General features: G+C 41.1%; 1 protein-coding gene, 1 long non-coding RNA gene, 1 other non-coding gene and 2 pseudogenes across 3 annotated transcripts; 3 read left to right on the top strand and 2 right to left on the bottom strand.

Moving 5' to 3' along the window:
• Positions 1–2576: 2576 nt before the first annotated feature.
• Positions 2577–10151, bottom strand: LOC111734144 (annotated as a pseudogene).
• Positions 10152–10265: 114 nt separating this feature from the next.
• On the top strand, positions 10266–20511 carry LOC105309690. The gene is made up of 3 exons (XR_897414.2): positions 10266–10465; positions 11103–11252; positions 20008–20511. It is a non-coding gene; the product is annotated as an uncharacterized LOC105309690 (long non-coding RNA).
• A 7380-nt stretch (positions 20512–27891) lies between these two features.
• RPN1 (ribophorin I) lies at positions 27892–54925 on the top strand. Its single transcript, XM_011385877.2, has 10 exons — positions 27892–28224; positions 31079–31143; positions 34885–35191; positions 40248–40457; positions 41269–41461; positions 45138–45237; positions 46490–46628; positions 46863–46982; positions 52893–53138; positions 54319–54925. The coding sequence occupies exons 1-10, from the start codon at positions 27964–27966 to the stop codon at positions 54499–54501; spliced, it is 1824 nt and encodes a 607-aa protein (XP_011384179.1). The 5' UTR covers positions 27892–27963; the 3' UTR covers positions 54502–54925.
• On the top strand, positions 36275–36407 carry LOC111734152. Its single transcript, XR_002778337.1, has one exon. It is a non-coding gene; the product is annotated as a small nucleolar RNA SNORA76 (small nucleolar RNA).
• On the bottom strand, positions 37284–37402 carry LOC111734151 (annotated as a pseudogene).
• Positions 54926–72089: the final 17164 nt, after the last annotated feature.

Raw genomic sequence — 72089 nt, 5'->3', positions numbered from 1 at the left:
ATGTCAATTTAATTATTAGACCAGCCAAAGAATCTTAAAGGGTGGAAGGAAATTTTGAACCTCCCTACAGTTTCAAAACATCTCCCCACGATTACTTATTAATTACAAAACAGTAACTTTACAGTGGAAAAATATGGACTTCTACCTTAACCAAATGATCACACTTAACATTAGCAATATTGTTATAAAGTAACATTATGGACTCCTGATAAGATGAACTGAGGACACAATATCACATACAGTTATTTCCACCAAAAATGCAAAGCCTGGATCTAATAAGAAAACATCAGGAAGACCCAAACTGAGTGACAGTCTACAAAATAACTAATCTATGCTCTTAAAAAAATACCAAAGTCAAAAAAGACAAAGGCAAAAAAAATTGTTCCAGATTAAAAGAGAATAAAAGGACATTAAAACAAAATGAAATGCATGGTCCTGGATTGGATCTTGGATGGGGCAAAAAACAAGCCAAAAGGACATTATTGTGACAATGGAAAAACCTGAATATGGGCTGTGAATTAAATAACAGTATTGTATCGATGTTAAATTTCCAGGTTTTGATAATTGTACTCTGGCTTTTAAGAGAATGCCTTTGTTCTTAGGGAATAAATCCTGAAATTAGGGGTTAAGTGTAAAGATATTTTCAATTTCAGGTGGTTTAGCGAGAGAAGGAATGATAAAAAAAAAAATTACATAAATAATACACGCTCAAGTCAAATAACATACAGTATAAAGGAAAGGTAAAAATATCTCCCACACCCTCTATTGCTGCCTCCCATAAATAAGCACTATCTTTTAGATCTTTCTCTGTGCTCAAATAATCATCTACACACAGAAGTATGGTTTGCTGGATTTTGGTCTCTTTTTAAAAATGGGGTCATAGATTACATGTTACTCTGCAATTTGATGTTTAAAATTGTTTTTACAGTTTTTTTTAAAATCAAAGCAATACATCCATATGGTTTTAAAAAAAATAACAGTACTGAAGTGCTTTAATTAAAGCCAACTGCTCCACCCCTTCCTGATCTTAAGGCTGCTGCTTCTCAGAGCAGTCACTCTGTTTGTTTTCCTGGTAGTTACGTCTATAACCCTAAATAATATGCTTATCCTGCTGTTTCTGGATATATGAATGATACATTAACTTACTGCTGTGAGGATTTAATTTACTTGTACCCTGCTCTCCTCCACTCTTTCCAATAGTTTCTATCACTGTTTTTAGTCTTTCTTGTAACTTCAGGTTTTATGATTTTATTTCTTGCCCTATCAACTCTAGACAGTATCTGGGTTCCAATTTTGTAAGATATAGCTATTCTGGAATCTACTCTTTTCTTCACCTCATTCTCCCACTCTCCGCTTCTGTGATTTTAACCACACACAAACTTCATTTCTTTAATAGTTTTTTTTTCCCCCTCTGATTCAAGCTGGTTTTGCTCAGATGATGGCATTGCGACTTATTTGAGAACAAGAGATTTCAGTTGGACTTTACACAAAGGATAATATCTTGGCTTTCGATGTGTTTAAGCTCTAGGCCCATCAAGGCAGAAAGACAACCTCAACTGTGACAGTGATGGGAGCAGGGACCGGGACCAGAATGGATGGCACCATGGCTGATTCCAGAACCAAACACAATGATCAATTTCCTCATCCCCCTCCAATCCTCCAATCAGTAGCACCCATGACCTCAACTCCCTTAGTTCTCATGACTACTAATTTTCCCCTGTATAATCTGGACTTTGAGACATAGCTTGCCTGTCTCTGAGACTTGCAACTCTCTAATAGACCTTACTTTCTTTGCTGCAAAACCTGCAAGTATCTCTTCATTGGCTTAGATGTACATAGGCAGACAGACCCCATTTTTGTCCCAATAACAGTTTTATACCATCAAACTTAATAATACTTATGTTTTGTTGTGTAACCATAGTTTCTTCCTTGCTGATTCTATAGGTGGACCCTAAATGTTGGAAAATCAATAAATATTGCTCACGTGATTAGGACTATTACACATTATCTGAACAACCAAGCAATGTACTATGATTGCATTTCCTTTCTCGGGCAGCCTCTGATTTTCTTTGTGTTCAAATTCCTAACAGTATGTCAAAAGTCTTCCAATTTTTAAAAAGAACATACGGTAACTCAAGGATTAGTAACATAAAATCTGCCATCTTAACCATTTTTAAGTGTGTAGTTAAAAGGCATTAAGTACATTCACATTGTGTTCAACCACCACCACCACGAACCTACGGAACTTTTTCACCATCCCGTACTGAAACTCTGTACCTATTAACAATAACTCTATCCCCCACTATCCCCCCACCACCCTCAAACCCTGTTTTTTACTTCTGTCTCTATAATTCAACCACTTTAGGGACTTCATATAAATGAAATCATACAATATTTGTCCTTTTGGTTTACTACACTTAGCATAATTTCCTCAAGGTTCATCCATATTATAGCATGACTCAGAATTTCCTTACTTTTTAAGGATGAATAATATTTTATTGTATGTTTATATACATTTTGTTTATCCATTCATCTATTGATGGACACTTCAGCTGTTTCCACCTTTTAGTTATTGTGAATAATACTGCTATGAACATTGATGTACAAATACCTGTTTGAGTACTTGGTTTTAATTATTTTGGAATATATATCCAAAAGTGGAATTACTGGACCATATGGTATTCTACGTTTAATTTTTGAGGAACCTCCATACTCTTTTCCACAGCAGCTGTACTAACTGGAACATGGATTATTTTGGACAACTTGCCCAACCTCATCCCTCCAAGGGGTCAGGACACTGTCAACCATTTCCTTTAAGGCAACTGTAATTTGCTAGAAATAGAGCCCCTCAGGGGTACCTTCTTGTTTTTTATTTAAAAATTTTTTCTTTAGATTTTTTTGAAGTTTTCATTTGTTACTTTCATTCTATGTTCTCTCAAGGAAGAGACCAGCTTCTATACAGATTGTCTTTGTGTCAGCACCAGAGAGGTCATTTTTAGCCATGATCAAGTCATCTAGGGTTATATCATTCTGCTTGTGTGAATTTCAAGCAGGGGGAACTTGATCTCCATCAATGTGGCTGGGTGTGATAAGTGCCAGATCCAAATTTTCTATTCGGTTTGTGGCCATGATAACTTTCACTGGAATTAAAACCATGCAACTGCTCTAAGACTGTTCACTGATTTTCTCCTACCACCAGAATTTGAGTCATATTTTTTTTGTACCAATGGTATCAATTTCATCGATAAACATGATGGATGGTGCATATTTTTCAGCAACTTGAAATAATTCCTGTACGAGTTTGGGCCCATCACCTAGGTACTTCTAAATAAGTTCAGAGCCAACCTCTCTCAAGAAAATGGCCAAGATTTGGTTTGCCACTGCTTTGGCTAGTAAGTTTTTACCTGTGCCAGGAAGACCATAGAGAATGACCCCCTTAGGTGACTTTAAACTCAACTCTTCACAATATTCAGGATGAGTGATAAGCAGCACCACAGATTCCTGACTTTCCTGGATTTGGTTGTCCAAACCCCAATATCAGCATAGGGCTCCTGGGGGACCTTTTCCACCTTCATCACTGTGAGTAGGGGATCTGTGTCATCCATCAACACCCCTATCACAGCATGCACCTTGTAGCTGAGCAGGACTGAGCAGCCTCATTCCAGCAGATCATTGTCTACAAATGAAAGAATGCTGATGTGGTGTTCTGAGCCCAATGATGTGGATACAATCTCATAATTGTCATCAATGATCTCTTCTAAGGTTCCTACTGACATTGGGTCCATTGGGATTATCCTTTGATCATTCTTCTTATTTTTTTCTAAAGGCTTCATTTGTTCCCGATTATTAATTAATTCTTCTGTGAGAAGATAGTCTTTAATTCTCTCTAACCTCTGTAATTTTAACCAACGCTGAGTGTGAGGAGTCACCAGTAGCAGTCTGTCAGCAGCATCTGATCTTTTTGTTTCCTTCTTATTTTCCCCCATTCTAGTTGCTATGGGAAGTCCACATTTTTTATGTCCTTGTCACCTTTCTTGCAACCTCCAGGATCATGATTACCATTCTGACTTTGACCAATCTTACTTTGGCTGCTGGACCTGCCAAGATTTGACTTTTATGTAGAGATAGACTTTCATCTTAATAAAGTCACTATACTATTTTGCAAATCTGTCATAGTAGCTGAATTTTATTTTTAACTCTGAGCTTTCTAAGTAGTGTGCCTTGGCCAAGAGAAAGGAGTGTGTATGTGGTAGTAAGGAACATCAACAAAGTTTACAACAGTAACCAAAGACCTCTCTCTTATATTAATCTGTGCATTCCTGATCCGAGGATGGAGAATGGGAAGAAAAAAACACATCGTTCTTGCTGCTGCATATATGTATATATTCTTAATTATTTATAAAAATATATGCACCGTGCATAGAAAAAAAAAAAAAGACTAAAGGAAATACTTCAAACTGTTAATGGTGAGGATTCTGTTTTAAGAGTCCAGGGAAGAAGCCTGTCCAGTGAAGTACCATGAAAGAAAAAGAAACACTGAAAATGATTAGAAACATTCTAGACTGGGAAATTGAAAGAATAATGATGTAATTATCATGAAAGTCATAAAAGCTGTCATTCTTATCACATGATAGTAAAATAAATATATTAGCAAATCCACCCTGAGTTTAGATAAAACTATTCTTTGAAAGCATTAAAGAGAGGCTGTGGCTCATTCTGTGTTCCCTGAAACATGCACCATGAAACACTATTCTTGAAACATGACCGTTGTAAAAAGAGTTCTGTAGATGCACACAGTATCTCTCTCTGGAATTTTAAAGGCTCTGAGAAATCCTGGAGTTAGGAAACATAATTAATGTTACTTAATGCAGATTTGTTGTGATAGATACTATTGCTCCTGTATATACTCTCCCCTTTGTTTTAATAATATAACAATAATTTGTTCAGGGTAACAGTGTGCTCAGCTAAATAACATTTCTCAGCATTCTTTGCAGCTAGAGGTGGCCAGGTGACATGGTTCTAGGCAATGTGGTGTAAGTGGAAGTTGCTAGGTGAGGTTTTCTGAACAGCTCATAAAAATAAAGGCTGACTGAGCTGGCAAGTATGGTTTGCCATTTACCTTCTCATTCATCCTGCATGAAACATGAATGTGATAGAGGAGGTGGCACAGTCATCTTGAGACTCTTAGGTAACAAGCATGAGGATGAAGGCCACAGGGTATGATGATTGAGCGAAAGTAAAAAAGTAGCTTCAGCCTGTGAAGACTTCATGGATTGACAGTACTTCTCATAACTTCTTGATCCATGAGAAAAAATGAAATCTATGTTTGGCTAAGGCACCGTGGGTTGGGTTTTCTATCAAAACATAGAAGTCTGGGAACTTGATGACACCATGAGACAGCCACACTAGCATAAATCTAAACTTCTTTTACAAAAGAGAAAAATAAAGTCCTAATTTGTTTCCCACTTGTACCAGAGACAAATAACAATGTGCATTATTTTGGGGTTCTAGATAAGAAAGAGCATTCATACTTTGTAAATGCTGAGTCTAAAGTACCTGTGGGGCAGTCGAAGGTAGAAAAGCAGAAAAGAACACGATGTGTGGGTTTGAAGCTTGGGGGAAAGATCTGGGCTGGAAAAGAACAGGTTATTAAAGTTCAGGGTGGACACTTTTAAAGTCCCTCATTGTCTGTCTTGGATTGGTTACACACATGTTCTGTGCATCTCTAAGGAACAGAGCAAGGGATCGGATTTGGACTCCAAGTGAGGAAAGACCTTCCCACAGTCAGAACTCTCCAAAAATGGAACAGGTTCTCTGTAAATTAGGGAGCACTTTGCTCCTTGAGCGATGCAGAGACTGACACTCAAGTGATAGGGAAGATGTCCAGAGCACTGGGAAGGTGAATTCAATAATTGTTAAAGATCTTTCAAACCTTGAGTTACTCATATTCTACGCATCTAATTTGGTTCTGAATGTGACATTGTCAACCTTGTAAAAAGGCTCCACCCCAAACTGAGATCAAGATCCCTCACTGCTGTTGCAGCCATCCTTGTTCTGATGCCTTTAATGGAATCCAGGAGCTGTTTGGATAGTACTTGACTTCATGAAGGCCTCAGATATTTTTATTAGATAATTATTAGATTCATTTATTGGATAATTATTAGACTCAAGATTTTTATTTAACTATTAGTGCTTTTCCTCCATAATTACTAGACTGATACATGCTCAAAACAACAACAAAAAAAATTGGTAAATTCAAGAAAACACCAACGGAAGGAAAAATATGTAATATCACCACCCAGAGATAACCAGAACGTTTTTTGATATAAAAATATCATATCTTTTTTGTGTGCATAAATTTTTCCTTAAAGTTGTAATCTATTTTACACACATCTTAGCCAAAAAGCTGAGAAGCAATCTATTTTACATACTATTTTGGTGTTTAAAAGACGTATTTGATATAAATTTAAACTTACATTAGAGTTGTAAGAATAGTACAAAGAATCCCAATACACCTTTCATGCAGATTTACTGTATTCCTTTTTAAAATCAATTGTATATCATGAACATTTTTCCTATCCATAGACATCATCATCATCACAGCCAACATTTACTACTGGCAGATGAGTCCTTTACTCACTGTGACTTCTAAGATTCCCACAATGAATCCCTGAGATGAATACATTATCCACATTTCACATATGAATAAATTAGGCCTTAGCTAAGTGCTTCCAATATTTCACCTTACCATCTTTTGTTAAAGGTCTTTTTTTTTTTTATCTCTATCTTTGTGCATCTATTCCTTAAGTTTTTGATGCTATCTCTAAATATGATTGTAGACAAAATCCCCGAAACCCAATGACAGGACAGAAAGGGAAACCATGTTTGTCATTATATCTGTGTCCCATTATTGGGCCACGTCATGGTCCATAATGCACAATGTCTATATTTTTTAAACCTTCTAATAACATAAATAGCCTGGTAATATGCATTTTTAAGTGATTCAGAATTACTTTGTCAAATGTAAACATGTAAAATATACTCTACTCTCTAGAATCCTATTGGTATTTCATCATATTAAAATATGTATGCACTTCATGTATATAATAGCATTATTTACAATAGCCAAAAGGTGGAGGCAACCCTAGTGTCCATTAATAGATGACTAGATGAAGGAAATTCTGACACATGCTACAACATGGATAAATCTTAAGGACATTATGCTAAGTAAAATAAGCAACTCACAAAAAGACAAAAACTATATGATTCCACTTACATGAAATCCTTACAGTAATCAAATTCAAGTAGAATGGTAGTTGCCCGGGGGTGAGGGGAGGGCAGAATGAAGAGGTATTGTTTACCAGGTACAGAGTTTCATCTTTTTGTAAGATGCAAGACTTCTGGAGATTGGTTATACAATATGAATGTACTTAATGCCACTGAACTGTACACTTAAAAAAGATTAAGATGGTAAATTTTGTTATGTGTATTTTAAAATTAAAACAAAAATGAATTTAAACATATGCAGTAGATGCTTAATATTAAGTACTAAAGTATGATGAGCCTCAGAAAGGGTGGCTAACGTCTCTGAGAGGTATTATATTTTTAGTATATGTGCTGCCGAAGCAAGCACACTGAGATATATTAAAAATATGCTTCAAAAAGGTGCACACAGAGATATTAAAAAGATGCTCCAAAGAAGTAACTGTGAGCTGAAAGAAACAGTACAGTTGGCACACGGCCTGCAGATCAAATCTGCCTCATGGCGAGGCCTCACCATTTTCCAGTGGAGACAGGAAGCTTGAGGCCCTGAAGCCAGTGGACCTGCCATCCCTCCAACTTCTCCTTGTACGCTTCCTGTGTTAACTGTCATCTCGTGGCTGCTTGCTCCTGCCCCTTGGCCAAAGAAGTTCTCCTGCCTCCAACTGCAGTATTAGTTCCTCAACTGAGGTTGAAACATTTATTGAGTGCCTACTGTGTCCCCTGCATAAAGTGCTTTACATACATTATTTCTAATTACTATTTTCATAGTGACCCCATGAAGAGGTTTTGTAATTCTCATCTTACTGATGAGGAGACTAAAGTCCTGAAAGGTTAAGTAACTTACTCAAGGATGCACAATAAAAAGCTAAATTCCTTCCATTATACCATGTGGCTGTTAAGATGATAAAAATAATAAGATCCCTATAACAACTAGCGTATTTTTAAAGCCCCTAAGGTCTCAGAGGCAAAAAGGTACTGTATCAAGCAACTCAGGGTTGAGTCAAAATAATAATTGCTAGTATGTATTGAGCATTTAGTACAGGTTAAGAACTTGGCTAAACTCTAATTATGTTACCATATATATACAGCCAACAACTCAGGGTGGTATGTGTAATAGTGTCCATTTGTCAGTGCCTGGCACACTAGTAAAGGCTCAGTAATGTCAGTTGCTTCAGGATAGAGGACTGATACTTCTTTCACTTTCAAATATGTGATTCCCAAGATCAATACTGATTTTGAAACTGCTACTACTTTATTTTTTAAGCACTGAAAACACCTTTCTGGATGACTTTTAAGGCAGAACTGGGTTTGACCTCTAATTCAGGGGTCCCCAACCCTCAGGGGCCACGGACCAGTAGGTCCATGGCCTGTTAGAAATTGGGCCGCACAGCAGGAGGTGAGCGGTGGGCAGCAAAGTTTCATCTGTATTTGCAGCCGCTACCCAGCGATAGCACCAACACCTTAGCTCCATCTCAGATGATCAGGCATTAGATTCTCATAGGATCAACTGTTCCTGGTGCCAAAAAAGTTGAGGACCGCTGCTCTAATTCAGTGTTACCACTGTTTTCCATGATACTCACCCTAGAAACATTAAGAAGATACACTGAGCATATGTGTGCTTGTATCAGAAAGGCATTCATTCATTCATTCATTCATTCATTCAACAAATAGGTCTTAAGTGCCTTCTGTTTGCCAGGCCAAATCCCCTGTTCCCTCTCCTCCCTTCAAAAAAAAAAAAACTCCAAACCTAAAAAAAACAAATAAACAAAATTAGTTTTCAAGAAAGTTCAGGTTGTCATGTGGATTTAGATCCTTTGCGGCGAGTACAATATTGATCTTCTAAATTTTATCCTTATAAATTGAATCTCAAGAATCTTTATTAAATGTCATAGTTCCAGCTGGGAAAAGAAAAACATTTTTAAAATGTGCTATTCTCCCTTTATTATACAACCTTATAGAACTTTGTGTCTCTAAATCATCTAACAAATTTTTGCAAAACTTATCTTTGCTCCCATCCCTGTTCCCCATCTTTTCATTTTTATCCCTTTAGTTAGACAATCACTATTACCAGTTTCTCAGTCCTTCTGGAAACATTTGCCTTTACAGGCTCATATATATCTTTACCTACCAAGGTCTTAAAAAAAAAAAAAATGTGAACAATGACATACCGATAACACATTTTTCTGTGCTTTGCTTTCTGTCACTAACTGTATCTTGAAGTTGGTTCCATATTAGTATATAAATTGCTGCTTTGCTCTTTCTAGCAATGGCAGGTTACTTCTTTGAAATGATGGAGTCTCATTTATTTCACCTGTTATTCTCTGGTTTCATGGCTCAAGACAGGAAAAGTCTTTGCCTACGTGAGTCAGTTTGAAGGTACTAGGAATCCCCATTCCGTACAACTCTCTAAATCTTTTAGAAAGAAAATCCCTTACCCAGGTGCAACTGGGTATCTTTAACGCCAAGCAGCGCCGGGAATGGCCGGCGCGGGGAGCACCCAGATGCGGCCCCCACCTTTTCGTCGGTACCCTGCGGCCCAGCGTGAAAGCCCATTCCCACCCTGCAGTGGAGGAGAGGCTCGCCATGGGGCAGGTAACCTCCAAAAGCACACGCGCTTCCATTTTCCCGTCTGCGTTGGGGTCCGCAGTAAGGGCCCGCAGTAGGGGCCGCCATGTTGTACTTGTGGCCACCAATTCCGTCAAGAAACCTGTTAACTCCGCGGGAGCCATCTTTTACCAGAAGCTTGCGCTCCAATTACTGCAGTCACATCACCGCGTTTCCCAGAAATGGGAAAGCCTCTCAGCGTTCCTTACCACCACAAAGGAAGCAGCCATCTTGTACGTCAAACTCCTCCATTTCCGGACCAGCCTACTGACGTGAAAAGGGAGGTACGAGCCAACATAAGCGACTCTCTCCCTCTGGCGGTGGGGTCGGAGCAGCGAGGCCACCTTTGACCTGTTGGAGATTCTGCTTCCGGGTCTGCTGGAACCGGGCCGTGACGTCGCCCGGACCTGGGGAGTGAACGCCAAGCTGGGGCGAGGTTGGAGTGGAATTTGAGCTTGCGCATCGAGCGATAGGGATGGGGCGTGGCCGAGCGTGGGTCTAGGAAGCTTGGGAAGCCAGTGTTTACTAAGAGTCTCTGCGTGGACTATTAAATCTCTTCACCACTCGGTGAGGCACATATTATTGTTACCGTTTACAGGTGAGGAAACAGAGTCACCCTTCTTGCCTACTCTGCTAAACCCTGGTAGAGGTGGTGTTTTAGAAATTCCCTCTCCACTGTTTTTATAAAATAGGATGACAGTATCTAATGTGGGAAGAGGATTGAGTTTTCAAATTACAGTGCCTGATTGAAGAAGCCAGACCACACAGCATTATCCCTGTCCTGTGGCTCGTGATGTTCTGGTACCATCTAGCTATCAGCTTTCTCAGGAACTTGACTGAGTTTGGGCAATTCCTGGGAGGCAGTTTTGGTTCTGGCTTAGGAGTCTGGCAGCTTGGCCTCCCATGGGAGCTTCATACTTGTCAGAGGTCTTCCTTCATAAGAAGAAGGACTAAATATCTTTGGTATTAACAATTCCAAGATTCAGAGCACCAATTTCCTAAGAAGTTGCAAGTAAACGGTGACTTGAGGAATCTTTAAGATAGCAGTACCTGTTCTATCTCCTTCAAACCATACATCAGACCACCTCCAATTCCATCAGGATAGTTTCTAGTTTCTGGAAATTGGATGCATTCCAGGTCTTCAGGAGATCTCTATATTATGAAAATACCTTCATATCTGTTATCAAATCCCACACTAGTTATTAACACCTAACAGGAATGTGTTTAACACTTAGCTAAGGGCAAGTATAGGTCACAGAGTTTTCTTCATCATCATCACCATCACCACATCAATATCATCATCATCGTCATCATCATCATCATCATCCTGGGTGAGAATCCAGTTCTTAAAGAAGATGCTATTTCAATCCTTGGGAAATACACAGGTTTGTTAAACCAGGTGTGCAAATGCAAAAATATTGCCTTGTGAAAGAAATGAAATAAGGAATCTTAATTTTTCTATAACTGTTTAACAGATTGAAATTCTACAATATCATCCTTAAAGTTATGAATGACATTCACGCTGGACAACACACCCCCAAACAGGAACATTAGCCCTTTGCACTTTTATCCACATAATATGTATTATTATTGTTTTATGCAGTTGGCTTGTAAATCAGATAGAAGGAAAAGAACTACAAACAAAAAGTACATTTATGTTGTCTTTTATAGTTACCCAAATAGTTACTTCTATTTGTGCTCTTTACTTTTTCATTTGTAATTGACTTACTGTCTATTGTCATTTCATTTTAGCCTGAAAGATTCTCTTTCGCATTTCTGTAGTTCAGGTCTGCTAGTAACAAATTCTCCCAGTTTTTGTTTATCTGGGAAAGCCTTAATTTCCTTTTTCTTTTTATTCTGTTATTTTATACTACAATAATTGATTTTAGGATGTTAAGTCAATCTCACTGAAGAGGAATTTCCCTCTTAAGTGGCCAACATTTCTAATCAGCTCTTTTCTGCTTCTTTAAACATGCTTGTTGCAAGGCTAGAGATCTCCGAGTCAACTGAGAACTCATCCTCCCCTAAAGATGTGTTACTTTAGTGCTTGTTAGGAAAGATGTATTACCTTAGTGCTTGTTAGATAGAAAATGCCATGATCTGTAACTGCCCATAGCCCGTAGCAATTTCAGGAGTCTGTAAATCAAACCATGCCGACTGTAACAACATGAATATGAAAATAAAATTGCCCCTAAGCTTGGGGCCCAGATTTTCAGAGCACCAGTTCTTCTGGAACTGCCGGTGTAATAAAATTGAGTTACTCCAAACCTCCAGTTGCTGCTTGATTTCTCGCTGGTCTGAGTTTTTGCAACTTTTCTGCAACATCACATCCTTGAAGAAAAGCCCGCTGACCATGGTGTATAATGTTTTTCATATGTTGCTGGATTCTGTTTGCTAATAATGTTGTTGAGAACATCTGCATATGTATACATAAATGATATTGGTTTGTAGTTTTCTTGTGATGTCTTTCTCTAGTTTTGGTATCAGCATAATGCCGAACTCATAAAATAAGTTAGGGTTCCTCCCTCTTCTATTTATGATAAGAGTTTGTGAAAATTTGGTATAACTTCTTCAGTGTTTGATGGTATAAACCAGTGAAGCCCTCTGCCCCTGGGCTTTTCATTGTGGGTAGTTTTTTAAATCACTGATTCTATATCTTCACTTATTATAGATCTATTCATATTGTCTATTTCTTCTTGAGTCAGTTTTGGTAGTTTGTATTTTCTAGGAATTTATTCGTGTCATCTAGCATATATATTTTGTTAGCATACAAATGGTCACAGTATTCTTTTATAATCCTTCATTATTTTTGTAAGGTCCGTAGTAATGTCCCCTCTTTCATTTCTGATTCTCTAGTAGTTTTCATCTTCTCTCTGTTTTTCTTGTTCAATCTAGCTATTAGATTTGTCAGATTTTTTGATCTTTTCAAAGAACCAGCTTTGGTTTAATTGGTTTTCTGTATGTGTTTCTATTTCATTAGTTTCTGCTCTAACCTTTAATATTCCCTTCCCTCTGCTTGCTTTGCTTTAGTTTCCTCTTTTTTTCCCTAGTGCCTTATGGTTGTTGGTTTGAGATCTTTCTTCTTCCTTAATATAGGTATTTATAGTTATAAATTTCCATCTAAGCACAGCTATTGCTACATTCCATAAGTACTGATATTTTATGTCTTCATTTTCATTCATCTCAAAGTATTTTCTAATTTCTCAGAAATGGTTTACAGGTTTGTTTTATTTATTTATTTATTTTTGACCACTTTGAACAAGTTATCCCACTGCTGCATGGCCTCCATTTTTCTTTAAAGAAGTTAGCTGTTAATCCTATTGGAGTTTCCTTGCTTTCAGTATTTTCTCTTTGACTTTCAGCATTTTTATATAATGTTTCTTTTTGTAAACCTCTTTACATTTATCTGACCTGGATTTTCTTGAGCTTTCTTTGTGTGCAGGTTATTGTTTTCCAGTAAATTTGAGAATTATTCAGCCATTATTTCTTGGAATTTTTTTTTTTTGGCTGCTACTGTCTCCCTCGCTTCCCCTTCTGGTGTGCCCATTATACATATGTTGGTGTTCTTAATTGTGTCCTACATTTCTCTGAGGCTCTTTTCATTTATTTCCATTCTTTTATCTCTCTGTTCTGTGGCCTGCATAATCTCTACTGATCTATCACAAGTTTGCTTATTCTTTATTATGCCAGTTCAGAGACACTGTTGAGTCCTTCTAGTGAATTTTTAATTTCAGTTATTGCACTTTTTAACTTCAAAATTTCAATTTGGTTCTTTTAAAATAATTTTTATCTTGATAAAGATGAACTGGAACTTTAAGCAAACATAATTAGTTGGGAAGGTCTATGGGAGGTGCTAGAGTTTATGGAAGTTCTTTTATTTTGTATAATCCCAAGAATCCTACATGAGAAAATCCTACAGGAAGAACTCTATGTTTCTAATAAAGTTTTAAGTTTCAAACTTACCTTTCCATTAACTTCCTTTTTCTTTACCCCTCCATCTTAGCACACAGGTCAGAGGCTTACCATGTACATGTGGCTTACCATGTCTACATGCTGTGGGTTCCAACCTTTTCTTTCACCCCAATAAATCCTTTTGGGTCATGAAACACCTAGTCAATATTATTTTTCGATATTATTCAGACATTTTGGGGACTCGTCCAGAATTCCAGAGAAGAACCACCCTGACAGCTTCAGGGCAGATGAGCAACCAGATACTGCACCACACACAGAGTCACTTGGGCTTGCTGCTGACTCTCTAATTCAGAAGCTTAGGGTAAACTTTCTCCTGGAAACAAGCTTCCACGTTTTATGTTTTGAAACTCTCCAGGATTTATTTAGGAAAGTTTAGACATTCTTCTGTGTGTGTACTTGTGTTAAAAGGCCTAGCTTGTTCGTTAATCTATCTGTTATCTGTGAGTACTTGATTTCTCATGTTGACATGATTTCTCCAGAAACAGGTTGTCCTTTGAGACTAAACTGGCTTTCACCTAAAGATCTCTTTGGTGACAGAGGTTATTTTTACTGAAATTAGTCAGTGTGGCCCAATATTAGACTGTGCCAACTCAAAGAGAAGTGTGTCACCCAGCTCAGCCTATAATGACTCCCTGAGGGTCAGTTATTTTCCTAGAACTGGCTTTAAGCCTTTGGCCTGGTCCTCTGTGATGAGACTGTTTAAGAGTAAAGCTAGCTGATGTCTGATCGGCAGGTTGCTTGAGCTGTTGTAAATTGTATTGGGCCCTTTGCTCTAGAGAAAATTCTCTGAAAAAAATGAGATCTCATCTATCCAAATATTTTAAGACCATCCCTCCTCCGACAGGAATGTCAGCCAAGTACATGGTTAAAAGCCATGGGCAATTTCCATGCACATATTTAACTAAATGGACAAATCTGACTAAAGGTAATTCAGAAAATCAGTGGCCATTCTGTGGGCCTTTTGAGACTCTGAAACTTCATTTTCTTAAAACTGAATTGGACAATAATAGCTCTGAAATTGGTTAAACTGAGTGGAATGCCTATTTTGAATGGTATTTTGAGGCTTCCAAATGACACCAAGAATCTGAAGTTGCCTCTTTGTGAAATAAAGTCTTAAAGTTAACAGAGACTACTGAAAATTTAGAAGGAGAGAAAATGGTATCTGAAGCCACATGTTCTTCCTCTAAAATGCTATCTTGCCCTTCCCCCTCTACTCCACTGTCTCAGAAATCATATTTGGGTTCACCCTATTCGTCTTTGGATACTTTGCCTCAAGCTACTTCTTCAGCTTGTGCAAGTACCTGTTCTCCATCAAGCTCTACGTTTGATACCATCTTGCCTTCCCCTACCACTTTCCTTATCTTTGGTCCCTCCTCTGGTGCCATTTTCCCTTGAGTCCTTGCCTGTATTTTCTTTTTCTGAACTTATCAGTATGTTCCCATTTAAGATTAAGCCCTCTAGTGGTCCTAACAGACCCCAAGTTTCGTATGTTTTATAAATTAAAGCTGAGTTAAGAGCCATTGTAAAGAAAGTCCCTAAGATAACTGAGGACCCTCACAAGTTTGCTGAGGAATTTGATATTATTATTCAGGCCCAACAGCCTGGGTTTTCTAATTTATATCAGCTAATTCATGTGTTACTTGGTGAAGGCCATTTCAACCCTGTATGAGAATTGCCAGGTAGGAACATCCCAAAAGGAACTTAGAAAAGCAAACCTCTAATTTCTGGGAAGAATCTGGAAAACTTACTCTAACTACACCAAACAATTCCTAAGGCTTTCCCAAAGCCTGTTAACTGGAGCAAAATTTAGACTTGCTCACAAAACTCTGATGAATCTATTCATGACTATTATAATAGACTTCAGGCTGTTTTTAAGGAAAATTCTGGTTTTCCATCAGGTGTTGACTCCACATGAGTAACTTTTAATTCTTTGTTTGTTAATGGGCTGAACAGAGATCTTCTCCTCCTAGTTAAGAGAACCAGGATGGAACGGGAGACCGTGGCCACCATAGATTTCATTAATTTGGCCAGTCAGCTTGCCTGTACTCTAAATGAGCCACCTAGAAGTAAGATTGCCAAGATTTTTAATTTTCGGCCTTGGCAAATGAGAGGCCCTATGCGAAACTGAAAGACTCCAAACTTCTGCCATTATTGCAAAGAGCCAGGACACTGGAAAAGGGATTGCCATAAGTTTAAGTATTTCAGACACTCTCAGTGTTCTAACCAGCCTTTTCAAAGTCTTAATTCCCAATGATGGGGCTCTGAGAAACTGCAGGGGCCTTTTCCAATCCTTCTTAAATCAGCTTGGAGAAACTTCTCTTCAAATTGGTATGGAAACTTTTTATTCTTATTGACACTGGAGCTACACTCTCGGTGCTTAACCCCACTGTCATAAAACAGCCCCTGCTGTGGAGTAATAAAACAATGTGCATAATGGGGATTTCAAATAACTTTAATAGGTTCATATCTCTGAACCTATTCCTTTTTGCTTAGGCCCTTCTAGAGATACACATTGTTTTCTCCTTGGTTCTTCTACCCTTAGCCATTTATTAGGCCGAAACTTCTTAGAGAAGTATCATGCTGGAATATTCTTTTCACAAAAGGGAGAAATGTTAGCATTTCATGGTAACTATCAGCTGATTAGGTGAGTTAAATGGCCTTTCAACATCTTTTATTTGTTGTTTTTGATGGTACGGTAGCTGAATCTGAGAGCACTGATCAATTGTCCCTATTGGACCAACTGCCATCTTCATTACAGGCAAAATTTTCAGCTCATATTGGCAGAATCCACAGTGCACCCCCTATTAAGGTTCAGCTTGATCCTGCAAAACCTCTTCCCAGAATCAATATCCTATAAGTAAAGAAGCTCTTCAGGGTATAAAGCCCATAATAGAATATTATGTAACTCAGGGCCTTATTATTCCTTGCACTAGTCCCTGTAACACTCCTATTTTGCCTGTGAGAAAGCCAAAGGGACGAGGGTGGAAGTTTGTCTAGGACCTCTGAGCAGTAAACCACATTGTTATCCCTCAACACCCTATTGTTCCTAACCTCATACGCTGGTTGCTAGCATCTATCCCAACTGGAAGTAAATTCTTTACAGGAATTGATTTACATAGTGCATTTTTTAGTATCCCAGTTGATGAAGCTAGCCAATACTTTATTGCCTTCACTTGGGAAGGAAAACAGTTTACCTGGGCAGTAATGCCTCAGGGTTTTACTGAAAGCCCTTCTTATTTCTTACAAATTCTGAAGACTGATTTGGACGATATAATTTTCCCTAAAGGTTCTACTTTATAGCAATATGTAGATGATTTACTTCTTTGCTTTTCTTCTCAGGTCTCCTCACAGGAAGATAGCATCTATCTGTTAGAACTTTGGCCTTATAGGGACATAAGTTCTCAAAGAAAAATTACAGTTTTTCCAAGCTCAGGTGCTATACTTGAGACCTCTGATATTGGAACAAGGACTGCACCTGATCCAGATAGGCTTCATGGTGTCCTCAGTTTCCCAAGGCACAAAACTAAGCACCAGTTGTGAGGTTTTCTTGAGCTAGTTGGCAATTGCCAAACATGGATTTCAGATCTCTCTTATGGCAAAACCTCTATATGTCTTACTAAAGAATGACAGTCTTGACCCAATTTTATGGGAAGAACAAGATAACATAGCTTTAAGGCCCTAAGGAGAGTTTAATAAACCCACCTGCTCTTGGGCATCCTAACTCTTAGATTCTCCTTTTCCTTTTTGTGCATGAAAAGGACGAGAAAGCCCTTGGTATACTCATTTGAAAACATGGGAATCAACATAGGCCACTAGGATACTATAGTCAGCAACTGGACCCTGTGGCTTGGGGATACCCCACTTGATTTAGAGCCATTGCTACAACTGCCCTCTTGGTTAAGCCCACGAAGGAAATTGTTATGGGATTCCCCTCTAACCATCTTTGTACCTCATGCAATAGGAATTCTCCTGAATTCTCAGCACACCCACCATCTTTCAGTTAGTTGCCTTACTTTCTGTGAAATCCTTTCATTAACCACTTCCCATATAAATCTTTCACATTATAATAGCCTTAATCCAGATATTCTTTTTCCCTTCTGAAACTGATAAAGTACTTCAGGACTGCTTGACACTAACATCACCTCATGATTCCTCCTGACGATTTGCAGAAGACTCCTCTAGATAAAGCTAATTTCTCATGGTTCACAGATAGTTCATACTTAAAAAATGAAAATGGTAAGTACTGCGCTGGTTATACTACTGTAACCTCTTTTGACATCATTGAAGCAGCAACTTTGCCTTTGGCTACTTCAGTACAGCAGGCTGAATTATATGCCCTCACTTGAGCTCACATTTTAGCAAAGAGTAAAACTGTCAACATTTATACTGACAGTACATATGCCTTGGTTTAGTTCATGACTTTGGAATGTTATGAGAGCAATGTAGTTTCCTTACCTCCAATGGGGACAAGATTGAAAATGGTTCCTATGCTCAGAAATTATTGGATACTATACTTTGAGATGCTTTAGCTACATTTAAGATTCCAGGACATTCTAAACTTGACCCCCCGGAAGCTAAAGGAAATTACCTTTCTGACATTTCTTCTAAGAATGCTCTTCTTAAAGTAATCAGTAAGAGTTAAACCTCTGTCATGGTCCAGGTCCAAGGAGAATGATAACTTAAAAAACTGGCCAGAGAAGCTCAACAATTTTCTTCAGAAAGAAGAAAACAAGATTGGAAATCCAACTATTGCTGGTTTCATAAGAAGAAAAAGCTCTGGTTTGGACCAAATAACAACCCAGTCCTACCAGAAACTCTAAAATTTCCACTCTTGACCACTGTACATGCATTAAACCATTGGTCCACTGATGAAAAGATAGCATTCACGAATCAAAATTGGTGAGGAGATATTAACAAGGCTGCAGAAAGTGCCTACTTTCAGTGTCCCACTTATCCAAAATATAACTAGGGAAGCCTGTTCCTATTGCTCCTGGACATTTTAAATTGCCTAACAGACCATTTGAGGTTTGGCGAATAGTTTTTACACAGTTTCCTGATCTCGTGGATATAAATATGTTTTAGTCATGATATGTATGTTTTCTTACTGGACTGGAGCTTTCCCTTATAGGTAAACTAATGCTTCTACAGTGGCTAAAGTCCTGTTAGAGAAGATTAGTCTGACTTGAGGAACTCCTTTCAAACTCCACAGTTATTGAGGAACTGATTTTACTGGTGAAGCACCACAACTAGTCAATGCTATTTGGCCAGTTCTGTAACATTTTCACTGTGCTTACCATCCTCAATCTGAAGGTTTAGTTGAACTTACTAATGACATTATTAAGATTCAAAATTTGTAGAAACTCTTAAAATATGTTGGCCAAAAGCATTGCCATTAGTCCTTTTAAATCTTAGGTCTACCCTTTTTGGGACTCATAGCTTTCACCTTTCAAGATAATTATAGGACACCACATATATTTGGCTTCTGCTCCTTTTGACCCACAGTTGGTAAAAGGAGAACTACTTCAATATTGTAAAGGCTTAATTGTTTCTATTGAAAATAATCATGCTTTGGTAGAACAATTTTTTCACAGTGCACTCCAGAAAAAGGAGAAACTCAAAGTCCATACTCTACAACCTGGAGATTTTGTTTACTAGAAAAGATACCTCAAGAAAGATTCCCTTCAGCCTCACTGGAAGGGCCCTTACCAGGTACTGTTGACTAACGCCTGTGCTGCTAAACCAGGAAATAGACTCTTGGATACATGTGTCACACCTAAAGAAGGCACCAAACCCTGACTGGCATTGTACACAGTCTGATGGCCTGAAACTAAATCAGTCAAATATTAAAGCAGGTGATTTGTAAAGGAAACAAATTACCAAAATGACTGAATCAGGCCTGTCCAGCCAGGCCTGTCTGAGTCTTTTCTTGCTATTGATTATTTCATTTTTCTCTTTTTCTTGGAAGGAATGTTCCCTTGTTCGCATCCCTTAAGCTATTGTGAAAAAAGTGGAACTTTTCTGGTTATTGAATCTGTCATCAAGAACTTTGATCTAAGATAATAATGGTCTTTCTTTCATTATCTATAGGTTTGAGCTCCTGGTTGCAATTCATCACATAGACTAAGCTAATATGTTCTAATACTGTTTTGAATTCTCCTCGTTATTAAGCTCTTCACCTGCTGCCTGTTGACCCTGGACACGAGCTATTCCTGATTTCATGCACTTTCCCTCTGATGACAGAGATGAAACCCAGAAGAGGTCCTTCCTGACACTGAAGGGTAAAAAGGCTGCTCAAGTTGGAAAACCTGACTGTCAATCAGCGATGCTTTCAGAGAAAGATCTTAATCAAAAGAGGGGAGTGATAAAGATGAACTGGAACTTTAAGCAAACATAATCAGTTGGGAAAGTCTATGGGAGGAGCTAGGGCTTATGGAAGTTCTTGCCTTCTGAGTAATTGCGAGAACCCTTTAGGAGAGAGCTCTACAGAAAGAACTCTATGTTTATAATAAAGTACTGTGGTTCTGACTTCCCCTTCTATTAACTTCCTTGTCCCTTCTATAAATACCCCTCCACCTTGGCAAGCAGGTTAGAGTGTGCGCATGGCTTGCCATGTCTGCATGCTGTGGGTTGCAACCTTTTTTTCCCCCCTGAATAAATCATGCTTGGTGAGTATGATTTATTCAGGGGGGAAATAATACTGACAAGTAGTCAGTATTATTTTTTGGTTGACAATCTCTTTATTGATACTCTCTATTTAAAGCAAAATTGTCACCATACATTCTTTTCTTGGTTTCCTTTAATTCTGTAAACTTGTTAATAATGGCTATTTGTAGACTTTTTCTGATAAATTCAATATTTGGTCACTCTCATAGGCAGTTTCAATTGACTGCTTTTTTTCCTTCTGGTATATCATTCATACATTGTTTCTTTGCTTGCCCCATAATTTTTATTGGAAACTGGACATTTTAGAGAATATATTGTAAGAACTCTAGGTTATTGATTCTCTTTCCTTTATGTTTTTTTTTTTTTATTTGCTTGTTTATTTGTTTATTGACTGGCTGGATTCTTTTAGTGTAGTCTATTTTCCATCTCATGTGTTTAAGCCTCTGATCTTGCAGTGAGATGCAGCTTTGGGTACACCCAGTTACTTTGGGATGAAAGTGGTTTTAGTAAGGCCTCTCTTCATCTTTTTCCCTGACTATACCATGCTGTTAAACCCCACTAAATTGCAAGTGGTTGTTCAATTATTTTCAACAATGCCCTGAGGCACAAATTGCTCTACAAACTAAATCAATCTTAAGTGTCTCTTTTTACTTTGTGAAGGAATGCTTTGTGAAGCCATTGTTTGGCATTTGTTCCAACCCTGGGAGGGCTCCTCCCAGCTGTCTTAGCCCCTGTTCTCTCCAGAAAACTGCTGTCCTACACTTTTGCCTTTTATCACAACCTCCATTGTTTTAGGGAGTGCCCTTAGGCTTGTACTTCTCCATACTCTGATGCAAATAAAGCTATTTTGGAAAGAGATTAAGAGCTGTTTTACTGCCTGCTTCTCCACTCGGGCAAAAATCTCTGGGGGCAAAAATCTCTGAGCGAGAACTCTGGAGCCATGGGAAGGGGCAATAGAAAACTTCTCTCTGAATGACACCCTCCCCTCTAATCACTGAGCAGTCAATGGTTGAGATCGGGGGAGAACCTGGATTTCTCTTGACTTCCGTCTCCTGGAATGGAACCACTGCCTCACAAGCTGGGGCAAGGGTGACCAGGGCCCCGATATTCTCAGTGCACCCTGCCAAAGGTAGAACCTCCATTTTATGAGCAGGAAGCTTCCACCTGTCAAACTGCACTTGACCCAGGTCTTAGCAACAAGTATCTAGGTGCAAGATGAGAAATGCTGACCTGCTCCTCCTGGAAAGAACCCGCCCTGGGAACCTGTGGGAGGGGGAGCCCTATGTCTTTGGCTGCAGCAGCCTGCAGTGGAGTCTTTGCCTCACTGGGAGGGTGGAAGTAGCAGTCTTAGTTTAAACACCTCAGTCTTTCACTTTTCTTAAGTTTCATATATTTTGTTGAATACATGTTTCATCATTTGTTGTTTCCAGAGGCATTAAATGGTTGTATTTTTATAGTTTTCACCAGTTTCATTGAGAAGCAGATGAGTGGAGCTCCTTGTTCTATCATACTGGAAGTCAATACTTCACTCATTTCCTTTATTTTTGAAGAATATTTTGTTCATATAGAAATATTGGTTGACAGTGTTTTTCTTTTCAGCACTTTGAGGGCATTCTGCCTCTGGCCTCTGATTTCTCGTTAGAAATCAACTGTTAAGCTTATTGAAGATTCCTTGTACATGGTAAGTCATTCTTCTCTTGCTGCTTTTAAGATTCGCTTTTTGTAGTTGTCTTTTGTCAGTTTAATTATAATGTGTGTAGGTATGGATCCCTTTGAATTTATTCTACTTGGACATTGTTCTCATACTTTCCTTTAGTTCTTTGAACATATTCAAAATAACTGATTTAAAGTCTTTGATAGTAGATCCAATGTATGGTTTCCTCAGGTATAGTTTCTATTCATTGCTCCCCCCTGCCATATGGGTCATATTTTCTTGTTTCTGTAGATGTTTCATATTTTCTGTTGAAAACTGAACATTTGAAATAATATCGCATGGCAGCTCTAGAGGTCAGATCTCTTTCCTGAGGTATGCTGTTTTTGCTTTTTGTTGTTACTGCTGCTATTTGTTTGTTTAGTGACCTTTATGAAAGAATTCCGTAAAGTTTGTATTCCTCGTCATGCATGGCTTCTGGATTATTTGATCACTTCTATTGGTGGTCAGCTAATGAGTGACTGAGATTTCCTTAAATACCTAGAGCCATTAAATCTCCCAACCTTTGCCAAGGGGCTCCATGCTAATGTTAGGGAACACTTTCAATGCTCATGCAGGTAGTTTGCAATTCCACCTTATCTTTTACTTCTTGTTGCCATAGAGCCTCAAGATCAGCCAGTGGTTAGGGCTTAGAGCCTTTCAGGTATTTCCTGGGTATTTGCACATGTGTGTGGCCATCAAGATCCCAAGAATATGGGACATCTCATTCCTCAGCTTTTTCTATTGAGTCTTTCTTTTCTTTATGTCTTTTTTTTTTTTTTTTCAGCTTGTTGTTGCCCCTACTGTTACCATTGCCTCAGGTATCTGTGATGCTTAAAAATCACCAGTGTTGATTTTCAACAAATGTCCCTGGGGAAAAGGCTGTCCACACCATGTGAGCTCTGAGGTAAGATAAAGAGAAGCCTTGTGAGTGGGCTTTTCTAGGGAACAGATAGTCAGATAATGGGAATTGATTTGGGAGCAGCTTTACTCTGGTCTTCGCCCCTAGAGGCTGCTAGACTGGCTTTTACCATGATCGTATGTCTATTGGTTTTCAATGCTACCACACACTGGAAAGAGTGAGATCACCTAAATCAACTTAAAATGCCACACACACACACACCAAATCATTGTTTCATTGTTCTTCCTCATATTCAGATATTTTTCTTAAATAAACATTCCCTAGGGTATTACAAATTTTGGTTAATTTTAAAAGTTCTAAAAACATTGATTTTGACCATTTTTTCCAATGTTCTTATTGCATTTATGGAGGAGAGGAGTTTTGGAAGTCCTTACTTTGCCATTCCTGCTGTTTTCTTATCCATATAATATTTACAGAAGTCTTTATCTTTTGTTTCTTGATAGATGACTACATAGGATGTTTTTAATTTTTGTCATTACAAACAAAGCTCTATGGAGTTCATGTGAAGATGGCAGAGTAGGTAAACACTGTGCTGGCCTCCTCTCATGACCACATCAAAATTACAACCAAACTACAGACCAGTCGTCATTGAGGATCACCTGAAGTCTAGCTGAACACAAGCCTTCAACTAAGGACATATAGAAGAAGCCACATTGAGACTGGTAGGAAGCACAGAGATGTGGAACACACTGGCCCCATATTCATGTGTGACAGTCATAAATCGGAAGGCTAGCTCAGTTGCAGAAGTGCCCCAGCCCCACACCAGGCTACCCAGCCTAGGGTTCCAGTTCTAGGAAGAGAAGTCCCCACAACTTCTGGCTGTGAAAACCAGTGGAAATTGTGACTGAGTGAGACAGAGGGCTGCTGGTGACCCAGGCATTTCTCTTAAAAGGCCTGTCCATGGATTCACTTGCTGACAGACTCACTGACGCTGAGCTCCAGCACTGTGGCACCAGTGCAAAAGGCACCAGGGAAATATGAGGAGGAATTGAATTGTCTGGTTTCAGGGTGAGGACTAGAGGGGCAGCTTCCTCCCAGACAGAAGTGCTGGTAGAATCAATTGTTCCTTTGTTGAGCCTTTCCCTAAACCAGCATGCAGACACAGGTGACTGCCTGTCATATCTGAGTCTCCATACTGGTCGCTCTGCCCTGTTGCTTCTATGAGACTCCACCCCACCCAACCTGTGGGCCCACTCAAGCCACTTCCAGTGGCTTTCCCATACAAATGGCCTGTCTTGGCTTATGCTTAGAACTTTCCTAAAATCTTTCAAAGGTTCACAAACCCCAAACAAGCAGAATCTGCCCATGGCATGCCCTATACCTCTTGATAAGCAGCCTTAAGCCTGGCATTAGCAGCAGCTGGCCTCGGTTTGCAGCTTAGCCTCTCCCAGGCACCTCCAAGCCCAGTACAAGTGGCAAGCATCTTCAGATCACTTTGTAGCTCATACCAAGTGGCTCCGGGCAGTGCACGTGTAGTGGCTGAACTTGGCCTGCAACAGAAACCCTCCCAAGAAAACCAAGAACCAACACACCTGGCAGGTAGCTTCAGACAACACCAGAGCACTCCTCAGCCATTTCCATAAGAGACACACTCTAAGAGCAGGCTGGGAAGGAAACAGTGCCTGCTAAAGCGAATTTGGCTTTGTAGGGTTAGTCCCTGCACAACAGCTCCTCTACTGCAGTCAAGGACAGTCCTCACAACCAATCGGCCTGAAGGTCAATTTCTCCCATTGACATGCAGACAGCAACCAAGGCTGAATTACAAAAAGAGGACACGCACAACCCACACAAGGGTCATACCTGGAGCACTCAGCTCAGGTGACCAGGAAGACTGTGCCACTGGGCCTTGTGCAGGATACCAATTACATAAGGCCACTCTACTAAGATTGGGAGACATAGCAGCTCTACCTAATACATAGAAACAAACATAAGGAGGCGGCCAAAATGGGGAGACAAAGAAACATTTACCAAATGAAAGAAAAGAATAAAGCTCCAGAAAAAGAACTAAACACAATGGATACGAGCAATCTACCAGAGGCAGAGTTCAAAACACTAGTTATAAGGATGCTCAGTGATCTCAGTGAGAACTTCAACAAAGAGATAGAAAACATAAAAATGGAGATAGAAAATAGAAAAAAGAACCAGTCACAAATGAAGAATACAATAACTGAAACAAGGAATACAATAGGTTAGATAAAGCAGAGACTGGAATCAGCAATTTGGAAAATAAGGTAGCAGAAAACACCCAATCAGAACAGCAAATATTAAAAAAACAAACAAACAAACAAAAAAACAACTCTCCCCACTGCAAAAAAGGATAGTTTAAGGGGGCCTCTGGACAACAGCAAGTGTACCAACATTCGCATCATAGGGGTACTTGCAGAAGAAGAGCGAGCAAGGAATTAAAAACCTATTTGAAGAAATAATGAAGAAATAACCTGGCAATGGAAATATATGAGCCAGGAAGCACAGAGAGTTCCAAACAAGATGAACCCAAAGAGGCCCACATCAAGACACATCATAATTAAAATGCCAAAGGTTAAAGACAGAGAGGGAATCTTAAAAGCAGCAAGAGAAAAACAGTTAGTTGTCTGCAAGAGAGCTCCCTTAAGACTGTCAGTTGATTTCTTAACAGATACTTTACAGGCCGGAAGGGCTTGGCACAAAATATTCGAAGTGATAAAAACCTAGGACCTGCAATCAAGATTACCCAGCAAAGCTATCATTCAGAGGCAAAGGACAGATAATGAGCTTCCCAGACAAGAAAAAACTAAAGGAGTTCATTACCACCAATCAGTATTACAAGAAATGTTAAGGAGACTTTTTGAAGAAGAAGAAAAGAAAAAAAGATACGTATGAGTAATAAATGGAAATAGCTACTTATATACCAACAATTTAAATGTAAGTGGATTAAATGCTCCATCAAAAGACAGGGTGGCTGAATAGATACGAAAACAGAACTCTTACATATGCAGCTGAGGAGACTCACTTCAGATCGAAAGACACACACAAACCGAAAGTAAATGTATGGAAAAAAATATTTCATTAAAAAAAAAAAGCTGGAGTAACAATACTTAGACCAGACAAAATAGACTTTCCAACAAAGCCTATAACAAGAGACAAAGAAGGACCCAGTAATCCCACTTTTAGGTATTTATCCAAAGAAACCCAAAACACTACTTTGAAGGGATATGTACATCCATATGTTTATTGCAGCATTATGCGCAATAGTCAAGATATGGAGGCTACCTGGGTGTTTCTCAATGGATGAATGGATAAAGAGGTGGCACATATATACAATGAAATATTACTCAGCTATAAAAAAGAATGAAATCTTGCCATCTGCAACAACATGGCTAGACCTAGAGGTTATTGTGTGTGCTAAGTGGAGTAAGTCAGACAAAGAAAGACTAACGTCATATGATTTCACTTATACGTAGAATCTAGAAACAGGATAAATTAACAAACAAAACAGAAACAAGCTCATAGATAGAGAGAGCATTTTGATTATTGCCAATTGGGGGGAGTTTGGGGAGATGGGTGACGTGGGAGTGGGAATTAAGAGGTATAAATTGGTAGTTACAAAATAGTCATGGGGATGTAGAGTATAGCATGAAGGATATAGTCAGTAGTATTATAGTAAGTATGTGTGTCAGATCAGTACTAGATTTATCGGGGTGATCACTTCATAACTTATATCAATGTCTAATATACTGTGTTGTCTGTCTTTTTATTAATTTGTATTTTTCTGTATATTTTGGGTATGAGTCCTGTCTATTGAATGTGTTCCAATGATCTCTCATTCTGTGGCTTGCTTTTCACTTAATGGCATCTTCTTAAAAATCTTTTACTTTTGATTTGAGTTTTGGATTAATAGAAGAGTTGAAAAAATAGTAGATAGTGTTCCTGTCTGCTCTCAGACTGGCAGTCTGCATAGCTGCAAGTTGCTCCTCTCATTCTTCACCCAGCTTTCTCTTGTGTGAACATCTTACATAATAATAATATGGGAGTGAGTATAATTTTTTCAAAGGTCTCAATAGTAAATGAAGAGAGAATGTAAATGGCTTCAATGCTTAGGGAGAATATTTTGGCAGTAGTTTCTAAAATAAAAATAACATACCATTTACTCATCATTTACCCTTTTGGGGACAGATGAGTTTACTCATCTATAAATGGAGTAATAATGTTTATAATGAAAAGCTCATTTATTCATTCAATAAATATTTATTGACCATCTATGTACTATATGCTGGGATCATGGGATGAAAAATCTAGATAACATCCTTGTCCTCAGAGAGTTTTCCTTTTTTATTACTTTCTTATTGCTGTAAGAAATTATTTCAAACTTAGTGGCTTAAACAACACGAATATATATCTACAGTTCTGGAGGACAGAAGTCTGAAATGGATCTCACTGGGATAAAGTCAAGGTGCTTTTAGTTTGCCTGATGTTTGTTACTGTTGCACCGAGGTTATGCATCTTCAGCAATTCTGTGGTAATACCAGAGACGTGAGGTGTCCTTCTGGGTGTACCACGTAGTGGGTAGAGATGTCACTATTTCTTACTGGCGATGTTAACCATCACTTGGTTAAGGTGGTGCCTGCCCGGATCCTCCAATGTAAACTTACTATTTTCTCTTTCCTAAGCAGTTGGTTCCTGTATGACTTAGATAAATAAAGGCTCGTGCAATCAGGCGCCGGCGGGCCGCCCATTGCCCTGGAGACGGGGTCCTTTTTCGCCGGGTGCCGCCATCTTGTGGCGCCAGCCTGGACCCAATGAGCAGCTGCATGCTGGCCGGGGGTGGGGCTGCGGTGCTCTGCGCGGCCTGCGGCGCAGCTCTGTCTTGGTCATGGAGGTCTTTATTTCACGCCTGCTTCTGCTCCTGCTGCTCGGGGCCTGGGCACCGGCGCACAGCCGCGCCTCTTCCGAGGCACCGCCTCTGGTCAACGAGGACGTGAAGCGCACGGTGGACCTGAGTAGCCATCTAGCCAAGGTGACGGCCGAGGTGGTACTGGCGCACCCGGGCGGAGGCTCCACGTCCCGCGCCACCTCCTTCCTTCTGGCCTTGGAACCAGAGATCGAGGCCCGGCTGGCACACCTTGGCGTGCAGGTGAGTGAGCGGGCCTCTGCTTCTCCCAAGTGGCTGTCCTCGGACCCTGCGCCCCTCTCAGTCTCTGAGGAAACGGGGAGCCTTGGGTGGCAGGGGGGCAGCTCCCCCGCTCAGGACACGTCACCGTAAGCTTGCTCCCACGCGGGCCGCACCTCTGCGTTGAACAAGCCTCTCTTGGGCAGCTGTTGCGGCCCCGTGCTGATGACCTGGGGCGGAGCGAACCTTCTGCCCCGGTAAAACGAAGACACTAGCCTTTGCGAAGGGCCTAGTAGCGTGCCAGTGTACCTGTGCAATATTTCCCTTCCATTTTTCACGACAACGTAGTAGCCCGACTGGAGGGCGAATAAATGTGGTAAAATGAATTTCGTTTCTTTAATTCAGTGTTCAGCCCTTTTGTAGGTGCTTCTTTCTAGACATCATCCAATACAATTAGAAATGTGATATGTTTTGTGTTTAAATTCGAATCATTAGAAACCTTTATTAATATAACACTCTTAAGGTTGCTAATGAACTCTTAAAATTTTTATCTTTAAAGTTAGTTTTAAAAATCATACAAGTAATATAGCCCCCTTTTAAATTGTACAGAAAGGTAAAGTCCAGTTTCTCATTCTTAAACTTTAGCTCACAAGTTTGTGTGTGTATTTTCAAGTGGTTCAGTAAACATTTTTACATTCTCTCAAGGAAAGAAAATGTTGGCTTTGGGAATAGAGGGAATGAATATACAAATACAGAGCTTTGATTTTTATTAACTGTTTTCATTAGACAACATCCATTAAGTGATTACCCAATTATTAAGAGGAGAATAGTCATTACAGTGTCATTGCTTTTAAACACACCTTACTTTCTGACTGAATCTGGAGCTATAAATTGAGTTTATAGAGGTTATACTTCTGAAATGAGTCCTATTCTCTCTCATGTCTTGTCCATGATGAAATGCTCAGTTCTTCTCAAAGGTTTGTGGAAAGATGGTTAGAACTTGATTTGATTTTGTGCTGCCACCTTTGATTGTTTTGAATGTTATAAATCTCATTCTTTTATAAAAGCTAGTCCTGATTTAATGAGGTTGCCACAGTATAACAAGACCACAGCAGAAAGTAACTAATCATGCCATCATGCTGGAGAATGCTTATAAACTGGGTTATTGTACTGATTTCTTGTTGAGAATCTACTTTGTGTCAGATATTGTAGATATTTTAAGTGTAGTCTCATTTAATCCTCATAACAACCCTTTGAGATGTAGGTTTAATGTAGGCAAGTAGTCTGCACTCTGGAAGACTGAGTTATTTAATTCCTTATATGAAGTTTTAGAGTGGTGAGTGAGTCAGGGCTTAGGTTTGTTTCAAACTGTGTGTATATTCTTCACTTTACCATCTCACCTCTTCTGGCCTAGATGGCTGTGAGATAGGGTTGTGTTGAGGTATAATACCTGCATTCTCATCTCAAGAGAAAGACCAGTTAAATGATGGGTATATGTGCTCCTTTATATCCCTGTCCCAATGGGAAATATAACTGAGTGATACACTTAACAAAGTGTATTTTCCAACAATTGACTTGGAGCCTTCGATGAGGTTGCTAATTTTTTCATAGCCATACTGCTGGGGCAAAAAAAAAGGAACCTATTTTGGTTGCAGACCGAGTTTGCAAGCTTATGAATTTGTATTCCAACCTGAACTGAAACAGTTCAGAGATGCTTGGAGAGCTTTTAAAGCCAAATTCAGTAGCCTCTGCTTAGTTCTTCTCATTCTCAAAAAAAAAAAAAAATTTTCTGTGGATTACCTTCAACCCTATATGTAGAATTTTAGAAACTGGTAGAAGGGACCAGGGCTGATAATTGATGAGTTGCTAGTGGTTCCTCATCTTACTACCAAGGACCCGTCTTATTATTTTTCCTCTTGTATGGATCTTACATTTGAAGTATTTTTGTCTTTCTAATCTTTTATTAAGTAAGTAGTAATATTTCTTACTAAGACAGTGAAATGGATGAGTTCACGTTGTGATAAGATTCTAGTCAAAGTAATGGAACTTGTTATTTTATTAGTCTGCATGACTTTATTGAGGATGATTGTATGATGACTGTTAGGCTTTTTGAAATATTAAAAATAGCTTCCTCATTATAGCCTTGTATACTCTATTGAGAATCAGTGCTTCAATGCTAAAAGGTAGTCATAATTTTTTTCTTTTGGTAGAGATTGTGTTGGTAAAGAGATAGGCAGTGTGTGTAAGTTTTCTCTTTATAGTCTGTTCTACAGCCTCATAATTTGAGGTACCAGCTGTTTCTCAGGAAGACCCTGCAGTCCGCTGGAGTTAACATCCTGTTACACATCCTGATTACACATCCTGCTGCAGTAAAGGATAAGAATAAAGAAGTGTGTCAAGCAGTGGCCATTGGCTCCTTCCCACTGTTAACTTGTGCAAGTAAAAACAATTTTGGTCACACATGAGACTTCTACAACAATAAATATTAGTATTTATTTCTTATGCATATGTGTATTTGGATGTAAATGAAGAAGAAAAACTCCCAGAAAGAAACCTTTCAGGTGTTTATATTTTGAAGTGTGAAGTGTATTTGGAAGTGTAATTTTTTATTTGTATTTGTGTGTTTGATCATTTAGGAAAATGTATTTTTGTTATAGAGTTTATTATACAGCTTATTCAGTCTAAAAGTAAGTCTTTGACAATGTTCTTGTGTTTCAGATGAAAAAAAAAATTTTTACTGAAACCAGAATTCAATCTTTAAAAAGTTCTAGTAGTTTGAATACTTTAATGTGGACATTCTAAGGCTGTTGGTTAATTGTTGACTTGAAATTTAGAGGCCAAAATACAAAAAAGAATAACCTCCTTTTTCTTTTATAAGGTGAAGGGAGAAGATGAGGAAGAGAACAACCTGGAAGTACGAGAAACCAAAATTAAGGGTAAAAGGTAAGCTAACGTAACGGTCAAAATATCTATATATTTGACTTTTCTTGTTAAAGATGATCCTATCAGGATTGGAATCATAAGGTAGGAGAAACAGTTGCTTAGGAAGTGCCTGACATATTAGAGGCTGTTTCAGTTAATATAGTGTGTGATAGCAAGCAACAGGCTATAATGTATTCTGGACCCATTATGATGTCTCTTCTGATCACTAATGCTGAAATTGGTTTCCCCTAACAGTGGCAGTTTGTTTTACAACAAGAAAGTAGTTACTTTCCATATCTGGTCTAATTAACGTGGGGATGGGGATCCCTAAACAATAGATGGGGAACCAGTGAGAACTCAGCAGATATCCTCCCTTCAATGGCTAGCTACTATCTTGTTTCCAAGGGACAGACGGCCCTTCCCCCACCCCCATATCTCACCTTTCAAGAGTTCAGGGTATGGAACGTGATGCTTCTTTGCAGGAGGTAGACTGAGCTCTATTAAGACTGGGGCTGGATTTGCCTTGTTCTCTGCTTTAACAGTCTGGGGCCTGGCACTTATTAGTTGTTTATATTAAAACACTTTATTAAAGATATTTCTCAAATACACAAAAAAGGCAGGACGAATTTTTTAAAGAACCCCCATATATCCTATCACCCAGCTTCAGTTATCAGTATTTTGCATGGTATGTATGAGGCCCTGAAGTATTTGTTGAATGAATGATGTGGGGAAAAGAGATGTTTTTTTGCTCAGTGATTCTTAGTAGAGTAAACACCCTACACTGCCCAAGACAGGTACCCCCACCAGACAAAGAGCTGTCTACCCCAAAATGTCAGTAGTGCTAAGGTTAAAAAAACCCTGCTTTAGCTTATGCTGTAGTTTATCATAGAAAGAAATAAAATAAGGTAGTTCTTGACCAGCAAATCATCGCGCCTTAACAACTGGCTGTCCCCATGTGATTCAGAAAATGTTAAATCGATCCTCCCTGCTTGGCAGAGTTTTAAAAACTTTTTTTCTCATTCATTTTGAATTTTTAAAAAATAATGAGAATCTTATCTAACAATAACTGTTTTTTTTTTTTTTTATGCATATGTCCGTGGTTTTATGTATGGGTATAAATGGGATCATATTTAAATTTATTAATATATATAAAGCTTAATAACAACATTAAACAAGTCACTTGTCCCATAACCCTAACATGACAACTTATATGTCTTTGTTCTGGACCATAGTTTCAGTTTCTGTGTGATCCCACTTAAATATTTTTATCCCCACATTTGACAGTTCCTATTTTCTGTGTGATCTTTATAGTTGTCTTTTGTTACACTTAATCCTCCTTGAGTTGCTTAAATTTCATATACAAAAACATCAGAGGAGCCAAATTATAATGCATGGTGATTACCTTGATTTTTCTGTTGTAGCCTCAGAATGTATGAAATGGGTAGGTATCTCATCAGCCCTGAGGATGTCAGGTCTGAGTTAGCCTTAAATAAGTTGCTATTAAAAACTCTCCCTCGTAATATTTTAGAGACTCCTCTCCCTTTGTGGCTGTTTGAGGACTCTGTGTTTACTGGCCCTGGTTCACGTCCTGCAGCACATCTCTTGGAAAGGCAGGATGACATAGTTGTTGATTGTGGTCTTATGCAGCCTTACTGCCTGGGTTCAAATCCTATCTGTTACTATTTACTGGCTATGTGTCCTTGGAAAACTGCTCCTTATATTCCTTCTTAGTAAAATAAAAATGTCTATCTCATATGATCATGGTTAAAATTCACTAAATTAATACATAAAATGTACTTAGAACCTGGTGCATAGTAAGTGCTTAGTAAATTTTGACTTACTCACTAAGAGGACTAACCAGTGAGAAGTTCCACTCAGAGACATCTGTAAAGATACAGAGGTCTGACATTTTATGGTTTGGTTAACTGTGCTTTTAGGGTGGCTAGAGCTCAGGGGAAGGTGGGTGGAGATGGTAAAAAGAGGGCTCAGGTCAGTATAAGGAGTGTTTTATTTACCACTCTTAGGAGTGTGGACTTTACACTATGGTCAGCTCGGAACATTTAAAAACTTTTTTTAATAGCATACTATTTTATTAATTCCTAGTTATAAGTGCACACTTTACACAGATTTGTCTTTATTACTCTTTCCTGCTACAGAAAGTGACTCATAGTAGATTCTCAGTAAATCAATTTCAGTAAATGAGTAATTGCTCTAGTTTATCTAATAAAACCAGGTCCTTAACAAAATGTTCTACCATAAGGTACAGCAGAAGAGCTATAGAAAACTGCTTCCTTAGACACTGGTATAGTCAGCTCTGTGTTATGTGTCCAGCCTTTATCAACCAGAAACCTTCATTATCTGGTGCTTTGCATTTCAATAAGAATTGATGTTCATATGATGACTTTGGAGCACTGAATGGTTCTGAAGTGTCTCTGAATCATCAAAGCAAGATTCAGTTATGTTAGGAATATTTAACGTGAAATTTAAGGGAGCGACACCATCAGATTGTGTCACTGGGCTGGAGGGAGATAGCGATTAGGAGATTAATTAGGAAGAGATCTAGTAATCTAGGCAAGAGGTAAGGGTTTGAATTGAAGTTGTGGAAAGCCAGGAAGGGATGAATTTGAGAGACATTCTAAGGCAGGATGAACCCAATATTGGGGATAGGGTAGTGTGAGGCATTGGAAAATGCCTGAGGTTTCTAGCTTAGAACTGGTTAGTGTTAGGGAATTGGGATCATGAATGATAATGGATAGGTTGAATTGCCTGGGAGTGGTCAGTGGCGCTGTCTAGTGAACATCTGAAAATTTGAGTTTAGAGCTCAGGACAGAGAATAGGATGAAAAGCAGATTTGGGACTGGAAGTCAAGAGATGGTTAAGACTACTACTGGAGAAGGTATAGGGCTTATTATCTTTTGAATTGGTACTTCAGAGTAGTGTTATGAAGTATAATGAAGTGACCGATGAAGACATTTAAGAACTCTCAGAAGTGCCTTTTTATTTACTTGACGGTGTTCTGCCCAATTCATGACTCATTCAGTAAAGCCAATTAGATCTTAAAAAAAAAAAAAAAAGACATTTGAGAACTCTAAATACTATGGAAGCATGTTGAAAGGCCTTCAGTTTTCCACTAGTCGTTTTTGGGTCTATGAAGAATTGGTCTCCTCGCGTAGAAAACTCAGATGTATTTTTGAGTTAATACTCTATGGATTTTAGTAGTTTCCAGGCCATCTTTTTTTCTTTAAAATGCTAGTAGCTTTGTTTGTTTCTGGTTATGAGAGTGATACAAGTCCATTATAAAACAAATTGGAAAAAAACAGCAAAATGAAACTTATCCTACTCTGAGACAGTTACCATTAAACATGTGGCACACTCATTGAAGTACTTTTTTTATGTACATGTAAATAACTGACTTATTTTCATTGTACATGGAAATGTTTTCTCTCTCTCTCTCTCTCTCTCTTTCTCTCCAAGCATGTTTAGTAGCTGCCAATATTCCATTGTGTGGCTCTCTACTGGAGTGTTTTTAACTGTTATCCTATTGTTGGACACTTAGGTTGTTTTATGCTCTTTTGTTATTATAAATAACCTTGAGATGAACATCTAGATATTTGTCTTAAAAGGCTTAAATTAATAGGTTAAAGGTGATTTCTTAAAGATAACTGCTTTTATCTTGGGTACAAAATTTTGCTGTGATTTTGAGTTGCTAGCTGTTTTTAATTTCCTAAATATTTTAATTCTCTTGTATCGTCCTTCCTGCAGTGGAAGATTCTTCACAATCAGACTCCCAGTTGCTCTTGATCCTGGGACCAAGATTTCAGTCATTGTGGAAACAGTTTATACCCATGTGCTTCAGCCATATCCAACCCAGATCACCCAGTCAGAGAAACAGTTTGTGGTGTTTGAGGGCAACCATTATTTCTACTCTCCCTATCCAACAAAGACACAAACGATGCGTGTGAAGCTTGCCTCCCGAAATGTTGAGAGCTACACCAAGTTGGGGAACCCCACGCGGTCTGAGGACCTCCTGGATTATGGACCTTTCAGAGACATCCCTGCCTATAGTCAGGTAGGCTCATGTGGAGTCTAGCCCATCCCTGTCTATTTCAGAGAATGTCTTCTAGAAAGGTTACTAATTGATAGGCTTGGGTGCTGTGGGGTGGGTGGAAATCCAAGATCATTCCTCAGTTTTTTAACCTGCTGTGGAAAGACTCTATTGTATTATCTTTCTCATTTTAGGAGTATAGATAGAGGCTGGGAGTTTAGGAAGACTTTTTAAAGGAAGTAGCATTTGGAGAGTTGGAGTGGGAATTGAGGGAGAAGGAAACAAGGCATTCTGGGCAGAGGCAATAAGAGGGCCAAAGACCTAGGGTTAGGAAAATGGATGGGGAAACATGTAGTGTACTATCTAATGTGGCTAGGGTAGCTGCTGTGGGTAGTAAAGCTGGTTGCATTGCTGAGCCTGAGGATTGGGCCTTAAAGGTAGAGGGAGCAATTAAGGCTTAAAAAAGATTTTATGAAATTTCTCAACAAAATATTATCAGACCAAATTCAACAATACACTGAAAAGATCATACACCATGATAAAGTTGGATTTATTTCTGGGAAACAAGGTTGGTTCAGTATCCACAAATCATTTAATGTGATACACAACATAAACAAAATGAAGGATAAAAATCATATGGTCATAGTGATAGATGCAGAAAAAGCATTTGACAAAATCTAGCATTCATTGATTTATAAAACTCTCAGCAAAGTGCAAATAAAGGGAACGTATCACAATGTAATAAAGGCCATAAAATGCAAACCCACCACTTACACATAGTACTAAACAGTGAAAAACCAGAAAGCATTTTCCTTAAGATCAAGAACAAGACAGAGATATCTACTTTCACCACTTCTATTTAACATAGTACTGGAAGTCCTATCCACAGTAGTCAGACAAGAAAAAGAAATAAAAGGTATCCAAATTGGAAATTCATTTTCAGGTAACATGATAGTACATATTGAGAGAACCCTAAAGATTCCACCAAAAACTATTAGAAATAATAAATGAATTCAATAAAGTACCGGGATACAAAGTTAATATTCAGAAATCTATTGCATTTTTATGCACCAGTAATGAACTATCAAAAAGATAAGAAAATCCCACACGCTGCTTTTGAGCCCCTGTAGTGCCTGTTCATAGGCTGGCGGGCATCAGGCTACATCACCAGAGCAGGCTTTTGCACATAACTGGGGCTCTCTGTTTCCCGCCAGCAGCCCTTCAACTACAAGTGACAAGGTGTCACTGCTCTGCCAGGGGTTGTGACAATTCAGCCCTTAAGCCAAGGTCGAAATGCCCTAGGTAGATGTTGGGGATCCTGTAGGCTCTGCTAATTTGTAGTACCCTGCAAATTCCTGTGCCTGCCCTGTAAATCTCGACTCATCTCTTCATGGTGATCAGTGAAATATGCAGGTTCAGTTAACCGTAGTGTGGATGGCCTCTTTGGAGAGGGGAAGTAAGAAACAGGCTGTGGCCTTGAGCAATTTAAGAGCTTGGTGTATGTGACGGGAATGGGCTTCAGTCTTGAGGTACATGAACTTAACTCATCCGGCTAAAGTGTTGCTACATCCTTTTTACAAAAACTACCATTTAGGGCCAGCTGCTTATTTGGATACCATGCTAAGTGTGGGGCTAAACGTGTTGGGCAAGTGATTGTGTCCCAGTTAGCCTAAACAGCCTACAACAACAGGGTAGTTGTGAAGGTGAGTTAGATTTTTTGCATTACTGAGCACAACATAGGCACCTAAATAAGTGCACAGTCCTTTGTAATCTAGATTCTGGGTGTTGAACAATATCACCTGGGCTTAGGTGAAGTATGCATGAGTTCCGAGTACAAGGCAGCATGTATTGAGGGGCAAGGATGTACAAGTGTAGTGTAAATTGCTTTGGCATTTAATAACTGGAGGGGCCCCAAGTTAACAGGACTATTAGACAATTAAGGCTGTGAGTTCCGCTTCAGGAATATTGTCCCCCTCCGATCTTTAAATGTGGATTGAGGATAATAGCATGTGGCTCATGTCAGGGTATGGTGAATGACTACCTAGGACCCTTAAAAGAGAGGGCTGGTCCGATGATCACTCAGGAAAAATTTTTTTGTTATTTATTTATTTTTTTACGCCTACAGCACCTGGTCTTCCTAGGTGGTCTCCCATCCAAGTGCTAACCAGGCCGGACCCTGCTTAGCTTCCGAGATCAGACTGGGTTGGGCTTGTTCAGGGTGGCATGGCTATAGTCTCACTCGGGAAATTGAAGCAGCTTTTTGACAGCTGAGGGCCTAACTACCCTGTACCCACTGTTTATTCTGTCCTTGTTATCTAAACAGGATTCAATAGAAATAACTTAGGTGCTTATCTAGTATTTGACGTGAGAGATTTTGTGAAACAACACAAACAATTGTAAATTCCCACATACTATTTAAGTGAAGTAGGGTACAGTCATGTGTAATCTTTTTTACATAGTAGTTCATCTAGTTCTTTGCCTTTAGTTATTGCACAGAAATTATAAAGACCAGGTGAATGAGATATGCAGACAGACAAGCAAATTGGCCTGCTCAATGAGAAAGTAGAACGGTACATTGACTGGAATGGTCTAAGAAATGGAATAAGAGTTCAAATATATTTTTTTACTATATTAATTTCTTTAAATGTTCAGGTAAGGTTCTGTTTAAAAAAAAAAAAAACACTATTTAATCCACAATGTAATTTATCACAAGTTACCCAAGGTAATTTTAATATTGAATGCAGCTTTAAACAAAAAATCATTTTGAAAACAAATTATACAATTAGATATGGCCTCCATACTTATAAACTAAACATTCTGACATAAATGCTTGAAATAAAGATGGTAATGTTGAAGAAATTTAAAAAAAAAATCACATTTATAATCACATAACAACAACCACCACCACCTAGGACGAAATTTAACCATGGAGGTAAAAGATCAGTACTTGGGAAATTATAAGACATTGAAGAAAGAAATTGAAGAGATGAATAAATGGAAGCATATATCGTGCTCATGGGTAGGAAGAATCAACATCATTAAAATGGACATACTACCCAAAGCAATCTATTGATTCAGTGCAATCCCTATCAAAATACCAATGATATTTTTCAGAGAGCTAGAACAAATAATCCTAAAATTTATATGGAACCACAAAAGACCCCTAAATAGCCATAGCAATCTTGAGAAAGAAGAACAACGTTGGAGGTATGACAATACCTGATTTTAAACTATACCCCATGCTACAATAATCAAAACAGTATGGTACTGCCATAGAAACAGACACACATAGATCAGTGGAGCAGAATAGATAGCCCAGAAATAAACCCATACTTTTATGGTCGATTAATCTATGAAAAAGGAGTCAAGACTATACAGTGGAGTAAATAGTATCTTCAGTAAACGGTATTGAGGAAACTGGACAGATATATGCACCAAAAAAAAAAAAAAAGAAACCAGTTTCTTACACCACATACAAGAATACACTCAAAGTGGATTACAGACTGATATAAGACCCAAAACCATAAAATTCCTAGAAGAAAACATAGGCAGTAAATGCTGACATTGCTCTTAGTAATATTTTTTTTGGATGTCTTCTTGGGTAAGGAAATTGAAGAAAAAAATTACAAATGGGACGACATCAAAGTAAAGTCTTTGCACAGCAAAAGAAGCCATCAATAAAACAGAAAGACAGCCTACTGAATGGGAGAAGATATTTGCCAATGATGTATCTAATAAGAGTTTAATATTCAAAATATATAAAGAACTCATGAAACTTAATACTAAAAAGGCAATCTGATTAAAAATTGGGCAGAGGACCTAAATAGACATTTCTCCAAAGAGGACATACAGATGGCCAGTAGACATAAAAAGATGTTCAGCATCACTAATCATCAGAGAAATTCAGGTTAAAATGACAGTGAGATATCACATCACACCTGTCAGATTGGCTGTCATCAAAAATCAGCAGTTAAGTGTTGGCGAGGACGTGGAGAAAAAGGAACCCGCATGCGCTGTTAGTGGGATTGCGAATTGGTGCAGCCACTGTGGAAAACACCATGGAGGTTCCTCAAAAAATTAAAAACAACTGCCATTTGACCCAGCAATCCCACTTTTGGATATTTATCCAAAGAAATCCAAAACACTAATTCAAAAAATATATGCATCCGTGTTCATTGCAGCCTTATTTACAATAGTTAAGATATGGAAGCAACCTAAGTGCCCATCAGTAGACAAATGTATAAAGAATGTGGTACGTATGTGCAATGGAATATTACTTGGCTGTAAAAAAGAATGAAATCTTTACTGCTTGCGACAGCATGGATGGACCTAGAAGGTATTATGCTAAGTGAAATAAGTGAGAAAGAGAAAGTCAAATACCATATGATTTCACTTATATATGTAATCTGCAGAACACAATGAACAAGTAAGAAACTCATAGATACAGAGAATAAACTGATGGTTGCCAGGTGGGAGGGATGTTTGGGAGCTGGGTGAAAAAGGGGAAGGGATTAAGAAGTACAAATGGCACTTACGAAATAGTCATGGGGGATGTAAAGTATAGCATAGGGGATATAGTCAGTAATTTTGTAGTAACTATATATGGTGTTAGGCGGATACTAGACTTAACTGGGGTAGGGGATCATTTCATAAGTTATATAAATGTCAAATCACTATGTTGTATACCTGAAACTAATATAGTATTTAATTGAAAAATGAAAAAAATAAACTATAAGGAGAAAGTAGAAATAATCTATAATTGTTCCTATCTTTTGAGATTCTCATGTATTGCATTTCAGATTCTTTTTCTCACATAATTGTGATAAAATAGTATGTGGAGTGTAGTTTTTGTTTTTAAAACATGATATTTATGTTGAAATGTAAAACAATTTTGTGTGTCCTATTTTTCTATTTAATAACATATATCATGTATATTTCCATATAGCATTAAAAAGTCTTAGTAAATATTATTTTAAAATATTGCATACATTAGATATCATAATTACTCTGTTGCTGATATACAGATTGTCTCCAATTAATTTGATTTAAACTCTGAACCACTTGTTTCCTTCCTCTGCAGGATACTTTTAAAGTACATTATGAGAACAACAGTCCTTTCCTGACTATCACCAGCATGACCCGGGTCATTGAGGTTTCTCACTGGGGCAATATTGCTGTGGAAGAAACTGTGGACTTGAAGCACACAGGGGCTGTGCTTAAGGGGCCTTTTTCACGCTATGATTACCAGAGACAGCCAGATAGTGGTATATCCTCCATCCGTTCTTTTAAGGTATGGTGTGTTCAACTTGGATGTTGGGAAGAACTGAGTTTATCATATCTGCCCTTGTGCTTGATTTTTGAAAGAAGGTAACTATGTACAGTTGCTTAAGATTGATGTTCAAGTAGTTGAGTGACAGAGCTAGAACCAATAGAATCTTTAAAAAAATGGTCCACTTTTATATAACTAGGCCATGTTTTTTAAAGCAAATTTGAATAATAGAAAAAGGAAAATCATTGTTCAGACACTAGTATTGCTGACATTTTTATATTTTTAAACTTTAAAAAGCATTTGATCATTCAGTTTTGTATTTTTTTTTTTTGTTTTATAAATGAAATCTTATTAGCATTTTCATGTACTTGTATATGACTAAAGAGCTCACTGTGTGAACAAGGTATTACACTTCCTCTCCTCCCTTACCAACATGTGCTTACAGATTTAAAAGATACAATAAAGAATATTAGGTAGAGAAGCCCTTTCTATAACTGTCTGCCACCTAGTAATTTGATATAATTTCTTTTATCTTTAGTTTCCCTCTTTGTAAAATAACTTACAGATGTGTTTTCTGTATTCTCAAAGGTATTTATGATTCTCTTTATTATTTACTGTGTAGAAGAATTTGGCTGCTTACCAATCTAGATTGAGAAGTAGATTCAATATCTAGACATTTTGAACCGTTTTGGGGAAAGTTAGACTTTATTTTAGGTTGTTAACAGTTCGGGGACCATTTTAATTGAATAGTACCTTGATGAAGATCTTGGTGTATAAAGTCTTCTGTATTAGGATCATTTCCTCTGAAGAAGGTATGTTCACTCTCTTATAGACCATCCTTCCTGCTGCTGCCCAGGATGTTTATTATCGGGATGAGATTGGCAATGTTTCCACCAGTCACCTCCTTATTTTGGATGACTCCGTAGAGATGGAAATCCGGCCTCGCTTTCCTCTTTTTGGAGGATGGAAGACCCATTACACCATTGGCTACAACCTCCCAAGCTATGAGTACCTCTATAATTTGGGTCAGTCTTAATAGTAAGGGAATAGAAAAGGGAGAGACCATCTTTTTCTTTAATTTTCTACAGTTATTGTTTGTTGGTCTGGGTTTTTTTGTTTTTGTTTTTGTTTTTTTTTTTTACAATTGCCAGTCCTAGATGGGAAGAGAGTTTTCTCTTGTCATTCTTGTAAAGGCTGAGAAATCTTGTAAAGGAGTAACTTTTCATGAGTGGGTACAACTTATTGTAAAAGTAATACAGGCATAAGGTAATTGATTCAAACAGTAAACCTCTTTACCTCCAGTGTAGTCATGATTGGATGGAACTACTTAAGTTCTTTTACTTTGAGATATTTAAAAATAAAACTTGAGAGAATAATAAACACATTTATACAAGCAGCCAGAACTAATGATTTGTCATATTTTCTTCGAGTCTTTCTTTTTAAAACCTTTTTATAGAAAATCACACAAAACATAGCTCAATAAATAATTGCAAGAGCAACACCTGGTAACCACTACTCAGGTCAAGAAATTGAAATTTGGCAGCCACTTAAAAGATCCCCCTTGTACCTCTTCCTTCCTCACAAGAGTAATCACCATCTTGACTTTTAGTAACCACCTTCTTGAATTTCTTCATAGTTTTATCACTCAAGATTTTATCTCTAGAAACTCTACTTAAGTTTTGCCCTTTTCAAAACACCTGATTTGTTTTATCAGTCTCTATTAATCCATAGTTTCTTCCTCCATCTGTTTTCCTTACAATTTATCCATTGAAGAACTTGAGCTCACTTGTAATGTAACCTGGATTTTGCTGATTGCTTACTCAGTGCAGTTCAGCATATTCTTGTCTTCTGTATTTCTTGCAAAATACAGCTGTCCCTTGAGGATCAGTCAGACTCAGGTTTGATCTCTCTAGCAAGACTCAAGTGACGATGTGTTCTTTTATTAAGTTGATAGATGGTCACAGGGATGGGGAGGATGGCGTAGGGAATTTAGTTAGCATTAATATATTGGCTAGGTGGAAACCAGAGGAGAGAAAGAGCAAGTAGGGGGATCGTTTTATTAACTATATATATGTCTAACCAATGTTTTGTTTACTTGGAACTAATTAAAGTCAATCAATCAATTAAAAAAACCACATTTTCTTAAAATGAAAAAAGACATTCAGTAAGTAGTGTCTGGGCTGTCTCCTTTTGTAATGCTCAGCGCCTAGATTCTAGTACTTTACTGAGAACTGCAAATTGCTGATGTAATTCTAGCATTTCTTTCTCATCTATTAGGTGGAATTTATAAGGAGACACTTTCTCTTATCTGCTTTTAGGTTTCCCAGTGTTGCAGTTCAATATAGAAAAGGCAGGAAAAATACTTCATTCTTTCCCTTTTATCTACTTGATGATCAATTAGTTTTTTTTTTTTAAATCGTTATGTACTTATAGATTTAAACATTTTATAGATTTCATTCCTTTGCAGTGATTATCCTCATTGGTACTTAGATTCTCTCATCTTTAGCCACTGAGCACCTCTTAAGGTTAAGTTCCTGAATCATTTTGATAGGACCTTAAGTAGTCTGTTAGCTTTCTTGCTGTCTTATGGAAAGGCATTCCTGGCTCAACTTGTATATTTTCTGTCTCATACCTGGAATCAGCCATTTCTCTCTGATGCTCTAGTTTCTTCTAGTGGAAAAAGGTGTTTGAAGACCACAATCCAAGGACTTCAAATGCTATTTACTCTTAGGTTGGTTAGTTTCTAGGCCTTTTCAGTTAACAGAGCTAGATATGTATTATCTGTATATTTATGAATTCATGTGGTTACTTATAGTATGACCTATAGTGATTTTGCTTTTATATTTTATCTGTATTTAATTCTATGTTGAGAATCCTGATTCTGAAAGACACTAGGTAACAGAATTAGAATATTCCATAATTAGTCATTTGTTTTATCCTATCCCTAATACACACCAATCTGAATAAAAATAGTCATATTACCACTTCTAATATGATTACCAAAAAGTTAATTTTTTTTTTTTTTTTTGCATATCCTTTCCTTTCTCCATTCTACCCCATTTTTTGGGTTTGCTATATGTATACTGTCAGAAAAAAAATTGCCATGACAGTTTGCTTTCTCTCTTTTAACTTTAGTCTTAGTTCTACAGGTAACTATATATTTAATGCTCACCATCAGTCCTTAAGTCGAGTGATACCTCTTGCCATTTTGATGATCTGAAGTTCTTTTTCTAGTAGATGCTGCAAGAAGCACTTGGAATGAGTCATAACATGTCAATAATAGGTAGTGCCTTTTGTGCTTATAAGTTACTTTTACTTACTATAACCTTGGCTACATGTCTTTCCTTGAGTATCTTAAATATGTTACTTTATAAAGTGTTCCTGTCAAAATTTGATGATAACTTGAATTTTTCCCCTTATAAGTCACTTGCTCTTTTTATCTAGATGCTGCAGAATTCATTCTTTTAAGTCTAATAGTTTTACTAGAACATGTTTGGCAATGGTTGCTATTCTTGGGTATATATTATACTCTTTCAACTTAGAGTTTCATGCTTTGAAAATTTTCTCTAGTGAGGACTCCTGTTATTTCTGTGTTGAGTCTTTGCCTGTCTTCAGTTTTTGGTACTTTCTCTTGAATCTTTTCATTTAAAACTGTCCTTTTCACCTTCCTCTTATAAGGCATTATCTGTTTATTCACAGTTCTTCTAGCTTAGGTTTCATTTCTAAAACAATTTTTATTTTTAAATTTTTTTCCTGAGTTCTGTCACTTTTCTGAATTACTTTAATTCTGATTTATATTGCTCTTTTATGACTTACCATTTTTATAATATCTTTAGTTTGTTTTGAAATAGTCAGAACAATTACGATTGGTTTTGTGGGCATATCTTCTGGCATGCTTTCATTTTTTTCTAGAGGCTTGTACTTTTCTGTTGCTCATTGTTAATGTGAACTTTTAGGAGAAAATATTGTAATTGCTCAATTCTCTGTTGTTTTAGTGTAGTATTAAAAAATATGGCAGCTTGCTTTCTGGACTTTCTCTGGTTCTGTTTTCCTATTGCTATTATCCCTATTATGCTCAATTTTGATTCTACTCCAGTAGTTTTTCCTTAGTGTAGGATACTCTCCTGGAAATTGGGGAGCTCTTACGGGCTTTTCAAAGTTCTCGGGGACTAGACTGCTCTAGACTTACAGATCTTCTCCAGACCCATTTTACTCACCTGCTGAACCGGGGTAGGACTCCTGTGAGTTTTAGCTGCTCTTCTCCAGTTTTTCTGCCACACTGTCCAGTGAACACTGTTGTCTGTCAGGAGCTCTTCACTTCTCAGGTCTATCAGTTGCCCTGTTGCTTCCCTTTGCTTTCTCATTCATAGATGCTAATAATATGCTGGCCTTGTGGCCACTGGTGTTTTATGGACTATACCCCCTTATATTTGGGAGTTTGTGGAGATGCTTTGTTACCTAGTTCTGCTGTGAGTATGGTCCATGGGTATTTGATTTTGTTCTTTATGTGGAAATTGAGGAAGACCCAAAAGCTATACTGCCACCACTACCTCTGTCTTCCAGAGCCTCCTAGTCTGTTAACTTTAGATAGCATCTTTACTCTCTGTAAGATGGGAGTGTTCATATCCTGTACTTTCCACTAGCTCCTGTCTCATTTTCTCAGTTTTTCACATAACTGCATGTGTTTGCTTGATCCATCAGGTGACCAGTATGCACTGAAGATGAGGTTTGTGGACCACGTGTTTGATGAGCAAGTGATAGATTCTCTGACTGTGAAGATCATCTTGCCCGAAGGGGCCAAGTGAGTGTGACTGTCTCTTTCCTCTGCTCCCCATTTCTCTGATGGTGCCCTCGGTACCTCAATACATAGCTTCGACTGAGAGGCCTACAGGCACCTTCTAACTGGAGTTTAAACAGAAAAGTTAGACTCAGATGAGGGAACAAGATTTATTTATGAACTATTTCGTGCACACAGTTCCTTTGTGCGACAGGAGCAGTATCCAAAGATGCCTCAGTAGGCCAGAGTAACGGCCTGAATCTGATGGGGTCTGCAACAGGAAAGAATGCAAATTCAGGGCAGTCACATAGCCCTTGTTTTGTGTTCATAGAAAGAAGAACAGTAATGGAGCAGTGGCTCTGTTTTATCCTGGGATCTTTAGACCAGGTTCAGAAGGTGGTGGTGGCAGGGGGTCTCAGATGGTGTATTAGGGTTTTGTGGTTACAAGCAGTAGTTGCTGTCTTTGGCCAGTTTAAGCAGGAAGGAATGAACTTGGAAGAGTTCATGAAGGATCTCATAAAATGATAATGTAGGTTGAGGAACCAGGCTTCAGAAAGGTCAACCCCAGAGCATCTCCAGGAGTCCAGTTGGCTGAAACTGATAGACACTCACAGGGGCACCTGCCCTTGGCATGAGAAACTAAACACTTATTTGTAGCTGTTGTGTCATTTTGCTCTCGATTCACTTTATAGGGAAGTATCTACTTGGCTTCTCTTGGGTTACTTATCCACTCTGATCACCAGAAGGAGAGGCAATTTGATTGTACTTCCTGTGGAGGTCATCCTATCGGGATGGGTAGTTCCTCCAAGCAAAACTAGAGTGTGCTGTTGACTAGAAGGATGATTGGGTTTGGGCATACAAAACCAGGACATATCCACTACGCCCTATAAGAAATTTTCAGTCATATTCATTTGGAGTAATTTCTCAGAGGACTTTTCAAGTCCCCGAGAGGCTCCCATTGGGTATAGTGCACAGGAGAGCTGTGTGAACTGTGTGATTCCAAGGAATAGGCCAGTACTGGTGAGCCCTTGTGAGTGCAGGATGCAGGGAGACAGTCATTGCATCAGCAGAAGAATGGTCTCATACTCAGGGCTTTCTAGCAGTGGGTCAGCTGTCTCAGGATGTTCAGTATTCCCTAGTGCTAAAGAGGGAGCAGAGTGCAATGCGAACTTAGAACTGAAAGACCCCATGAGCCTTGGAATTGTCCAACCCTAGGTAAATCTAGTTGGTCGGTGCAGCTTGTCTGAGGCTGTATTTCATTCCCATCTGCCTCTAGAAACATCCAAGTTGACAGTCCCTATGAAATCAGCCGTGCCCCAGATGAGCTGCACTACACCTACCTGGACACATTTGGTCGCCCTGTGATTGTTGCCTACAAGAAAAATCTGGTAGAACAGCACATTCAGGACATTGTGGTATGTGACTCCACTACTTTGCCTTCTATGCCTCCCTCCCTAGAGATTGGGTGCTGGGGGCCAGGACTTACTCACTTTTCTTCCTTGGGTTGGAGTGGTTTGAACACCATATTCTCTGGGGTGTAGGCTAGAGCAACCCAGATAATTGTTGGTCTGGTTGAAGCCCCTTTTGGCCCCTAGGTTTATGAGTCCATGCAGACCTGTCAAAGCCCATCTTCCTGGCTCTCTCCCCAGGTGCATTACACGTTCAACAAGGTGCTCATGCTGCAAGAGCCCCTGCTTGTGGTGGCCGCTTTCTACATCTTGTTCTTCACGGTCATTATCTATGTCAGGCTGGACTTTTCCATCACAAAGGTACCCTCTTGGCTTCTTTACTCTTGTCATTTATACATTTTGCATCTTCGATAATGAGCATTGGTCCTCGCAGCAAGCCCAGAAGACTCTTGCTTGTGGCCTCCACTAATCCTTTCTGTAAAGGGTCTGTAAACAGTTCATTTTATTTCTGTTTTTGTTGCCGTGATCACAGAGCACATGGTGTTAAGTGAGGCAGGTTGCTACTGGTGGGTGAGTACTGTGGGAGCAGGGCAACAGGCAGCATGTGTGCTTTTGGTGGTGGGGCCTGGGGACCTGAAAAAACTACCCTGAGAAAGTGATAGAAAAGTTGGGGAAGGGCACTCAGCTGGAGGGAACCGTTTGTGGGATAGCAGGGGGACCAGTGGGTAGCAGTAGTGTACATGTGAGCAAAGACATTGATCCAGCTGGTTCCATAGAGCAGCTGGGATAGCTTCTAGCAAACTTTGTCATGAGAAGGGGCTGAGTCTAGGTCTTACTACGAACTAGCCCCATTTTTAAACTATAAAAATTACTTTTGTCATACTGATTTAAAAAAAATCCACATTTATAGAAACTTTGCAAGAATAGTACAAATAACTTGTATGCTCATCTTCTAGACATAGGAATTAATATTTGGCCTCTCTATATATATCATTATTTTTCCCGAACCATTTGAGAAGTTTACAAGCATTTGTGCTCCTTTACCCTTGAATACTTCAGCGTGTGTGTATCCTGAGAACAAGGGTATTCTCTTACGTAACCACAATACAACGATCAAATTCAGGAGATGTAATGTTGCTTTAATACTGTTCACCAACATGCAGTCCATGTTCAAATGTTGCCAATTGTCCTAGTGATAACCTTTATAGTGATTATTTTTCATACTCCACAATCCATTTGAGGATCACGCAGTACATTTAGTTGTTAGACTTTCTTTGTCTTCAATGACCTTGATATATTTAGAGACCAGTTTTGTAGAATGCCCCTTAGTTTATGTTTATCTTATGTTTCTCCCTGATTAAATTTGGATTATGCGTTTTTAGCAAGAACGGTTTAATGTGATGCTGCATCTGCAGTGCATCACATCAGGAGGTACTGTGCCATTTAGTCCCAGTGTTGGTGATATTAACTCTCCTTAGTTGCTAAAGTTATCTTTTTCTTTTCAATTAATAATCTGCTTGAGGCTATATAAATATATTCATATACATTCACTCATTAGATGTAGCATTTATTATTTGATTTTTGTCAGAATGTTTTTTTAGTACAAGGTTGAAAAACTGATTCCTTTTACATTAGTATTCTACTGTAAAGAAAAGCTTTTCTTATAGGTTGATTGGTTGATTATTCATTAGGATTCTTGGGTTCTTTTTTTTTTTTCCATTTGTCCCTAAATTGTTTATTTTAGTTTTTTTTTTTTAATCTAAAATTCCATCAAAGGTCACAGTTGCATTTTTTTGTCTTTTCAGTCTCCTTTAATTTGGAGTTTCCCCCTCCCTGTTTTTTTAATAGACTTATTTTAGAACAGTTTTAGATTTACAGAAAAAAAAAATGAAACTAAAGTAGAGTTCTCATATAAACTACACCCAGTTTCCCTTATTATTAACATTTTACATTAGTATAGTACATTTGCAACAATTAAAAAACCAGTATTGATTTGTTATTTAAAGTTCATAGTGTGATCAGAATTCCTTTTTATCTAATGTCTTTTTCTGTTTCAGGATCTTAGCCTCTTAGCCATGGTACCACATTACATTTAGTTTAGTTTTTTTTTTTTTAAATTTTTAAAATTTTAATTAGTTTCAAGTATACAATACATTGGTTAGACATCTATATAGTTAGTAAAATGATCCCTCCCACTTGCTCCCCTGACCCTCCCTCCCCTGACCCTCCACCTAGCCAATGTATTAATGCTAATTGCATTCTCTATGCTGCGCTCCCCATCCCATTGACCATCTATCAGCTACTAATTTGTACTTCTTTAACCCTTCACCCCATTCTCCCAGCCCCCCAAACCCCCCTCCCCTCTGTCTGTCACCAAATTGTCCACTATATTTGATTAGTTTGTTCATTTTATTCCTTAGATTCCGCATATAAGTGAAATCATATAGTGTTTACTTTTCTCTGTCTGACTTAAATACCTTCTAGGTTCTTCAAAGCAATATCTTTTTTCATCCCCTTCCTTTTCATATGTAGAGGTCTTTTTTTCTCATTCTTTCAGCTACTCTCTCTTTTGGTTGGAGCACTTAATTCTTTTCCATTTAAGGTACTTATTGATAGGAATGTAGTTGTTATCATTCCTTATTCCTGTTTTTGATACATATTTTTTCTTCTTAAAGAATTCCTCCAACATTTCCTGTAATTCTGGCTTGGTACTGATAAATTCCTTTAGTTTGTTTTTGTCTGGGAAGCTCTTTATCTGTCCTTCCACTCTAAATGATAGCTTTGCTGGATAAATTATTCTTGGTTGTAGCTCCTGAGTCTTCATCCTGTCGAATATTTTTTGCCAAGCCCTTCTGTCCTGCATAGTTTCTTTTGAGAAATCAGCTGCCAGTCGTATGGGTGTTCCCTTATGTGTAATTCTTTGTTTTTCTCTTGCTGCTTTTAATATTCTTTCTTTGTATTTAACCTTTGGCATTTTAATTATGATGTGTCTTGGTGTGGGCCTCCTTGGATCCCTGATTTTTGGAATTCTCTGAGCTTCCTGGGGTTTTCTGTCCATTTCCTTCACCAGGTTAGGGACATTTTCCATCATTATTTCTTCAAATGGCTGTTCAACATCTTGATTTTCTTCAGTTACGCCGAAGAGATGAATATTGGGAGCCTTCATAGTATCCCATATCCTCCCTAAATTATTTTTATAGTCTCGGCATCTTTTTTCTTGCCATTCTGATTGAGAGTCCTTGGCTTTCCTGTCCTCTATTTTTTTTTTTTCTGTCCTCTAGATAGGGCACTTGATCCTCTTCTTTATTCACTTTGTTTATTCCATTTAACATACTTCTCATCTCAGATAATGTATCCTTCATTTCAGACTGGTCCCCTTTTATACTTTCCATTTCCATTGTTACGGTTTTTTTTTTTTATCTTTGTTGAAGTTCTCACTGAATTTGTCTACACTTCCCAAAAGTTCATTGAGCATCTTTATAACCAGTGTTTTGAACTCTGCATCTGTTAGATTACTTGACTCCATTATATCTGGATCTCTGTTCTCTTCTCTCATGGTTTCTACTTCTTTGTCTTCCCATATTGGCTGTCTTTCCATGTCTGTTTCTATGTACTAAGCAAAGCTCCTAAGTCTCCTGGTCTTATTAGTGTGGATTTGTGAAGTAGGCGTCCAGTGGCACAGTCCTGAGAAGGGTTCGGCTGCAGGCCAAATTTAGCCCAAGCCTCTACTCCTCCGGGGCCACTTGTTAAGATTTAGCAAGCAATCCACAGATGCTGTGCTTATGGTTACCTCAAAAGGCCACACCTGAAACCAAGGTTAGCTGCCTCCTCCAATGTGAGTCTCGGCAAGGAGCACCTGACTTGCTGGGGATGTGGCTTGCGTGAGGCCATGAGTTTGGGGAGGCGGGGTTTCAAGGAATCCTCTGGGCAGAACGACCTCTGTTATCCAGTTTGTTGAGGTCACGGCTATGGCAGTGCTGTGTCCTTGCACTGGTAGGGGGAGGGCTCAACAGGGAACAATGGATACCAGTGGCACTTCTGTACGGAGAGAGTCTTGCCTCGGCCCTCACTTCGACAATATCTCCCTGTAAGTCCCTGGTACCCCCTGCGCACAGCCGAATCAGCACTGGTGAGCAGAGAGAGCAGGTCTGTCACCGTGAAAATCTGCTCGCGGATGCGGCCCCTTTAAAAGGCATTTTCTGCTGCCGCTGCTGCAGCCTCCGCCTCCCTCAGCTGCCGGAGACCAGGCAGCCCCGTGTCCTCTCACGTCCTACCTTCTGCCATTGCAGGGTGATTTCTTGGATCTCTCCCTAGTTGTGTGGCTTGTTCATCCCATGCAATTTTTCCTTGCTGCTGCTCCTTGTTTCCATCACAACTTTGATTTGGTTGCCAGAGAGATGAACAGAGCCTCTATCATCTATGCCTCAACACTGGTGAGCAGAGCGAGCAGATCGGTCACTGCGAAATCCGCTTGCAGACGTGGCCCCTTTAAGAGGCGTCTGTCGCTGCTGCAGCCTCCGTCTCACTCAGCTGCTCAGGACCAGGCTGCCCTGCATCCTGGCCTGTCCCACTTGCCGTTGCAAGGTCCTTTCTTGGATTTCTCCATAACTGTGAGGCTTGTTCATCTAGATCCCAGGTGATTTTTCCTTGTTGCTGCTCCTTGTTTTTGTCACAACTTTGATTTGGTCACCAGGGGTCTGAACAGATCCGCTATCATCTACGCCAGTTTTCTCTCTCTAGGATTCATGGATTCTTACATACATTATCCCATGGTACTATTTATTTTGATGCTCAAATTGTCCCAGATTTGACTATCTTTTTATTGTCTCTATCCTTTTTTGAGTACTTCTTTATTGTTGGTCCAACAACACATTTCAAACATATCTTTTACTTTCTCCAAAGAGCCCTGGTTTCCTTTTAGTGCAGAATGGTACCTAGAGAGCATGGTCTGAGAGCTAGGTATGATCATTGCTTTTGGACTATCACTACTTCTAAGTCTTTTTAGCAGACAGAGCTCGGAAATAAATATATTTGGTGTTTAAAATATGTATTAATACTGATGTCTTTCATTCCAGTCTACTACCACAGGGTTCTTGCTTGTCTTCTCTTAAGCTGTTTTCCCTCTTTTCTGGACCCCTACAACATCAATGTATTTAATTACTGAATTCTGTAAACACACAAAATAGTTTCAGAATTGGTACAGTTATACCACTGCAAACACTAAACCTCTCAAGCAGAATCCAAGATTTGTTTTCAGTTCTTTTTTCAAAAGTACTTTGTTCTCAGGGTAATTGGCTTAGTTCTTTTCCTGTTACTAATCTGAAATTTAATTACATTCATTATTTCTGCTTCAATTTTATTCTAGTGTACCTCCATCATTGTTAATATTTAATTTTGGTTATGAATTTGTAAAACATTGAAAAAGTTCTAAATTCAGAACTTGAACATGGTACAGTTTCCTCTACCCTTTTCCACCCTGCATTATAGATAACTAGTATCATCGGTCCTGGGATGTTTTTTCTGGTTTATTTTGCAAAAATAAGCAGATACATTCTAATTCTCTTATGTAAGAATTAGCAACAAATACATTGTTTGTACTTTCGTTTTTTCACTTAACAAATATATCCTGAAAATCACTCATCGTCATTTCATGGAGATCTTCCTCTTTTTATTTTTAATTGATGCAGAGTACTGCATTATTTGGATTGGTCATAGGTTATTCGATGAATTTCTTATGTATACATCAGTCTGTTTTAAAGCCTAGATAATTTGTTTAGAAAAAAACTAATTGTGAGCCAAATCAACCATCTACAAACTAGATTCAGCCTTTGAGCTGCCAAGTTAGGACTTCTGTATTAGATACCTAGTGAATGATAAAATAAGGAGTTTGGGCTTTTTCCCTTAGGCTCTGGGAAACCCTTGACATTTTTAAGGAGAGAGACATAATGAACATCCTGGAAGCCTTTCCTGACCTGAGCCGAGATTTCTCTTCCCTGAGCACCTTATCATGATATAATACTCTGGCATTAATACCCTTTTCATATCCATCTGTCTCCCCTGCTGGACTTTGAATATCTGCTTCATCTTCATGTTCCCAGTCTTGCCCATTCCTGAACTGGAATAGATTCAGCGTTAGTAAGGGTTTGATTCTCTGACTTTCCAAAAAGATAGCTTTTCTTGTTTGCACAGCTGGTGGTGGGTGCTCTTTGGGAAGTGAAGGTCAGAGTGGACTCAGGCCTGTTTTTGTCACACAATGTGTCTCTCCTCCAGGATCCAGCCGCAGAAGCCAGGATGAAGGTAGCCTGCATCACAGAGCAGGTCTTGACTCTGGTCAATAAGAGAATAGGTCTCTACCGTCACTTTGATGAGACTGTCAATAGGTATAAGCAGTCCCGGGATGTGGCCACCCTCAATGGTGGCAAGAAGAGCCTGGAGATGGAACACAAGGCCTTAACCAGTGAGATTGCGCTGCTGCAGTCCAGGCTGAAGACAGAGGGCTCCGACTTGTGTGACAAAGTAAGTGCCTACCATCACTGAGTCACTTGGCTTGTTGCCTGCCATACCCCACTTTTGGGAATTATACCCAACTATCTAGAGCACTGTGTAGTTACTCTGCCTGGATCAGACACCAGGCAGCTCTTGCTCACTGCTGGCTTGTGGGGTGATATAGCACCCAGTTGTAGACTTGTGGCATTGTGCCAATCCTTGTGGTAGAACAAGAAATTTTGGTGTCTTAGATGTGAACTGGGTTTGGAGAAAGCTCTGCTAGCTTCTACAGAACTCTCTGTCCACATGGTCAGTATTGAGAGCAGCTCCTTCCACTCCTGGAGGCCAGACTGGACAAGGCTTCCGACAACCCATGCTGTGGTATAAAGAACCTAGAATTAGCATCATGTATTTGAATCCAGGCTCTGATTCAGACTTTATAAACCTAGGCAAATTACCTTCTATCGTGAGTTTATTCACCTTTAAACTGGGGATGCTATTAGTACTTACCTCACAATGGTTGTGAGTGTGAAATGAGTTAGTGCATGTAAAGTGCTGAGAATCCTGCCTGGGACATGCGTGTAAGTGAGTTCTTGTGACTTGTAAGTGAGTATGAGACCCTCCCCTCCCTCTGGAGGTGCCCCTCAGAGTTCATGATCACCCTCTCCATGTGCCACTCCCCAGCAATCCCTTTACTTACTGTGTGCTGTTTTCTGCATAGCACCTACCATTTCGTGAAATTCTTTACTCATATGTTTAAGTACTTATAATGTGTCAACTTCATGAGGGACAGATGCCTTATTTGTCTTTGCTGCTGTTTTCAGAATCTAGAATCATGTTAGCACTATGGTTCACTAAATATTTGTTGAATGTTGAGTGAAAGTGGCTGTAGAAGTCACTTTCAAGTACCTGTTTTGTGCCTGGCACCATGCTAGGTGATTTCACATATTTTCACACTCAATCCTCACAATCCTATTCTACAGCTAAGGCCTAGGGATGGTGAAGGGACTTGCTCATAAGAGTCAGAGTTTGAAGGAACAGGGTGTGTAGGGGGTAAAGCTAGCTGGTATTTGAAGCCAAACCTGTCTTCCATAGCCAGCCCCTCTGCCCTGGAAGTTCTGGGGGTCTGTAGGCTTGGGAGGTGGTGGACCCTGCTGAGTGTGGGTGAAAGGACCACTCTCAAGCCCTGCCCTGCTCTTGCCTTGGTCAGGTGAGCGAAATGCAGAAACTGGATGCACAGGTCAAGGAGTTGGTGCTGAAGTCAGCAGTGGAAGCTGAGCGGCTAGTGGCTGGCAAACTCAAGAAAGACACGTACATCGAGAACGAGAAGCTCATCTCGGGAAAGCGACAGGAGCTGGTCACCAAGATCGACCACATCTTGGATGCTCTGTAGCCCCTGCCATTTGTCCCCAGGGTGGACCCAGGGTGTTGTACTTACAGATGGCAGGTGTGTGTGTGGGAGATGGTGAACATCAAGGCCACTGAATGCTGGCATCTGTATTTTGCAAAAGGCCTTCAAGGAAGAGAAGCTAGGCTCTGCTTTAGGCAATACAAGAAGCTTAGTTTTTGCCCCTAAAGTGTTTCCTTTAAAAAAAACAAAAACAAAAACTTAAATTCTATTAGAAATAAAATATCTTTGTGTTTTGAACAAAGAAATTTTTAATATTAGTTTAGTTTTGTTCTGAAGCCTAGGATATTTTGTATGCCTTTGTTTTATGCCCTTCTAATTACTGATGTTTGGGTATTTTGCAAGTGTGTGCATGTTTTTTAAAGTGTGTGTGACCAAATGAAAATAAAGCAGGGACTGTGAACATTCATTCTGTTGAAAATCTCTTATAACTTATTTCTTAGTTTCAGAGATGATACTTTTATTAAATGTTTTTTATCCATTAAATAACGGACTTGCTCCTTAGAGCAAGTGTGCATAGCAAATACTGGTTACAGAGGCCATAAAGGTAAAATGGCCTTTGTAAGGCTGCAGAATGGAGTGGTGGAGTTGAGGGCTCTGCTCTTGCATTTCTTGATTACCTGTTCTGCATCACATGCTCTACTAGGCACTAAGGAAACAATGATGAGCAAAGCAGAGATAGTTCTTATGGAGGGAGGACAGAATCAGATGATCAAACAAATTCATAATTACAAATTGTGACAAAACCTTGTGAGGAAAAGGGACAGGGTCCTCTGATGGACAGTATTTGGCTTAATCTGGGTGGGAGTTGGGGATAGATAGACTCAGTGAAGGAAGGCTCAGTGACGTTTGAGTTGAGCTCTGTAGGAGTTACATAGATGGCAGGAGTGGTGGGGCAGAGAGTATTCCAGATAGAGAGCATAGCATGTACGAAGGCCCTGGGACAGGCCAAGGCTTGACCGAAGGGGATCCAGAGGGTAAGGTAGAGAGTATAGAACATAGAGCTGCGGAGGAAAAGTCCAAAACAAGATAGGGCTGTATAGGTTTGAAGGCTTTTTGCTTTTTCCTAAAATGAAGGGAAGATTGACCAGTGTGTGAGAGACGTGCATAGATTTGTATTTGGGCTGAGAACAAACTGCGAAGGCTATAAGTGGGTGTGTGAGAAAACTTGAGAAACTCACTTGGTAATCCAGGCAAAAGAAGATGGCCTGGGCAGGGTGGTGATGTGCCAACAGGGATGGAGTTGCCAGATTTAGGTGGTGGGAATCGACTGCCTTCTCCCACTTTTTCCTCTCTGTCTGTTGGTTTTAGGAGCAGATCATACTTTGTCTTTACCTAGTTAATTTCTGCTCATCCTTCAGATAACCGTTTAAAGGTTACTGTCTCAGGGAAGCCTTCCATGATCTCTCAAACTCAGTCAAACTCTGTTGTGCCCTTTTGTTCTAGCTGTACCTTTCCACATCATGCTGCACAGTTGGGATGCATGTGATTACTAGATGAGCTCATAGTGCAGGAGTTTTGATATGCTTACCCTTATGACACATAGTAGATGGCTTACTAAATGCATGAATGGCTTAAATATTGGTGGGGTGGATTGAGGGATAATTGTACCATTCATTTAATATGGGGAGGTCTGTAAGACCAGTTTTGAGGAAGATAACAATGAGTTCTGTTTCAGACATGGTAAGGTGGGTGACATCTAAGTTTGAATGTCTGTGGGCATTTATTCAGGTCTGCAGCTCAGAGAAGTCTGACATGGAAATGATAAATGTAGGGGTCGTTCAGCATGAGGATGGCTGTGGAAATGATGAACTAGAGGTTGTGGTGGCTAAGGGTACCTAGAAAGAATGTTGAATAAGAAGAAATCCAGAACTGAGAACATTAGGACTTTAAAGTACAGTGGCCACTTGGAGCACACCACTGCACACAGGTCGAGAAATAACCAGTTAAGAGAAAGTCCAGTACCATGTATCATCAAAGCCAAGTAGAAAGGTGTTTTAAGGAGGAGCACTCAGCAATAAGCTGAGAGGTTAAACAAGAGGAAGAATGGGAGCTGTCTGTTGGTTTTAGGAGCAGATCATTGAAATCATTCCTCATTGACTTTTTAGAACTGTTGGTGGAGTGGTGGGAATGGAGATTGGACTGAGGTAAGGCTTTTGAATGTTGACTGGCAATTCAGAGACAGGCTGTGAGAGGGATGAGTTCAGGGTGCCTATGGGAGGATGTGCAGCTGAAAGTTTTAAAATGGAAGAGATTCAAGTGTTAAATGCCACTGGGAAAGATCCAGTGGAAAATGAGAGGCTGGATATAGAGGAGAGAAAATGACTGTGGACAATGTGAGGTATTTTGAGGCAGTGGTAAGATATGGGATCCAAAGGACAATAGAAGCAGGGGACTTGGGTATGAAGGAGGACACCCGTTCAAGAATGGGGTTCTGCAGATGACCTGAATGGAAATCCAAATCCTGCCACTCACTGTGACTTTAGGCAGGGCTTCTGGGTATCAGTTTTCTCCTTTGTAAAATGGAGCATTGTTATATTAGCTGCTTGGTAGGATGGCAGTGAGGATCACGTGAGATAATTGTGAAGTGGCACATTGCAACTGCTTGTTAAATATTAGTGATTGTTTCCATTGCATCTCTCTTTTCCAGTCATAGCACTTGGTCTGAGGCTGGGGCCTTGGGATACCCTGTCCTCAAGGGTTGGAAATTGTGGAGGCTGTACTTGACCAATGTTCACAGTGGTGTTCTCATGGGCCTGGACCCACCTATTGCTTGGTCTTTGGAGTCCCTAGGTAGGACTGAGCCGGGCCTCCCCTGCTCCCCTAGAATTGCTCGACTTAATTGCCCAGCAGGTCTGTAGCACTGCCTCTGCTTCTCTAAGGAAGTCCAAGAGCAGCTATGTGCTTCAGGGCTGGGGCCCTGGTCACATTGGGCAGGTACCACCTAGCCCTGTTCGCCCAGTTTCTTCACCAGCCCTTACCATCCCTTAATATAGAGTTAAATCTTTTCTTGCTTTTTGGAACAGGAAAAGAAAGTAAAGTTGACAGACACCAAGAGTTCATTATAACCCGCACTGGGCTGGTGGGCGGGTCACAGGCCCGGGAAGGGAGCCGCGCTTGCGCCCTAGTGTCTCTGAAATCAATGGAAACGTCACCGGGGGCTCCAGGAAAACAGGTCGAGTGCGCAGGCGCAGACGGCTAGCCGGACTAGAAAAGTAGCGCATGCGCGAGCTGCACACACTTTAAAGGCTGAGCTGCTTGGTCATCCCCGAAGCCAATGCAGTGGCTCTGGCGCCACCTAGGGGCGCGAGTGTGGCAACCACTGCCCCAGCACAGACTAGAAAGGTCTGGGGTCAGCGTGGGTGTCAGGCTGGTCAGCGTGGGAGTCAGGCTGCTGGCCCCGCCCCTGTGCGGGCCGCGGGGCCAGCTGGACAAGCCAGAACCCGTGGCTCACCGGTGCCCTGGGCTGAGGGCCACGGGTGAGGCATCCTGTGCCGGGCATCCCCCTAGTCTCCTTATTCTAAGCTCTGGGTATAGCAGCTTAGGTTATGGGCTGCCTTGCTCCTCTTTGGTCCTCGATTTCCCCTGTGGCAAACACGGTCTAATTTTCTCTCTTGTAAATCCTGGGGTGAGGGATGAAGTAGGGCCCTGTGCGTAAAACCTTGGCCCAGGCCTGGCCCCCACCTTGGCAGGTGAGGTGCCTCAAACATCTGACACCTCTCATTTGGTCTCAGATCCAGCCTACCCTCTGTGGTCTTCACAGAGGGTGAGTAGAGAAGAGCGCTCCCTGGGGCTCTTGGACACTATTCAGACCCCCTTCCCCCAGGCAAGCCCCATCTGAAAGCCTTGGAGTCCCGACCCCAGGGGCCTGATCCTGGCATCCATCCTGGCGGCAGCTTTCAGCTGCCCCTATAGCCATAGGTAGTGCGGCAGGCCCCCGGGCCTCTGGCTTAGAGGGGGGAAAATATGGCTGAAGAAGGAGGGTTGGGTGTCACTTTCCCCCTTCCATTTGTCTTGGAGGCTGACACGGGAGAAAACCCCAAAAGACTGAGTACACCCTCACAGTTTCACCACAAGTATCCTGACCGGGCGTCTGGTGCCGAGCTGATAGTGTAAGCCCTGGCCGCAGCCCCGCCGGAAACCGCGCTGCTAGCGGTTGGGGGCCGCAGGCCCAGACAGGAAACGCCCCCGGTCGTACGCCTCTGGCCCACGACCTCGGCATAGGCCTGCCGTCTCAGACCAGGCCCGGCGCCATTTTGAAGCTGGAATGGACTCTGGGACTCTGGCTGGGGATTTGGGGACTAGTCTGTAACCTTCCTGCACAGGTTCAGAAAATGACAGGGAGAGAAGACGGAATCTCCAGACTGGGCTAGACTGGAACCAGATCAGAGAGCAGCCTCTCACCGACCACGGCCAAGCCCTCCATGGCACGCCCAACCCAGCCCTTGAAATTCTCAGCTTACATCTGGTGGTTGGTTCCATACTTAACCATGACGGACCCAGAACTAAATGCAGGGAACTCAGAAGTGGACAAAATAGTACTAGTATTGGGCATCAGGAAAAGCAGACAGAATGGGGTGGGGACATAGAAATAATCACAGGGTCTGCAGAATTTGCATGTGCGTGATGATGGGGAGGGAGGAGTCCAGATTCTGGCCTTTTTTGCCTTCCGTTCAGGAGATAGAATCCAGAAAGATTCATTTTAAGATGAGAAAGACAGGAGCCCATTTGAATGCTGGTGGGAAGGAAGGATATCTGAGCAATTGGCCCTGCCTCCCACTGGTACCACAGAGGAAACCTCTCCTGGGCAGCCTTCTGTATTCCTCAGGGAGGCCCCTACCTTACACTATTTGGCATTGCTCTCTCAAACGTTTGCCTCCCTAGACTGGGAACTCACTCGCAGCAGAGTTGAAGAGGCAGCATATCGATACCTGTGATTCATTTAACATATCTTTGCTATGTGTCGGGCACTGTGCTTAAAGGTACCAGAGATACGGTAAGTGGGATGAAGTCTTGTGTGACCTTTAGAAAGACAAGAAATGTCTGAAGGTAGTAATAAATGCTATGAAGGAAATAAAATAGGATGATGTGATAAAAAGATTTAGTTTGAAGGGTTGGGGAGACATTCCTGGGAGAAGACAGCATGGAAATGGAAGGGCAGCATAGCAGAGTGTTGGCTATAAAGGTGAGTGAATGCCCCAAGTCCTGTTCTCTCCTGATCTCTTCCCCATCCTGCACCTATCCAGGGCCTGGTGGCTGCAGAACCTCCTGCCTCCAAGTCAGGTTTCATGGCATACCTTCCCTCCAGGGCTGCCCCAGCTCCCCCTCTTCAGGTGTGGGTCTTGGCACCCTCATTGTCTTGTGGCCCTGGTACTCGCTGTCTTCACCAGTCCTCCCACACATTAAGGTGTGGTCATAACCATGTCAGGCTTCTGCTACCCAATGAGACTCTGGGCTTGTTACTCTGAGTCTCTCATTGCTCCCCTGGAGATTGGGGATCATACAATATGAACCCTGGAAGGACTCAGTGACCAGACACAAGTAAAGTCCTCCCACAGTGCTGGCTCAAGAAATGGAGTCTCTTCCCTCAACAGATACTAGAATGATCAGCATAACCTTTTTATTGGAAAAGTATAGCTGTTTACAAAGTGCTTCTTTTAGTGTTTGTTACGTATGGTTCAGGCAGCAGACAGGGCTATCGGAGTACACAGGGTTGAGGTCCCAGCTCTTCAGCTAGCCCCTGGGTGATCTTGGGCAAGTCCCTTTCCTCTTCAGGCCTAAAGTCTTCCTGAACAAAGACAGATGTTTGAGGCCCCTTTTGGAATGGACATGTTGGGGTACTGGGGCTAGTCATGTGGGATATAGCCCCAGGAGCAGCCTCAATTGAGGAGGGAGGTGGCACAGGGCTTTTTTCTATTTGTTTTGCAAAATTCCAACTACTCCCCAGTGCTGGGCTGGGCTGGACTCTCAAGGGGAGAGCTGAGCCTGGTCTCTTATAAAGCAGGACCCATCTTGGTTTCTTGTACTGTAAGCGAGTGCTGGGGGCAGTGTGATGTGGAGTGGATCTTTCCTGACCCTACATGACCTGCACTAGCAGTGAAGGATGGTTTCTCTCTCTGTTTCATGTATACCCTCATAGGGGACAGCGAAGGCACACAGCCACAGGTGGGCAGCCATTCCAGTGTTCAGTCATGCTTGCCTTCCCACACCCATGATTCTCACTGAGGTCCACAGACACACTCGCACAGATAGGCAACTGATGTATGTACATATCTACTGCTGGGCCAACTCACACATATGCCAGATGTTCACTGAGTGCCTACCATGTGCTGGGTGCTGCCCTTGACCCTGGGGACATCAAGGGGAGTGGGCAAAGTCCTCACCTTGGACCTTGGAAGCCCTCAGACACTGTCATAATAACAGCTGACACTCAGGGCACTTGCTTGGTGCCAGGCACTGCTCTGGTCACATTATACATCCAAGTCTTAACTGTCAGAGCCACTCTGTCAGTAGATAACTATTACCCTACTTTGCAGCTGAGGGAGCTTGCACAGTGGGTAGACTTGGCATTCTGTAGCACCTTCCCTCATCCACAAAGTCTTTCTTCTATGCGCACACAGGGCATGCAAGCTGCTCCAGGGGTATCCTCACTGTAGAAACACTTCTGTGCACCTTCAGGCCCTGCATGGTGCTCTCACACACACCATCTCATCACACAGCTCTCCCTTCCTGCTCCTGTGTCTTGTTTCCATAGGGTTTCTCTTATGGAGAGCACTCGTTGTTTTCTGTCAGTCCCAGCTCCTGTCATCACTCTGATCCTTCCCCCTTAGGGTTTGGTGCTTCCCTCCACCAGGCTGGGAGCCCAGGCCAGGGCCTGGGTTTTGTACTCAGCACAAAGCTTGGAGTGGGGAACATGGGTCTGTTCATGTAGTGAGAGAGTATTGGAAGAAAACTATACAAAGGCACAGGCTCTCACCCCCGGCACCCGGGCATCTTCCAGAAAGCTCAGGTTTTTCTGCATTGCGAGGCCAGGTTACTGGGGTGGGGTGCAGCCAGCTCAGAGCCAGGATGGAGCCAGGGAGGAAACCAGATACCAGATGGCCTCTGTGGTGACTAGACCCAGATGAGGGACTCTAGTAGCATGAGGGTGGGGTGGGAGAATTGTCAGAGATGAAGACTAAGCCCTGAGGAGGAAACTTCTTTGAATCTGACAGCTCTAGAGAGGAGCAGTTTGTGCTGGGGTATCTATGCGCACCCTGGTCATGGCAGGGGCAGAGGTAACTCCAGGAAACTGTTATGTCAGGCTGTGATTGTGTGTGTGTGTGTGTGTGTGCGCGCGCGCACACGCGTGTGTGTTTGTGGTGGTGGGAGGCAGCCTAGGGCTGTTGGAAAAGGGTGGTATCAGACCTACCTGGAATTGAATTTTGGTTCTGCAAGTCACTTATGTTCTACCCGTTTCCTGACTCAAACAATGGGCCAAATAATACCTGTGTTATGAGAATAAAAAATATGTAAGTAAACATCCTGGCACAAAGAGTGCATGTACTTAATACATAGCAGTTGTGATTTTGTGTGTGTGTGTGTGTGTGTGTGTGTGTAGAGATTTTAGGACCCTTTAAGGACTTGTGAATTGCCAGTGTGCCTGTCCTGTGATTCTAGGAGTGCTGCTGCCTACCTGTAACTAAGTTCCCAGTCCTCCTGTGGACCCGGCACAGACAGCAGTCCTATCCATAGGGGCTCCCATCTGACAGACACAGATCATGAGTACCCAGAGCGATGACCTTAACCAGGGTCCATAGTTAGGTGTGGAAGCCCAGGGTTTTTAAATTAGTAATAAATTAGATCCTGTGCTGGGCATTCATTCTATTATTAATTTTTTATACTTTTATCTTTTTCATCAGATTGAGACACACTGCCTCTGTCCCTGTTGTATCTTCATTTGTTCTTACTCCCACTTTCATCCCCTATCCCCACCAACATCCCCACTGTGTAGGGTGCATGTCTGAGGACGTGTAATGCTTGTGGTATATTTCTATTCATGTGTGTGCATTATGCTCTCAACATACTTTTCTTCTTCTGGTGGCACTTGGCTTAACTTTGTGGGGTTCATCCTTTTCTGTGAGTATATCCAATGTCCTTTTACCCCAGAATATCTCACTGTGTGTCCTCTCTTTCTCAACCACCCACTCCCCAGTGATGGACACCTACATGGCCTATTTTCTTTCACCTTCCATGACTCACCCTACTGTAATGGATGTCCATAGGCTCCATCTTCCTTCTATCCCAAAAGAGGCTGCAGGTATGATTGGACAAAGGAGCTGAAGTGGGAGGACTAGGGGCTCACAGGCTCTGCCAGGTTGGCCACCAATATGACCCACTTCATGGTGTCTGCCCTGTTTTGCAGACTTTGCCTTTGATAACTGTTTAGTCCTTACAACAGATCTGGAAAGCAGGTGTAATTCATCTTCATTTACAGTGAGGATTGGAAACTAGAGTGGAGAAATGGCTCTTCTGGGGCCACACAACCATTGGGTCAGTCTGGAGCAAGGCATGTGGCAGGGACTTGCAGAGCAACAGCTCCTCATAGCACTGGGAGTAGCACCCACACTGGGCCAAGAATGGAGACCTTGACCAAAGCTCCAGTCTGCTCTGAAGTATTGGTGTCCCCAGAGAGCAGCCATGCCCACTATTGGAAAGGAGAAAAGGGAGGTGCAGTTCCCGGTTGAGGTGAGAAAAACGCTGACTCAGAGGGTGGGTCTCCATAGAAAGTTCAGGGTGGGGCAGCTCTGGTTAAACACTCCTGTAACACATAATCTCTTTACCAAGACAGAGTTTCTCCTGAACTCCAGGCTTTCCAATCACTTGACTGGCTGAAATGGAATTCCTTTACTTGATTTACCTTCTATTTGTTTTTTTCAGTTACCTTTTATTTAGGCAAGTGCAACTGGTTTTCCACTTATAGTAGCGATACAAAGTTTCATTTGAAACTAAATTAGACTTATGAGACTGACCTGATTAGGGAGGAGGTGGTATAGCAGACAGCTCAGCCTCTCTGGCTCTGGGCAGGCTTTCTGCATTGTAAGAGTGGCTTTGCCTCTTCCTAGCTCTGTGACCATGGACAAGGTACTCAACTGCACTGTATCTCAATATCCCCATTCCTAAAATGGAGGTAATGTTACTTTCTAACTGAAGAGAGTCATTGGTGTGAGTCTCAAATGAGTTGATGGGCCAGGCATTGGCCCAAGGTAAGCACTAGGTGGGAGTCTGTTGTTATTATGGAAACATTTAGATTGGGGGTTGGGAGCATATGGCACAGGATGTGAAGGTGGATCTTAAATGCTGGCAAAAAAACCATCTAATTCAGTTCCCATTTCAGAGAGGAAACTGAGTCCTTTTTGTTTTATGCCGTACCCCACTGGACCCAGTGGAACACAGGGGCAGTTAAAAGGCAGCTATCTGGAAGGCTAGCCTTCGGGGTGGGTTTGGAATCATCAGGGTGTCTGAGCCCCTGGGTCTCATCCATAGAATGGGATAATCCAAGAGTCGGGGAGACAGACTCTCTCCTTGACCAAACTCTGGTCAGCTCTTCTGAACTCTCTTCTCGACGAGGCCCTGACTTTTGGGCTTCTGTGTTCATCTCTACATTGTCCAATTTTAGCAAGAATTCTGCTAAGTCAGTTCAGCAAGAATCCCCCACTCGTGATATCTGCTCAGGTTCCTTTCTCCCCACAAAGTCCCAGGTGATGTCTGATCACCTGGCCCATCTTCAGCAAGAATCTTATTAGGTCAGTTTAGCCAAACCACCCCTTTACCCCTGATGTTTCCTCTTAGTCATTTTCCATCCACTGATCCCACCCTTCTCTGTGGCTATAAATTCCCTCTTGCTTATATTCAGGGTTGGGCCTCGTCGTTCTCCCCTGCTGTAATATCTCATTGTAGTCCCCCTTGAAAAAAATCTTTCTTACTGTCTTTAACAAGTGCCATGAATAATTTTTTCTTATATAAGGGTCATGGGAGACCATGCACATAAAGCAGAAAGCAGGCATTCAGTTACTGCTGATGTCCCCCTCATCCCACAGGCCAGCCTCTGGGTATCAAGTCTGGCTACTTCTTTCAGTTCTTCCATGGACATTTTCTGTGACCCTGGACAAAGTCTGCTCCATTTTCGGGGCGTTGGTTTCTCCTTCACAAAATAGGGCATCTGACCCCTGGCCCGAGTGGTGACCAAGGTTCAGGTAAGATCTAGGCTGGCCTTACCTTGCTACTTTGCTTCAAAGACCTTCGAGGCCAGTGAGGATTCTGAGCCCATCACCAGCAGAGGGCACTCCCACCCAGGAAATCCACTTCTCTCTCCAAGGGTGGGCGAGGTAACACCCAGAGCACAGAGGCTAGGCATTTCTCGCTGGCTGTGGGTCACTTTTGCCAGTTGGTGGCCTGTGCTCTGGCACAGAGAAGCTCTGTTGAGGGTGACCAAATTCTACTTTGGAAGGATGAAGAAGTGTGGCACCTGCATCAAGGATGTAATGAGTAACAGCCTGGATGCTGGAGCCAGCTTACCGGGGTTCAGATCGCCGCTCCCTGTGTATAGCTCTCAGTTTCCTCACCTGTCGCATAGGATTATCACTGGAACTACCACATAGGGCTCTTATAAAGACCAAATTCGTGGTGGCAGAGCACTCCTAAAAGTGAGTGCCGGATAAATGTCAGTAATTATTATGGAGTTCCTGTTCCAAACCAGATCCCGTGACATAATTTGACATCCTCATACCATTGATTCCTCACAATTACTCTACAGGTGGAGCTTTCTACTAAGGAAACTGAAGTTTAGAGAAAGACAATTGAAGATTCCACCAAAGTGAGTAAAGGTCCCAGTGGTATTTGAACCTAGTGATCCACTGGCTCCCAGTTGGGGGCGAGTCATGCCACATTGCTCAGAACCTGCAGGGTGCCTGAGGCAGCTGTTTGTCCTGCAGTGATGGACTGAGGTCCTCCTGGACCACTGAGAGGTTGCCAGGTCCTGCGGGGATTAGGGACATTCTCAGGCTACAGTCCCTGCTCTGGAACCTCCCTGTGGCAAGGGATTGCCTTCTTGGAATCCCAGCTGGTTTCCTTGGTCCTTGACCTATGCCAGGTCCATTTTTCTCTCCATGTTTATGCTTGAACTATGCCTACCACCTTAATCCCCTCTCCCATTTAAATTCTATATTTCAAGGTCCAATTGATGTCTTTCCATAAACTCCATGAAACCTTCTTCAGTGACCCTGAAAGCCACTGATTTCTTTGGTCTGCAAGGAAGCTTCTCTTCTTGTCTGCCTTATGCATTCTCTAAAACCCAGCCCCCCAGCATCACCCCTAGGAAGGCTTACTGCCTCTCTCTTCTTCTCTCCTAGATAGAGACAGTTACTGCTTTGCTGGGCTTTCTCTGCATTTGAGTTTCAATGTCATAACAATGTCACTGCATTGGTTTACATTCCTATCTTGTGTTTTAAAAACTGTAAAAGTAATACACACTCATGGTAAATATTCAAGCAGATCAGAAAGGTATAAAGAGAGGAGTAGAAGCCCCCTTACTCTTTCTACCAGTCTCCAGTTGCCAACCTCCCTCCCAGAGGAACACTTGGTTAATAATGTCTTGTGAATCCCAGGGAAACTCTCCATGTCTCTACAAGAGTGTTCACACTGTTTTGTTGCACTTTAATGATCTGTCTCTGTGCACCCCTCCCAGCCTTTATCCCTGAGGCCTGGGCCTGGGTCTGACTTAGGTAAGTGCCTCGTGCCAGCCCTCGGCTGGGCCCAGAAAAGACGCTCAGAAGACTTCGCCCAGCTAGTTTTGTACCCTTGCAACCCTGACTGGCAGCATGTGTAGTGTGCGACCTGGCAAGTCATCTGGCTGATGACTGCAGGTTGTATAAGCTGGCTGGCAGATGTATTTTTTTCCCTGAAGAATGTTATTATCATCATGAAAAGTTGAGTTCATGTTCAACACTTAAAAGTCAGGAGAGATTCCTTAAAATTTTGAGTTTTCTACACCTCTTGAAAAAATTCAGATGATTGAGCCATGTGGGGCCTGTGCTCCGCCTGATGGCCCTGGGCTGGAGCAGCTGCTGCCCTCTGTCCCCAGTCTGAATAATTTCCTGTGCTAGTCCCACTCTGGTCCTCCTGCTCGAGTATGTCCCTTACCAAGACCCGGGACCCTGCTTGTACATGCAAATGTGCATGTATGTGTGTCCTGTACCTGGCCACTGACTGAGGAAGATGAGTTTGTAGGGAAATCATCAGTGACAGGCAACTGCAATAGCCGAGTGTTGAATGGAGGTAGGGGCATGATTAAAAAGGAACCAGGGGTTTGGTTGGTCTGTAGCCCTAGTCCTCTGGGATGTGTCGCCCAGGATAGCACCAGGCTTACACTCTGGATCCTCACTGTTCTGTGGGTGAGGATGCAACTTGGGTCAGTGCTTGCAGCCTGCCCTGCCCATAGATGCCAGTAGCCCTGGACAGTGGACCCCAGTGCACCCTGCCTATGTGTGCAGACATATGGAGGAGCTGTTCCAGGGCGAGAGATGGGACTTGAACTGAAGTTCCTTGGCTTGGAACACATGGGCCAAGGGCAGGTCCACAGGGTGTGAAGCATGGTTGACTCCACATAGTGCTGAGTGAGAACAGTAAATAAGCATAAATCAGGTTCGCTGCAGCAAAGAGCAGGGGAGGAGAGCTAGTAGGAGAGGTGGGGCCTGGGACACTATTAGGGGCCTGTGGCTCAGAGCTTCCTAAACAAAGCTGGAAATACAACTTAAAAGAATGGACTTAATGATTTAAAGATGGAAATCCATGTAGCTAGCTAAATATACCAGTGGGTCTTCAGTACGTGATGTCTGATTGACTAGTACCATCATTTCTTCAGAGAAAAGGTTTTATTTTCTATTTTTCTCAAACAATGGGAAGCTCATAATCTCCGAGTATAAGGCAACCCTTTCAGTGAATGCATTTTGCTCTACAGAAAACCCACTGAGTTGCCCTTGGGTTTCTGGTTTCCTGGCTAGGAGGCCAGTATGAGGAATGCCCTGAACATGGTAACTCCAGAGCCACCCTGGGCCTGCCTTCCTCCTGCCATGTCTGGGCCCAGAGTCCCTGCCCAGCTGCAGTAGAGGGAGGCTCTGCAGTGCTGGAAGGGGGACCTCAGCCAAGGAAAAGCCCAATTCTGCTAATAACCTCTCCCCATCTCTCTCTACTTGAGGTCATGCTTACAACTTGGGGAAAAGCAAGACCTTACCTCATGGATGGCAAATATACAGACTGTATAGCCAGTCTCATTCCATATCCAGCTCATTGGCCAAGAAAGTTGGCTGGGCCTGGTGGAGCCCTGGTTGGCCTGAGGCTCTAGTCCTGGACACAGAAGCTCAGGAGTCAACCCAGTGTGGGATGCTTCCAGCTTGAGGGGGCCTTCACAGGCTCCCACCCATCCCCCTGCACAGTAAGGGCCTGCTCAGGCTGGGGGCCAGCTCAGTAATAAAACTGGCCGCCATGATGCTCACACCTTGGCCTCTTCCCACTCAAGGTGCCTGGGGCTGGGCCCTGCTGGTTGGGGGTGTTGGTGAGAGGCTGAGGCTAAGGGGTTGGGGCAGGCTGTCTGTTCTCTTGCCTGTCTCTGGCTGAGGACTCTGCCTTCCTTTCCCAATGTGCCTCCATATGCTCCTGTTCCCCCTATGGGAGTGTAGAGTAGGGAGGTTGTTGACAATTTTTGCATTAATCTCTCTCCCTGAGGCCTCCTGGTCAGGTGGTGCTTATCAGGGTTCCGCTCCTGTCAGATAGGCCTTCCGGAGCCCGTGGGTGAGGGGGGGCAGCAGGAGCCCCTGCTGCAGGGACTGGAGGCTGCTTCACCATCCTTGGGCCTTCACATCCCCTTCCCCCTCATCTCCCCCAACCCCCCTTCCCGCGGCTGCCTTCTTTACCACATCAGGATACAGAACATTGCATGAATTCCGGTCTCAATGGAATTATTTCAGAATTCTGGTCAACCGCAAGCTCAGGGTATTTCACAAACTATCTATCACTGCTGTGTTGTGGGAAGAACCTGGGCTGGAGGCAAGTAACGAATGCAGGAAGGCCCCTGTCCACTGCCTGTGGGGGTGGGTAGTCCCTACCCACCTTGCCACTCCTCTCAGTGGCACCCATGGCTTTGCAGTCTGATGCCCCCATATCTACAGGGGGCTCAGGGTAGGAAGTTCCAGGAGAGACAGGTAGGGGCCAGGCCCTGGAATGGGAAGGATAGATGGGGCAGAGGCAGAGTGGGGGCTGGAGAGCACCCAGGTTTTGGGTTCATTCCTGGCTCTACCACTTACTAGCAGTGGGACCTCGGCAAACACTTTGTGAGCCTCAGTTGCCTTAGCTGTAAAATGAGGTTATGATGTCCACCCCTCAGTTCAACAGACATTAAGAAATCAGTAAGACTCCAGCCCTTGCTAATTTTCCTAACACTTTTAGGACTCTTATGGGGATGCATTTATAAATGTCTGGCTAATAATAGGTGCTCATTAACTGGTAGTTATAATAAAAGTAGTAATAGTAGTAGTAGTAATAGTAGTAATTCTGCTGATAACTTCTCCCCATCTCTCTCTACTTGAGGTCATGCTTACAACTTGGGGAAAGGCAAGACCTTACCTCATGGATGGCAAATATACAGACTGTATAGCCAGTCTCATTCCATATCATGCAGACATGGCCAATAGATCATTAATATACTCTGTCCTTCAAGCTTGGACAGTGCCTCAGAATCCTTGTCATCACAATGCCAGGGCACTACTATCAACCGACCAGAGTAGGCACATGAGAGGAAGCTTCTTTGTTATTCTGGCCCCAACTGATGGGAGTGGTGAAAATTGGCAGGACAAGGGGTTACTTCCCGTTTCTTAAAATCTGCTGAAAGGTCTTGGCTCTCCCTCCAGAGTACTGGTTCTCAGAGGGCCTGAGTAGGGCAGGGATTGGAGGGCCCAATCCCATCTCCTCTATAGGCTTGCCATGGGCCACGGGTAAGGCAGCCTTGATAGAGAGGCCTGGTCATGGCTGGCACAGGATTCGTTTGTCACAAGGGTCTAGGATTCTGGGCTGTCTGCTCAGCAAGATGCTTCTATGTAGCATTGGCTGGACTGGGAGGTTGCTGCAAAGACCCCAAGCCAAACCCGGTACCAGTACTGCCCATGAAGAAGTGGGTCCCAGGACTTGAACCTAGGAGACCAACCCTGACCCTCCTGTGCAGAACTGAGGGGAGGACAGGGCTGGCAGGGGTCATGTGGCCACATGTACAAACTATGGCCACACAGTTTGCAAACCCCACCCTGGACTCCTAGCTGGCCATGTATGAGGATACTAATAAAGGTTATAGAGGGAGCATATGAAATCAGGATGGTCTCAGAAAAGTCAGGACTCCTGCCCTTATGGCATGTCCTGAGGGTTAACTAAATTAGTCCTCGTATCCTTTTCTTTTTTCTTGTCTTTTTAATGAGTATGATAGCCCCACTCCTACTACTCTAGCATTCTGAGAGCTTCCTAGGTTGTCTGTGCATCTGTAGGCTCAGATCCAAGGCTGCTGTATTTTTCCATAAACAACAACAGAATGTGCTGCCATACTGCCTGTAGCATCTGGCTTCTTCCCTTTGTTTTTGAAGATTGTGAATGTTGGTTATATTAATTTGCCTTATTCTTTTATTTTTAAACTTTTTATTTAGGAATAAATTTAAACTTACAGAAAAAGTTAAGAATAATAATAGTATAAAAATCACCTGTATACCATTTACCCCAATTCATCCATTGCTAACATTTTGCTTTATCATTTTTTTCTTTCCTCCCCTCTCCTCCCCTCCTCTTCCCTCCCCTTATCTCTCTCTCTATATATGTGTGCCTGTCTGTAAGTATATGTAAGCACACTGTATTATGTATATTGTGCATGTATAATATACATTTTTTGACCGTTTGAGAATAAGTTGCATGCATCATGCTCTTTAAAGACTTTAGTATACATTTCCTAAGAATAAAGATTTTTTTTACATCAATATACCACAGTTTTAGGCTCAGCACAGTACTTTAATCTTCTCTCTGTAATCCTGTTCTGTCCATTAACCCAATAATGTCCCTTCAAACATAGACCCAAGCAAAGGTCGGGTATTGCATTTAGTTTCCCTGGGACTTGTTAAAGGTTCCAGAGCATATCACCACCCTAACTGAATGAACTGTCCCAGTGATGGACATTTCAGATGTTCTGTCTTTGGCTTCACTGGCAGCACTGTGTGAACACCCTAATAAATGCATTTCTGGTTGATAGGATAGACACTCATACAATAAATTTCTAGGAGTAGGTTTGCTGGATCAGAAGACCCATGTCTGTAAAATCCGTTGGCCATTGCCTCATCTCTGATTTACCCTTCCAGCAAGGTAGGCATGCCCCGCAGCCTTAGCCACACAGGGACTTTGAGCAATTTTTGTACCTCTGCCAGTCCCCATCATTATGTCTGACAAAGTTCAAAAAGAAAGATGGAGAAAAACATTATAAATTTTAAAATGTTGCCTCTGAATTTGCCTATGGACCAACTATTAAATAGCATTAATAAAATATGTTGTTGTTAGCAATGATAGTATAGTTTGACTATGTAAAAAAAGGTTCATATTTCTTCAAGATGTGTATTGGAGTATACAGATGTAGTTTACTTTGAAATATGTTAGCATAAAAAAGTGAAATGAATTGAAGCTTTTTTCTGCTATTTAACTTTGGATCAGAGTTTCATGTCAATCCTCGAGGGATAATGGTCATAAAGTTGGGGAAAGGCTGAGAAAGAGGTGGCTCTGAGGAGAGAGGGCTCCTCAAAGGCAGGGTGTGGGGACATTGAGGAGGGGGCTTCACGAGTGGAGAGGGGCCAAAGAGTTTGGTGGCAGGCAGCAGGTGATACAGGGTGGCTGGGGGTGGGTGGCTTTCAGGAGTCAATCTTTCCTCCTCTGCTCTCACCTGGAGCTGAAGGTGTTTCATAGAAGAGTTGAGTTTGGGATACATTTGGGGTTGCAAGACAAGCAAGGTGATACTGGAGTGTGATGGGAGTTTGAGGTGAGCTGGTGAGTCAGAAATGATGCACAACCCCTGTTGTCACTACTAATAGTATCTTAGAAGGACTTATTAAGAGCTAGGTGTTACTATTATGCCCATTTTAAATATAAGGAAAACTGAGTCAAAGACAGGTTAAGGATCTTGCTGGGGACACTCAACAGGGGAGTGGAGGCGCTGTGCTAGGAAACCATGCAGTCTAGCTTCAGAGTCTTGCTCTTGCTCTTAGCTGCCCAGCTAAGGGGGTGCCGGGTAGCCTGAAGTCTTTAAGACACGTCGTTTTAAGGTTATGTTGATTTAGTACAAATTACTGAACTAACACAACATTGCAGAAAGTTTTCAAAATAACGAAACTAAAATAAACAATCTTTTACCACAAAACTACGCACCCATCATGATCATTTGGGTGTATTTTTGCCTAGTGGACATTTTTATGAATATAACTTTTTCTTCCTTCTCTCCCTTCCACCTTTCCTCCTCCCTCCCT

This window comes from Pteropus vampyrus, unplaced genomic scaffold, assembly GCF_000151845.1.
Source record: "Pteropus vampyrus isolate Shadow unplaced genomic scaffold, Pvam_2.0 Scaffold818, whole genome shotgun sequence".
In the NCBI taxonomy this organism is placed as follows: Eukaryota; Metazoa; Chordata; class Mammalia; order Chiroptera; family Pteropodidae; genus Pteropus; species Pteropus vampyrus.
This window is presented reverse-complemented; position numbering and strand designations above follow the sequence as displayed.

Coding starts and splice junctions, on each gene's coding strand:
- RPN1 (XM_011385877.2), top strand. CDS start 27,964: ATGGAGGTCTTTATTTCACGCCTGCTTCTGCTCCTGCTGCTCGGGGCC. Junction 45,238..46,489: donor ATCTTGCCCGAAGGGGCCAA/GTGAGTGTGACT, acceptor ATCTGCCTCTAG/AAACATCCAAGTTGACAGTC. Junction 53,139..54,318: donor GCTCCGACTTGTGTGACAAA/GTAAGTGCCTAC, acceptor TGCCTTGGTCAG/GTGAGCGAAATGCAGAAACT.